The sequence below is a fragment of the Dermochelys coriacea genome, chromosome 1, assembly GCF_009764565.3.
Source record: "Dermochelys coriacea isolate rDerCor1 chromosome 1, rDerCor1.pri.v4, whole genome shotgun sequence".
NCBI classification, from domain to species: domain Eukaryota; kingdom Metazoa; phylum Chordata; order Testudines; family Dermochelyidae; genus Dermochelys; species Dermochelys coriacea.
This window is the reverse complement of record NC_050068.2, coordinates 143265849-143337937: the sequence shown is the minus strand read 5'-3', so window position 1 is coordinate 143337937 and position 72089 is coordinate 143265849. Positions and strand designations below refer to the sequence as shown.

Here is a 72089-nt window from a genome sequence, read left to right as displayed (position 1 = left end):
TCTGGGGATGACGTTCTGATCAAATGTTGTCCAAGAAGGGGCACAAGTGGATACCCTGCAACCTAAGTCAGGCTATCATTACTGCCAACACCTTTATAAACACTCAGAGCAGAGGACAAGCCGAATGAGAGCATCCAGTACTGATGTTACTTCCTGCCATAAGCAAATCTTAGAAGCCTGTGACAGCAAGGCTGACAGAAATGTGGAGGTATAAGTAGCGAAGCAGAGTGGCCTCCCTCCGGACAGGAGAGCAAGGGACCACTACACTCCCTGGTGGGCAGAGCCAAACTCGCCCCGCTCGCCACACCAGGATGGGACAGGAAGCATAAAGGGAGGGGTCTACAGCTCATGTGAGCAGCAGCCAGGAAAGGAGATGGACGCTTCTATTCTGCTACAGCACCCAGCAGCTGAATCTGCACTCTGCAGAGGAGATGGACCCAGAAGGAGAGTTGCCAGGATTGCCATCCACCATGTACCCAGAGCATGGTGGATTCCAGAGATCCTACCTCCCCAGGGTGTGGTAAGTAGTCCGGGGCAGCAGACAATTATCTGGCTACATTGCTGTTCCTAGGTCAGCATGTTGCAACTGGATCCCCGCTGTCCCAGTGGCGCATCGTTCCACCACTGCTAGGGCCCTGGGCTGGGATGTGGAGGAGGAGTCAGGTGGGCCCGCGTCACCCTGCCATGGCACCCAAGGTGGCAGACTCCCCACCATGGAGGCCTATATACGTCTACTGTCCGTCAAGCTAGGATGCTAGACTCGGTTGGTGCCTCCCGCATTCCTGAGCCCCTAGACTGTGTGGGTGCTCATCCCTACCTGAGCCAGGAGGCTTAGCCTACAGCCTGTGCTCCCTCCAAGGTGCATGCCTGCACAGCCGCTCAAGAGCCATCAAGAGCCACGCACACAGGTGAGCATGAAGAATGTGTAGGGAGGGTGGGTGAGGGCAGTGGGGGGTGGTGATGGGGGTTTGGAGGAGCTTGGGGCGTGAAGGAGAGGCGCCTCACTCCCTCAACCCCAGCCAGGGCTGCAGCACGGACAGGTGTTTCTCTCCCTCTGCCCCAGCCCTCCTCCCGCCTTTTTTTTTTAGGGAGATCTTGTGTTACAGCAATTAAATGTTTGTTTTGTTCTGCGATGCCTCTGTTTACACATGATTTATGGGGATAAGCAGTATTTTATCTGCCAGAAATATACACCTTATTGAGTCTGATACACATCCTAAACCAAGATTGATACAAGACCATGAAATGCCACACTTTACTACCTTTAGCCAAAGAAAAATACCTTCAAGATACTATGGAATTTTTATTTCATTTGAGTGCAGAATCTCAGTTTAGGTTCAGCTGTGCACTGCCAGCCACCAGATTAAATTCTGAGCAAAGGGAACTGCAACCTGAAATATGGATTGCACGTTATAGGATTTCATTGTTTTCTGCCTTTCAGAAAAGCCTGTTATATGCATAAGACTTCAGTCTGTGTGTTTGCAATAGTGATAAGGAAACCGTTCTAATATGACACACTTGAAGAACCAAATCCTCAGCTAATGTAAATCGAAGAAGTTCCAGTGACTTCACGGTTGTTGTACACCAGCTGAGGATCTGGTCCTAAAGTGTCAGATTCCAAGAAATCTTTACAGTCCCTTTTACGTGTACCATTGGCATATTTATGGTAAGTTTTTAAATAATTATATATATACACGTTTTTTGTTTCTACTGGTGGTGCACATCCAGACATTACCTCGATATTGGTGCTGCACATAACAAAATGCGTTCTCTGCATGAATTGAAAAAATTAGAGGGAACATTGGGCAGGGCCGAGCAGGCTGGAGCCAAAGGGCTGGAGCTTCAGACTGTGTATGTTTGCTGGCTGCCTTAGCCAGGAGCCTGAAGCCACAGCCTGCCCTAGCTTTGCCTCACTCAAAGGGCCAAAGCCTTAGATCATTAAGTACTGCCAGCCTCAGTTGAGGGGCTACCTACTAAAAACTACTCAGTGTTCTGCCCCAACCGAGGGTGGGGACAAGTGCTTCAGACTGTTATTGCTTGTTTGCCTCTATAGGCCACGGAACTATAGACGGCTTATGGCTCAGCCCCGCCAGTGTGACCCAAGCCCCAGAGTTACCGCCCAATACAGTGAGGCAGAGTGGCCTCCCTCCTCACTGGAGAGCGAGGGACCAGTGGATCTGGCAGATGCGTACTGTAGTGAAGTCAGAAAATCCTCCTTGGACAGGCATGACACCGTAGAGGTCAGGGTCTCCATCTGAGAGGTCTATGGGTTGGATTCCTCCCGTATGCTTTTGAACAATGAACAACATGGGGTACTCCTTCTCTTTGGAATCTCTTCCTTCTCTGCTCAGGAACTCCTGGTCTATTTTCCTCCCAGTGGATTTGCAGTTGCTCTGATGGGCAGGGGATCCTAACTGTCTGCCTGACTCATGGCCCTGGGACCTAAAAGAGTTAGGGACCGAAGGCGGAGCACAACTCATCATCTGCCAAGGCCAGAAAGGCTGTCTCACAGACGGAGCACTGTTTAGATTTTGTTCAGTGCTTTTTAGACTGCTCAGCCGTACCAAAAGGGTGCAAAGGAGCCAGCAGGAAGGTTCCAGGTGAGTTCAGTCATCTGACTAAAAACCAACCCAGTGAGAAGGAAAGGCTCATCATTTGCCCCCCCTCCAAAAAAAAAAAAAAAAAAAAAAAAAAGAACGCCAACCAAAAGGTAGAAGATAGGTGGGTGCAACAGAACTGCCATCCACACACTGCTGCGGAGGCAGAGAATCTGGCTGCAAGTGGGCGCAGAAGAGGCATGAACAAACCAGTGGTGCCAAAATGCTGATCTGGCACCATGAAGTTGCTGAGTGAGGAGAGTAGCTCAGACATCAAGGATTGTGGGAGCTGCTGAGCTGCAGAATAGGTAGATTGTGGTAATAATGCACCTATAGTAGCCTCAGGAAGGGAAGGGTGACAATTGTTAAGCTGTCACCCAACCTCCTTTAGGGGTGCATCAGCTGTCACTATCCATGATTTGGAAAGGAAGGTTATTTTAAACATCCAACTTTCTTCTTTATGCTTTTATTTCACTCACAAGCAGTGCTAGAATGCATCAGGCGAGGAGGTATTTTCAGTAGAGACATGGAAGTGTTAGTACCATTATACAAGACACTGGTGAGACCTCATCTTGAATACTGTGTGCAATTCTAGTCTTCCATGTTTAAGAAAGATTAATTCGAACTGGAACAGGTGCAGAGACAGGCTACTAGGATGATCAGAGGAATAGAAAACCTATCTTATGAGAGGAGACTCCAAGAGTTTGGCTTGTTTAGCCAGCCAAAAGAAGACTGAGAGGAGATATGATTGCTCTTTATAAATAAATCAGAGGGATAATAGATTCATAGATAAGTACTAGGGAGGGAGAGAAGTTATTTAAGTTAAGCGCCAATGTGGACACAAGAACAAATGGACATAAACTGGACATCAAGTTTAGTCTTGAAATTAGACAAATGTTTCTAACCATCAGAGGAGTGAAGCTCTGGAACAGCCTTCTGTCATAAAAATAAAGGGAAGGGTAACCACCTTTCTGAATACAGTGCTATAAAATCCTTCCTGGCCAGAGGCAAAACCCTTTCACCTGTAAAGGGTTAAGAAGCTAAGATAACCCCTTGGCACCTGATCAAAATGACCAACGAGGAGACAAGATACTTTCAAATCTGGAAGGGGAGCGGGGGAACAAAGGGTCTGTTTGTGAGATGTACTTGCCGGGAACAGATCAGAAATGCAGTCTCAGAACTTCTATTAGTTAGTAAGAAATCTAGCTAGAAATGTGTTCGATTTCCTTTTGTTTAATGGCTGCTAAAATAAGCTGTGCTGGGTGGAATGTATATTCCTGTTTTTGTGTCTTTTTGTAACTTAAGGTTTTGCCTAGAGGGATTCTCTATGTTTTGAATCTGATTACCCTGTAAGGTATTTACCATCCTGATTTTACAGAGGTGATTCTTTTACCTTTTCTTTAATTAAAATTCTTCTTTTAAGAACCTGATTGATTTTTCATTGTTCTTAAGATCCAAGGGTTTGGGTCTGTGTTCAACTGTACAAATTGGTGAGGATTCTTATCAAGCCTTCCCCAGGAAAGGGGGTGTAGGGCTTGGGGGGATATTTTGGAGGAAGATGTCTCCAAGTGGGCTCTTTCCCTGTTCTTTGTTTAAAATGCTTGGTGGTGGCAGCATAGGGTTCGAGAACAAGGCAAAGTTTGTACCTTGGGGAAGTTTTTAACCTGAGCTGGTAAGAATAAGCTTAGGGGGTCTTTCATGCAGGTCCCCACATCTGTACCCTAGAGTTCAGAGTGGGGAAGGAACCTTGACACCTTCCAAGGGGAGCAGTGGGGGCAAAAACCTATCCAGCTTCAAGACTGAGCTTGATAACTTTATGGAGGGGATGGTATAATGAGACTGCCTACAATGGCATGTAGCTCATCTGTGACTGCTAGTAGCAAATATCTCCAATGGCTGATGATCGGACACTAGTGGGTGTCCCACCAACATAGCTCTTGCCTCTTGCAGAGATGGAGTAATTATGCTGATGGGAGAGTGCTCTCGTGTCAGCATAGAGTATCTTCACCAGACATGTTACAGCAGCATAGCTGCATCAGTGCAGCTATACCAGTGTAGTACTTCTAATGTAGACCTGCCACTATGTTAATGTCAGACTAACAGATTTATTCTTTTAGCCAGCACAACTGATAAAAATGTAAAGACCTGTTCTAAACCAAAATAGTTAGGTAATAAAAGTAGCACATTGTCAGTTACTGTTCGCAAAGCACTATCATTGAGGTCCAGATCCCACAAAAAGATCAACAGAGATCAACCCCCACTAACTTTAATGGGGCTCATGCAGACGCAGTGGTACACCTTCACAAAGCTTGTTGCAAGATCTTGCTCTGCTTATATCTAGGGCCCTACCAAATTCATAGTATCTCCCACTGTTCTACCCAACCTAAATGGCTATGAGCCAAAATGTCAGATGCTGAGTAGCATCTTTACCATGAGACCTTTCCCGCCCCCGCCTTTTTTGGTCCACTGAACATAGCTGGTCAGTTGCCTCTGAAGTATTTGTTATAATACTGATACAAGTTTTTACAGCTTTGGAATAATTTGTCCGCCCATGAGCGGGAGAGCAGAGGGGGCATGGCCAGAGCAGCAGCATCAAAATGTTGCTCTGCCTCTGTGAAGCTACAGAAAGATGAGAGCAGCACAGACATCAAAAATTGTGTGTGGGGGGGGCAGGTCTATATGGGGTGTTGTATTTGGGCTCCCCTTGAGCATGTCTTGGATTTCTTTGGCAGGGGGTGAGATAATGCTGCAGCATCTGGATGGGAGAAAATGCGTCCCCCATGGCTGCTGGCTAGGAGCAGAGTTCTGAAAGCAGTGCAGAAGAGAGGGTGGCTGTCCCCAACCCGTGTGGGAGGCTGCAGGGAAAACCAAAATGTTTGGTAATCCACCTCCCACTACACTGCTGTTGGCAGTGGTGCGGACTTTAAAGCTTGGCCATTGCGCTCCAGTTCTGAAGGCAGCACCCGACAGCAGCTGCACAGAAGTAAGGGAGGCAAACCCACGATCCCTCCTACAATAGCCTTGCGACTCCTGACCCCGACTCTTTTTTGGATTGGGATCCTCACAGTTACAACACCCTGAAATTTCAGCTCTAAACATCTGAAACCATGAAATTGACAATTTTTAAAACTCTGTGACCATGAAACTGACCAAAATGGACAGTGAATTGGTAGGGCCCTACTTATAACCATTCAGAAGACTGCTACAAAGATTATTTTCCTAACTTTGACCATATCACCACTCTTGTTACACCCATCCACGGGCTCCTCTTTCTCTATTGCATCAAACATAAGTTATTTTTCCCCACTCTACCCATCATCTCTCCTTCGCTATCAAGCTGTCAACTCCCGCCTCCAATCCACCAAAGATGCCAGCCTCCATTGCCCACTTGTTAAATTTTTGATCAAGCAGCATCATGCTTTCTTCTATGCTGCTCCTCATGCTTAGGAGAAGCTACCCATAAACATTTACAAAACTAACACATTATCCTTCTTAAAACTCTCCTTTGCTGTGATACCTACCAAAATAAAAACTTGATAATGGTTACTTTGCTAACCGTTGCCCATCATGTTAACCAATACTGTCACTCTCTCTTGGTATCCCTAGTCTGTCTGTATCCACATATTGTCCCTTATCTTACACTAGTCTGTAAACTGTTTAGGGGCAGAGACCATCTGTTTGTACAGCACCTGGAACAATCAGGACCTCGTCTATGATTAGGGCTCTTAAGCGCTATAATATAAATAGTAGTGGTTTCTAGTTATTGTTAAGCCACAACAGCAGTTCAAAAAATAATTTATGTAAAATACATAGAATTAAACTTTTTTTTTTTGCATGTAGAGGTATTTTCAGTCTAAGCAAACTGAATACAATTTCTCTGTACCCCAATTTTGATTTTACTAGATTTAGAGGGTGAAGAAATTCAGGGCTCAAAACAGTGATGATAATGAGGAAAGCCAGAACCTACCAAGTATAGACAACTGTCCTAAAAACAATGACATCTTGTGGGATGGAGCAGGGGGTGGGGCGGAAGGAGTACACGTCTGAGAGTGTAAATGAAAATCATGCCTATGTTTTCATGAAACAGCAGGCTTCTTTAAAATTAAAAAGGGTTACAGTTCTCTCCTCCCTGTGTTTACTCCATGCACTTGACAGCATTTCGGGTACAGACATTTACCTCTATGTATGATCTTAAAACCCAGCCCGGGGGAAAAAAACAAACAAAAACAAAACCCCACATTCTCCCAAAAAAACCAAACCAAACCAAACAAAAAAGTGATGCAAAACCACAAATTCAGCAGGATGACGCAGGGACCAGTGTCAGCACTGGCTTCTTTTAACACGCCGGTGTGTTTATTTTTTTAAGACAGACTCGATTTCAACACACCCTCCCTGTCACCTTCCAAGGAGAATCTGGGTGACGCCAATGAAGTGTCCCCCCCAAAAAACACACCCCCAAAAGCAGCCATTCCCAACTGCCCCACCCAGCTCCTGCAGCACGCCCAGGAACTCGGGAGACAAGCTCCAGGGAAGCCCAGATACAACACCGAGCCCCCCTGCAGGAGTCGCACAGCCCCGCCCGCCTCTCACCGCCGCGCCGGCTCTCGCTCTCCGCCATGGCCCCGACCACGCTCGCTCGGCTCGCGCCAACGCGCCCGAAAGTGGCGCGAGAGAGGCGACCCAGGCGCCCCGGCCGGCCCGCCAGCCAATCAAAAGCCGCGGTGAGTCCCGTCTTCCCGCAGCCCGCCCCTTCGCCCTGTTCCACCCTCTTGTGCAGGTCGAGGGGAGGAGCCGCAGCCGCAGCCGCGCGCGGGCGCACTGGGTGTTGCGAGTAATCTATGTGTTTGCGGCTCCGGCTCTGGAGGAGGGAGGCGCGGGCGGGTGCCTGAGGGGGAGGGGTGGGTGGTTGCTGCGCCCTGACTTGCAAGTTAGGACCAGGCTTAGCGCCAGCGGCGAGAGGGTTGCTATTTATGGACGCCTCGTTCCTGGGGGGGGCGGTCGCCACTGAATTCCGGGGGAGCAGGGTGAGGCCTTTTCTGTCTGGGGAAGGGAGTGAAAGGACACGGGTATGGGGCTTTCTCCTCGTCCTGGCTCCGGGGCAATAATTGGTAAACTCATGCTGGAGGCTTCAGAAAAGAGCTATTTCGGCCCAAATAGCATTGCTATTTGCTGCAGCCCGCACCTAGCCCAGTGGGATGCACGTGCCCTGCTGGCCCATGGTTAGGGCTCTTAGATGCTATAGTCATAGAATAATAAACGTGCATACACTAACATTTCACAGCTCACTCGGTGTATGGATAGAAAATGAAGTCTTCATCCACAGCATTTGTCCATGGGAACAGACCTGACAGAAGAGGTTGAGCCATTTGAACGGGGGCTGCAGTGTAAACCAATTAAAATCAGTGGAGTCACACCAAGGATGAACTTGACCCACTATGTTAATTTCCCCTCCTAAAAAAACAACAAGGAGTCCGGTGGCACCTTAAAGACTAACAGATTTATTTGGGCATAAGCTTTCTTGGGTAAAAAAACCACACTTTTTTAGATGCATCGGAAGAAGTGGGGTTTTTTACCCACGAAAGCTTATGCCCAAATAAATCTGTTAGTCTTTAAGGTGCCACTGGAAACCTCATTTTTGTGGATACAGACTAACATGGCTAACCATCTGATACTTCCCCTCCTAGGTTTCTGAGAGCAGGGTTTACAGGAAATACTAATAAGCAGGATGCAGCCTTTTTTTTCACTAGCACCTGTGGAATTGCACAGTGCTACATCACCAGTGCAATAAAGTCAGGATAGTAAAGGCCCTCCAGCTCCTGTGGGATCCCCACAGAGCAGAGGTGTTGGGTCCTTAATGGCCTTATAGCCTTGAAATCAAAAAAAGCTGCAAGATTCCTAATCAGCAGAAACTGTGGCTTGTATAACTTCATCATTTCAGTGGCTGAACACAACGCTGTGGGAACAGAGGTAGGAAGGATTACCTGGAGCTAAGTCACAAAGCAAAGCAGAGCACTGGCATTTTGCATCAATCTTGCCAGTAATGGAAGAGGCTGACTCTTGGCAGAGGGCTCAGTCGGGGGAAGACATTTCACCTTAGCACCAGATTTCTAAAGTGACCAAGTAACTGGGGACAAGGCAAAGAGCCTTGTCTCCTTTCTCCCTAACCACAACTGTGGGAGCATACCTCAACTTTGCTTGTGTTACTCCTAGTGCTACGCAGATGTCTTCTGTCACATGCATCAGTGCCCTAGCTTCAACCCAGGAGCAAAGCTGGGTCTGGAAAATCATGCATTTAACCTGAAATGACACAAAAAATATTTGAAATGGTTTTTAAAAGACTCAGTTGAGATTTTGCTAAACTTTTACTATGTTTCAACTGGTGGGATCTCCCTATAACAAAGTGATATTTAGGGCCCTAGTGAAGCTTTGTGGTCAGCATTTTCTATTGGGATGTGACCTTTGACTTTTCTTCAGAATGGCAGTTTACCAGCGGTGCTGACCAATCACTACTCATATTACTCGATCCCTCATTTGTGTACAGATTGCATTCATTTGAGATGCACATGCTGCTCACAAAGGGAGAAATGCGGTAACTCCAGAAATGGTGTGAGAATTCCTAGATGCGCAGATTGTTTATAGCTCTTAGTCTTTTCAGCATCTGAATGAGTAGGATGTGCTCCAACATATACTTGTTTCCCTGCTGTGCTAGGTCATTACAGAAATGGTAAGTAGGACAAGATGGTTTATTCTCCAAAATCTAAAAGAGCTACTCTTTATGGTTCTAAAACAGACTGATAACAACTATTTTACTTCTCTACAAGTAGATTGGACATTCCTTTATGTAGATTAGTGAACCTGTGCTGTGAGGAAAGAAGGAATGCTAATTTTTAATCCTAGTTTCTTACCTGTTTACAAGTGTTTTACCTACCATTATCAGACTCTCCTTGCCATACTGAGTCTTAGAGTATGAAGGAACATTGAAGACAGTAAAACAAATTCTTGAGCTACCTATAAATAACCCTCTTCCACTTGGATGTGTGCACATTTTCCCCTGTGTATCCATTGCCTCTTTAATGTGTGTACAACACAAGATCATATCATTGAGGAAAAGTGGACAACAAGCAAACTAGACATTAAAAGAAATCAGTCCAGTACTGCCAATCCCAAAGGTTCAAAATTCATGAGTCAAACCCAAAGAAATCATGTTGGGGGTCTCTGTGTGCGCACACATGTGTGTTTGTTTGAGAGAAGATTATATTGTGTTTTTTTGGTCTTTTTGATTTTTGAACTGCCTCTGTCTGGCCTCAGTGTGTGAATGACAATTATTGATGCCAACTCTCTGAAATTTATTGAGTAAGGTGATTGTAGCTCTTATTGCAGGAGCTCTCACTCCTACATCTGCCAACTAGAGTTGCCAATTTTGGTGGGATGTATTCCTGGAGGTCTCATTACATGACAATCTTTAATTTCTGCAGACTCCAGGCCAATCCTGCAGGGTTGGCAATCCTACTGCCAACCCCCAAACCAGCCTGTCCCCACCCAGTCCCCAAGTAAATTCTGCTCTCACATTAGCGTGACAAGGTGGGTGAGGTAATATCTTTTATTAGACCAACTTCTTCTGGTAAGAGAAATAAGCTTTTGAGCTTCAGGAAGAAGAGCTCTGTGTAAACTCAAAAGTTTTTCTCTCTTACCAGAAGAAGTTGGTGCAATAAAAGATATTACCTCATCACCTTGTCTCTCTAATATCCTGGGACCAACATGGCTACAACAACACTGCATGCCACATTACCATATCACACCAGTTCTGCCCATATCTCTGCTCTCCCTTCACATAAGTTCTGTGCCTCCAAGCCCCTCATCACTTCAATCCCGACATCAGTTTTACCCGTCTCTCAGCCCCCTCCCATAAATTCTGCCTTCAGATCAATTCAGTGTAAAATATATAAAACATTTCAACAGTTTGTGTTCATTCAGAGCCTTTGTAAAATACTTTGGAATTTTGAACTGGTCACATTTTTTTTTTAATTTAAGCAAAGTAAATCCATTTCTGGCTCTTTGTCATCTGTCGTACAACCAGAAGAACATCTGTCATTCAGGCAGTACCAGCATTTGAGCCAGTACACAATGACACAGTTAATTTATCAAACAAATTGTTGCCAAAGCTCTACTGTGGGACAGTGCAGATTAAACAATGTCCTTTTCACTAATGCCGGGCCAGTTCTGACATTCAGCTCTGGCACAACAGCAATCAGTTTGTTTCCCAGAGCATAACAAGTGCTGCAGAAAAAGTGACTGTGGGCTGCAGAAAAGAAAAACAGCTAGTCAGACTTGGGTCTTCATATGCTAAATGGCCTTATCACAGCAGATTAGTTGGAGCTGATCTTTACCCTCTCCTGAACAATTATTTGGCATCACCTTTGTTTTAAGTACAAGAAGTGGAAATTTCATTGTGTGCTCAAAGTAACTCAAGGTTCGGTCAAGGAAAGCGTGAAAGCTGCAAAGAGAAGTGTGAGAGAAGCAAGTTAAGGGAGAAAGTAGGCTGCCAAAAATGCAGGACAGAGGAGGAAATTCAGGATATCTATGCACCCAAATTTCAACAAAAGGTGATTTAGATTTTTTTCATGTTTTTTCTGCAAACTATAACAAACATACAGGTTATGAATGGAACAAATTAGGAATTATCATTACAGCTTTAAGAAAAGCAAATAAAATAATTAAAAAGATTTTTTTTATCAGCTCATCTTTATGTCTAGTTGTTATAGTATGTACTTGATCTTAAGTATTATTGTAAGATAAACAGTTAAAATAATACTTCCTGATTGAGGCATTGTACACCAAGTTTATACTTGTAAATGTTAGAATCTCTTGAAAATGCAGGAGTAATATATTGACAGAATGCAGGCAGATCATAAATTATAGCAGTGTTAGCAAATTTCACTGCCATACTTTGTTTAGAAACGTCTAACCATTATTTTAATCACTTTTATATACCATATATCTTTTAGTGCATGTATATATATGCACATGCACACACACACGGAGTGCGTATAGTTCAGTAATTCTTTTATTTCTTCTATATATTGGTCTGAATTCAGACTTGCTGTAGCTCCATTATCATCAGGGTTTATACCAAGGATGAATTTGGCACTTTGTAACTAATTGAGGAATGACTTATGGAACTGTGCTATTTATACCACATTGCAACGTGACCTATTTAAACTAACATAACCCTTAAAAATGAAGTATTGCAAGGAATTTTTAGAAGAATATACCTTTAAAATAAGAATAGATGAAACAACAGGTTTCAGATAAGGATCTTGATGAGAAAGGTTTCCTCCCGTATATGTGCCACCTACTTGGGTGTTATGTTTGTTTCCAAAACATGTTATCCTTCATGTATAGTTAACTGATTGAATCACCACTAAGAAGCGTGTCTTTTTTTCATTTATGTTTATGTAATATTCTGGTCAAACATCTATATTTAAACTGCAGCAATCTACCTGCTTACCAGGTCTTCTGTCTGTTAGACACTGTCTTCATACTCCACTTTAAATCACCTGTTAGGGTCAGGCTGAAGAGAAATGGAAATTGAAATGTAGACATGAAGCCTTAAAGCCATCAGATGCAAACTGTTCCTAATGCAGTAGGCTATCAAGCTGGAAAGTAAAGTTCAAGATGGCATGGTGGCATCCACAGTTTTTTGTTTTATGGCCTGACTGCATTAATGACACTGAAAGAGTCAAAGAAGAGTAAGAGCATGGCCTGAGCCTGATGAGAACACATTTTAAAAACCATAGGCCAAATTCTTAGTGCAGTGACATTAGACTAAATCCAAATAACTCCATTGACGTTAATGAAGTGACACTGGATTTACATCACTGTAACATAGCAGTTTTCAAACTTTTTGAGCTAAGCTCCCTGCCCCTTTGAGTTGCTTGGTTTGGTTATGCTCCTCAATACCTACCCTTCCCCTCTCAGGTTTTTAGGATTGCAGAATGTGCATGTGATAGTTTCTGGGGTCAGAGCCAGCACTGTGCATGGAGGCATTGATACTGACCCACAGGCTGGGTGGCCTACTGTGAGTCAGGGGGTAGAGGTAACACTCCCTCCCTGAACCCCCCAGAATGTTGCCCCACAGTTTGAAAACCTCTGCTGTAACAGATATCGGAATCTGGCCACCTGCCTATTGAAAACTCTATTCCCATCCAAACCGAGAAGAAAAGTACAAAATATTATAATGTAAATTAAATAGGGAAGACAAGCCAGTGCAAACTCACTGAGAATGAACCTTTACATTATTATAATGTCTAACAATTAATTCTGGTGCCAATGTCTTTCAAAGCATGTAGTTATTGCCACAGCATGAAAGTCTCTGTTTTAACCACTTTCAGCACTCTCACTCTACAGTTTCACAAAAATGAACAATGAATATATAGGTTTCAGAGTAGCAGCCGTGTTAGTCTGTATTCGCAAAAAGAAAAGAAGTACTTGTGGCACCTTAGAGACTAACAAATTTATTAGAGCATAAGCTTTCGTGAGCTACAGCTCACTTCATCGGATGCCATCCGATGAAGTGAGCTGTAGCTCACGAAAGCTTATGCTCTAATAAATTTGTTAGTCTCTAAGGTGCCACAAGTACTCCTTTTCTTAATGAATATATAAGCGGCACATTATTGCAGAGCGGCTGTTACAATCCAAGACCTGGCTGAAGATCAAATACACACCCACAGGTGAACTAGAAATAGATGTGAGTTCTGAGCTAGCTCATTATCTGTGTGCTCAAGTTTTTTCAGCAGATAAAAGGAGATCATCATGATAAAACATGTCGTTTCAAATAACATATTTTAAATAATTAGTAGCTTACTACTAAACACACTAAGGCTCCAGTCTTGCCATTAGATTTGCATGTGCAATGTCTCAGACCATGTTTGTTTTGTTTTTTATTCTATTCTCAGGTTCCACATGCCTTCTCTTGATGTTTAAAGAAGACCATTTCTGCAAATTCTAGGGCATGACTCCTTTGATTTGTCAGAAGGTGGGATGTACCAGTGTGGCATATCAGCCCATATTAGCTCACTTCAAACACAGCTATGAAATCCACAAAAATACCAACACTGTGTTTATACATGAGAGCCAGGAAGCGAAAATGTTCTAGTTTTATTGTCCATTCTGAGTAAAATGCAAAAAAAAAAAAAAACTATAAAAATAGTCCTGGAACTTTCATGAAGTTGCTTGGATGAAGCCAGCAAAGCTTTACTAAAATAATATATCATCAGTGTAGAAGGTTATAATGTTGCTTGCATACTTGAAGCATAGTGTTGGATAGGAATTTATATTAGACAAAAATTGTGTCTTACATTTAGTATTTGCGAGCTGGAAGTTGTACTATGTTCCTTCCCATCTCCCACAGCACCTTCTCTCCAGCCACTCCATTCTATCCAAAACACCACTATTTAGTAGAAGTAGACAGTCTCTTGTGCTCTACCTTTGGCCTTGTCTACACACAAAGTTGAGAAGCTCAGGCCTTTTTATTCAGTGAATGAGGCAAAGTCTTGTGGAAACATAGTATATGATCATGTAATTAAAAAACATCATAATACATATTCCCAGGAGAGCCAAGTTAAGGGCGTACAGGCAGCCTTAAATCTGGTATTTCCTAACTTTTGGGTGCTTGACTTTGCAACCTTAATAAATATCCTGTTAGTATAGCTTTTGTGTGTAATTTCATAGTTTATTAAACTGTAAGCTGAGAAAAAAAGCTGTCATGCCATCATATTGACACTATCTGGTTCTTCATCTGGGTTAGAACATTTATAGCCACCACACAGACTTTTGCCACATAAGCTACAGGAATAACTAATAGCAATAGTAGGTTGTCATCTGCTATGTGGACCACCACTAGAAAGGGAGGAGGAACACACTTAGCTAGTAGTTTTCACAAATATATTCAGATAGCAGATGCATGCTGAGACTCAGAAATCCCATTCCAGGCTCTATGTGCTGAAGTGGGCACAGACTCTTCTGCCTAGTTCCCCCAAGCTTGACTCCTTCTGCCCCATCCCCTAAAACCTGTCCTTGTCCCATTCCTGTCTCTTCTCTGTTCTCAATGCTAGTGCCCAGCCCTACCCTAGGTCAGAGCAGCTCTTTGGGAATGACACACACACAGTCCAGTCAGCACTAGGAGCTATGAAAGTCTCAAGCATACTCATTAAGAGTAGACTGTTAAGAGATTTTAGCAGCTAACAAGTCTCTACTGAGCATGTACAAATTGTGACTTTTCAAAGGTTTATAAGTTGCCCAAATTTGGGTGGATTTGCGTGAGGATGGCAAAAGATACCTCCCTGACACAGATGCCTTTCCCCCTATCAAATTTTGAGTCTTTGCTCCAAAGTAGGGGAGGTCCTAGAGCATTTCAAAGAAAAGGTCTCCAGAATTATTTGACATGGGTAAACCAACATATTAGATCCTAGCCTTGTTCTTGGAAACTGCTAAATGATTTTAGCTGAATTTTTTTCAAAAATACTGAGCCTGATGCAGACACCAGGCTTGGGAAATTTCAGCTCAAATGGTTAAATATTGGCAAAATTATAGGCATCTGAAAACTGGCATAAATATAAAGGGAAGGGTAACAACATTCCTGTATACAGTACTATAAAATCCCTCCTGGCCAGAGGCACAAAATCCTTTTACCTGTAAAGGGTTAAGAAGCTCAGGTAACCTGGCTGGAACCTGACCAAAAGGACCAATAAGGGGAAAAGTATTTTCAAATCGGGGAGGGGGGGAAAGGTTTTTGTCTGTCTGTTGTGTGTGCTTGCCAGACACAGATCAAGGAAGCAAGCAAACCAACTCCATTAGAATTAGTAAGTACTAGCAAGGGAATTCGTTAGCTTATTTTCGTTTTGGCTTGAGATTTTCTCTGTGCTGAGAGGAAGATGTATTCCTGGTTTTCTTTTTGTAACTTTAAAGTTTGGCCCAGAGGGAAATCCTCTGTGTTTTTGAATCTGTTGTTACCCTGTAAAGTTATTTTCTATCCTGATTTTACAGAGGTGATTTTTACCTTTTTTTAAAAAATACAATCCTTCTTTTCAGAACCTGACTGATCTCTCTATTGTCCTAAGATCACTTTGTAACCAATTGGTTAGGCTATTATTCTCAAGCCTCCCCAGGAAAGGGGGTGTAAGGGCTTGGGGGGATATTTTGGGGGCATAGGAACTCCAAGTGGTCCTTTCCCTGATTCTTTGTTAAATCACTTGGTGGTGGCAGCATACCCTCCAAGGGCAAAGAATTTGTGCCTTGGGGAAGCTTTAACCTAAGCTGGTAGAAATAAGCTTAGGGGGTCTTTCATGCGGGTCCCCACATCTGTACCCTAGAGTTCAGGGTGAGGGGAAACCCTGATACAGGGTCTTAGAATAGGAAATGTCAGGAAACCTTAATAATAGGCTGTGCTATTTACATTTTATATATATATATATATAATGAGTATAGTTGTTGTTGATCCTTCAAGTTCAAAGATGACAATGACATCACTGAGTGATTTTGTTTTTGTGAACACCTGAGTGGGTGATCAGGCCAATTTGAGCTTTGAATTGTCTGTGGCACACTGAATAAGAGATGCCACTATGGGTTACTTGATCAACAGCACACATGCTGCTGCTGTGAGATTTACACTGCTGGCACTTCTGTGCTGCCTCAGTATTTCTCCTGTGCTCATAGACTGTAGCTCCAGTATGGATGAGACTTCACTTGGTAGAACAATCATGAGCAAGATATTCCCAAAACTTTGTCAATGCTGAAACACCTCAAGGATAATGTGAGTGAATCTTTGAAAGGTTTTCTCTGGCCTCACTGAGAGAGTGCTTTCCCTCCTTTAGCTTGCCACAAAAGATCTTCTCTTGCAGTCGCTCAACTGACATTCTGGTGACATGGCCTGCCCATCTCATCTGTGATTTCAAACAGACACACACACACACACACCACATCACATGTTTTTAAATAAGAAATATATCTATTCCCTTCCCAGGTTATTTCACAAGTTTATAACAGTAAGTAAGCAAGTTTTATGTGAGCATCACAGCAAAGATAGCCCTTCCGAAGGGGAACTTGAATGTAGCAGGGATAGGATCCTTTCAGATGCACCCATAAAGTGTGTTCCATGCCTCTGGGGTGGTTAGAAGAAGGTATGGAGACATTTGTATGAAAATCTGAGAAATGGCCAACCAAAGGCTGGCATCATTGGTGGAGCAATTGGTCTTTGGGGGTGATTCTGAACAGGGCAGGGTGCATAAGTAGGGAGGGACAAGTTGTGGAGGAGCAGAACTTTGAAGGTAGACTAAAGAAGCTTGAACTTGTGACAGTGGAGGAGGAGAACGTAGCAGACAGTCTGAAAATGGGTGGGGGAGAAAATGATCAATAATATGGACAAGGAAGCCAATCTTAGCAATAGCATTTTGTATAGATTTGAAGGAGCTGATGTGCATGTCAGGGAAGCCAGAGAGGGGAGGTAATATTAATAAAGAGAAGACATAATGAGGGTCTGGATGTGAGCTTTCACTGAAGGGATAAAGAGAAAAGGATGGATCTTAGCAATGTTGAGGAGGAATAAGCAATGGAATTTGGACACGAAGAAGAAATCGTTCTTCAAACCCAATAGGGAGGTAAAGGCTCTAATTTAACTCTTCTTAAGGCCTCCAATTTTGTAAATGTTGAAATGCTGTGTTGTAAATTTCTGGTGTGCAGCTCTAGTATTAACTTGGGGCCAAATTCTGAAGCCAAAGGGGCAGCTGTACGTGTGTATATAATTTGTACCCATGTCTTTGGTTCTACAGAGAAAATGGCCTATTAACAGCTAGCTGAGTTCATCAAAATGCTTCATAGTCTCATCCCTGTGCATTCAACAGATGAGTCTGACTGCAGAAATGTTTGGTTGGCAATCTGTCCTTCCTTGACAACAGATAAGTTAAAACCTGCTTTTAAAATCAGAAAAGAGAATCAAGCCAGCCCCTCAGCTAATGACAGAAATGGTAGGTCAACTTGGTCTTAACACTAATTGGTCAGCTATTTATGTATCTGAAAGAAGTGCAAGTGTAAGATTCAAACTGTTATCCTCTCGGGAGGAAATCCACTATAATTGCTCATCAACTGGTATTTTGTTCCAAATTAGTTTACAAAAGCAGTGCATATACAGTCCAATCTCCTTGGAGGGGAAGTGGAAAAGGGGGGAATAGGGATACATAGAAAAGTCCTAGCACAGGGGAGGGAGAATATGGGATCCTGGTACAGGGGGAGTAAGGCACACACACACACACACCCTGGCTGGTGAGTTTGGGACCGTGGTATGGGGGAAGGGGAAATGGGGATACACGCAGATCCCTTGGCATGGGTAGAATGGGGGAACGGGGGCACACAGAGCTCCTGGCATGATGAGGGGGAGATTGGGGAATCCTGATCTGAATGGAAGGACATGCACACAGAGCCATTGGGGATGGAAGAATGAGGAACCCTCATATGGGGGAAGGAGTAATGGGCAGCACACACAACCACTGGCAGGGGCAGATTGGGAAACTTTGGTGTGGGGGAACAGGTAATGGGGGATATGTTGGAAAGTGGGAAATAGGATCACACAGAACCCCTGGCGGGGGAGACTGGGGGATCTGGTACATTGGAGAAAATGGGATATGAGGGAGAAAGGGAAGAATGGAGGAACACAGAACTCCTGGTCTGAGGGGAAAATGGGAATAGGAGGCACACAGAACCTTGGCCTGGGGGAAGGGGTGGGGAGTAGCACTGAGTTACTTAAATATAAGGGAATGGGAAAATGGCACATGAGAGCTTGTGTGTTTACGGGGTGGGTGGGAGTGGAGAGGAAGCGAAGAGCCCCTGGTGTGTGCAATGAGTTCGGCCTGCAAAAAACGCAGAGTGCATGACCCCCCTGCCATAGCAAAGATCTTCATGTAACTTCTTCAAAATGTGTATCAGGGCCACTATTAAAAGCCCCTGTTTTCAGGAGTTTATGACTTTGTGATAATTCACCTTGCGATAAAGTTATTTGTACAAAGTGTATATGCCTATAAATTTAAATTGTGTAATTAGAAGTAAATTAAATCTTACAGGCTTTGTGCCTTCTGACCATACCTAGTTCAACTGTGCATTTAAAAATATGTTTTCAGATAAATAGGAACACTGGAAAATAAGCAAACTTTATTTATACACACATACATGTTTTGTCACACACACTGAGTCCAGTGGGATTGTACTAGTGCAAATGACTGGAAATTGATTAGTAGCCCTATTGTTGATGCAAAAGAAGGAATAGAATCCAACTCACTCTCCTAGCTGTGCTAGCTGTACAGAGCTAGCAGGAGTAAAAAGACACAAAAATCTTTTTTTGTCACTACAGTCAGCAGATATGACTCAGAAGCAAATCTGTTGAGTAGGCAGGTGCTGTTTTTACATTACTTTCCAGAGTAGACTCACATTTTAAAATATGTAATATTTCTCAAAAGCCATAAACATGAGTATAGAAAACAAGAACTCAAGAATATGGACTACCGAATCTCCATTAAAAATGATATCCAGGTGGTAACAAACAAAACTCACTAACTCATAGAAGACTGCTATTCTACCTTTACTGTTATTCCCTTTCTTCCCCCAGGATGTGAGTTGCTCTTAACTTCAAATTTCCTGACTTCTCACTTTAGGTCATATTATTATTTTTAAATAATGAAAATGCCACCTTTGTTGTCCAGGGGTTAGAACTAAGGACTGTGAGAAAATCACTTTGTTTTGTGACCTCAAGCAAATCAGTCAGAACCCAGTTCACTAAAGCATCATGCTGAGGATAGCACTAAAACACATGCTTAAAAGCAAGCATGTGCATAAGTCCTGTCCTGGATTGGGGCATTAACTACTCTCTCTGACTGGCCCCCGTGCAGTCAATAGGATTACTCAGATGAGCAAATGTATGCACATTCTTAAATGCTTTTTGGGATCAAGACCATTATCAATATGTAAAATTGGTATAGCATTACCTACCTTGAAAGTGTTTTATGAGGCTTAAATAATGCTTATAAACCATATGTAAATCTTTGGATGAAATGCTTATAGAAAAATCTGACAGAAGTTAATTTGGTAACCTTTTTACAGGGCCTTAAGTCTAGAGAATTTATAGAAAATTGTATCCCTTCTGTAGAATGACTCAAAAAGCCTATAGAAAGGATATCATGCTGTATACAATTCTATATATTTTAGAATACTTTCTAAAGAACCCTATCATATTTCTATAGAACCCTAATGATTGAACCCTATTAAATTTAATAAAAGCATTTCCATAAGAAAAGCCTTTATTAAAGGGCAACATATGTTTATGAATTATTTTTTCTGTCCAGGCAAATGACAAAAGATTGTAATCAAGATTTTTTCCCCAAACTGGGATATACAATGAGCAGCAGCAAGAGGATATTCCACTTCCATCTTGTATCATTGGTACAGTTTAGATAGACTGTAGTATTACTGCAAGAGAGAACCATTATTCTTTAATGCTACCATAAGATGAAAAAATAGCTTTACTGTAAACTTACTAAATCAGAATGTGGACAAGATTTAACATGCAGACCTTAAATGAAATAAGGGTATAATTCACCCTTCCCTGCACAATGCTAGAGTAATGGACTTTGCACAATTAACTAAAAAGAAGAGTGAAAAGGACGGGAAGAAATTTACATTGCCAATTCACACACAGCCAATGAGTTGGAAGAATAGCTATGTCCCCTCTGTACTCCTTGATAGAGAGGGTTTTGGACCACTGGGTCCAGCTGAGTATACACCAAGTGGTACTCCCGCCTCTGCCAGTTATTCTCTCCACACTGGTCTTTTAAGAGCTGGCATGCCTGGAAAAGTTTGCAGAGGACTGCTTTATGTCAACACTCTGCCCAAGTCCCCACCTTACTCAGCTCCACTGCATGATGTGAAGTGCCCTGCATTTACTTTCCATATCTGGGTGAGTATTACCCTAAAAAGCACTATATTTGTTTCTTAAGGAAATGAGTAACAAATTAAGGTCATGGTGCTTCATTAATCATGTTTATAATTATTTACCCCGAGAATGTCTTTAATAGTGTGTGAGTCCTGTATATAGGGAAAATAAATGATAGGCAACTTAATTACAAGAGAAAAGATTCAGCAAGGGGGTTTAGTGACATCAAAAACAAAAAACCCCAAACAAAAAACAAAACAAAACACGTTTTGCCTTGTGCAGAGTTTGCCTCTTTTTTATGTTTTCTCCTTTCTTTCCCCAATCCAGTCTCTCCCTTGCACTCTTTTTGCATTTTCTCCGGTTTACATTCCCATGTCTCATCTCCTCTTCTTCATCTACACCTCCCCTTCTCTTTTGAAGAGTTCCTCTTCTCTATAGCCTGTGCCATGTCTGATGACATTTTAAATAAAGCTGCCTATTTATGAAGAACAATTTTGAGTCATGGTTCTCTTATAGTTCATCCTGGTGTCAGCTCACTTTAATTTCTATTTTTCCTTTATTAAGTTTGAATTGGAGCAACCAAATCTTCAAATTATGTTTTAAATAAAAGTTAAAAGTAGCCACAGTGGCTAAGTGCTACTGAAAGCCAAATCTTTCAGCCTATTACATTTCAAGCCAACCAATGTATTTTCTTCATTACAAAAGCATCAACTCAAAGTTATCCTGACATTACTGCTGTGTACAACAAGTCTGAGAAAATCTGATATATCAGTAGTGAAAACCCATAACCTATGTGTCATAAAATGGCCATACAGAATGACTAAAGAACAAGTCAATTCCTAAGAAGACACTGTCCAAATTCCTACCCTATTAAGTGGAGGTTAGAGATTTAATTTGTATTTCGCTGCGGTAAAAATATTTGGTTATATTTTGGACTGAGGGCATTTTTTTTGATCAAAGGTCTAATTCCTAAAACTGTGCCACTTTCTGTGTATCTAGAACACAAATACTTTTTGTAGAATACTATATAAAAATTTCCTTTTCATCAAAATAGCAATTTTTTATTACCAAAAAATACAAGCACATATAATGATAAGACTTTTCCACATAAGGTGAAGACTTTTAAAGAAAAAGAATACATTACTAACCCCTGTGTCCTCCTGCTGTCTACACATCAAAACAGGAAAGAAATCTACAACTATGGATTTAGGGGCTTGGAGCGGTTCTTCCCTGTCTGTGTCAGAAGGAGGCCACTATGCCTCACTATGCCACTTAACGGCTGAGGGCCAATCAACGGAGGATTAGCACTGTAAATCAGTAAGGAATCTATAGCCAGCCCTCGAGCTGGGCCAGGCAGCAAACACAGCTAGGCTCAAGCCCTCTGCCTGTAGCAGAGCAAAAGCAGTCTGTGGCCCAGCTCCCCATCTGGGGAAGAGAAAAAGTAGTCTGTGGCAGATAGTAAACAGTTAGACTCAAGACCCCTGGGTAGGGCAGAGAAGAAGCAATCTATGGCCGAACTCCCTGGCTGGGGTAGACAGCAAACAAATGCAGGCCATGTGGCCTAAGGTGGGAGGCTGCCATCTGAGGGGTGGGTTTGGCAGCAGGGGGTAGAGGGTCCTGGGCCCACCCTACTCTACCAGGTCCCAGCCCAGGGCCCTAACAGTGGAGGGCAATCCCACCACTGGGTTAGCAGGGATCCTGCCAAAAAACATGCTGACTGTAGCTTCAGCAAACACAACCGGACTAATGTCTGGTTCCCCAGGCTTCTTTCTACCCCTACCTAGTCATAGGGCTTCATTCCGCACAGGCACTTGGGCTCCTTGGGGTACTCGGCATCTGGCAATTCCAGCAGCTCCTTGGGGTATTCGCCAGACGGCAGTTCCTCCTCATGTTCCTCCAGAAGCAGGGTTGATACAGTTCAGTCTCTGGTTCACAGAACCAGCGTCTGACTTCGTACTGGCTCTCCCTCAACTGAGCAGGAGGCCCGGCCTCTTATACTTCCTGTTCCGCCCTCCGCTTCCAGCACAAGGGGCAGGCCCAGAATGGCTCCACCCACTAGGGGATGGGAAGTGGTTCCTCCCTGTCTGTGTCAGGGGAAGGCCAATTCACCTTGCTACAATGGATAATAAATGCCAATGTCATCATATTCAATACATCCTTATAAATGGTCTAAGTACAAGTGTCAAGAACTACAAGGAAATACATTCCATCAAGGGGAGAAGTAAATAAACATGTTAAAAGATTCTACTACTGGCTCCATGACTAACTCAATGAAGGACAACCACTCACAGTTTCTCAGATTTCTCATTCTCTCTGTGTACCAAGTCCATCTGAGGGTCTGGACTGTAACACAGATAAGAATTTGTGTTCTGAGTCATTTGACTTTGGAGAGGTACCTGAGTCTGAAATCATGTAAGAGATGTGAGTTGACTGTTTTCCCTCCAAAATGTCAAAAAAGAAGGGCAGTACATTTTTGCTTTCAAGCTACCTTGAAAGTCCAACTCTCAAGTCCCTGTAGTAAAACATAGCATTGCAGATTTTAGTGGTGTGCTAGGGACCAAGCCTTCAAACATTTACAACTGTGCGCAGTGCTTACTACCGTGAGTGGCTGTGGCTAGATGAGCAGGTCTAGATAACATGGTGGTAAAAATATTAATAGTCGGTCTTTGTTTGCGCTTCCACAAAGAATCGCAAAAATGGAGCTCTATCAATAATCAATCACCAGTGGACAAAGTCATTGAAGACTCTGGAAATACAGTATTAAGAACAGTGCACGGTAAGTGTTAGCATGAACTGGGCCGGATAACCAGTCCCTCTCTATATCTATTTTTCACCAATTGATGCCACAAGTAAAGTTTCCACTTGGAGGAGCTGTCCTTTCAGCACCAAAGAAACAAAGACGCAAGTCAAGAAAGAACAGCAAAGCAATGCATCCGATGAAGTGAGCTGTAGCTCATGAAAGCTTATGCTCAAATAAATTTGTTAGTCTCTAAGGTGCCACAAGTCCTCCTTTTCTTTTTGGGTGAATTAAGACTCTCTTTATAAACAGCATTACCATGTCAGTAGAACACATCCTCTGCAACACAAAATGCTGTATAGGTCATTGATCTTTAGTTAACAGATATATCAAGCTGTTAATTGCCTTGTGATTTCAATTTAGAAAAATAATACTTTGCACTGTTATAGCGAAATAAAGTAAAAGATCTCAAAGTAAAGTATTATTATCCCACTTTATTGTGAAAATCAAAGCAGAAAGGTTAGGTGACTTAGGAGGCTAATGGCAGAGGCAGGCCAGTTGGCTGACTCCCAGTCTTACACCCTGTGCATGGACAGCAGCAATGCAAGCCTCACTACATCACCTTACCATTGTGCCTCAGCCAGGACGTAAGGAATTACCTAGACTAGAATGAGCTTTTACATGCATATCTGGTATCTGTATGTAACAATTTATAATTGTGCAGGCAAGTATGGGTTTTGTATGACAATAAATGCACACTTTTTTTGCACATGCATCTTAGTCCCCCATATATAAAATGTGGTCCTCAGTTTTTGTCTATAGATCTCCAACAGAGTGCAATACTAGTTAAAGCTTGGTTACATACAAAAAGTGAGTACCTTTCTCTATTAATCATGCCAGATGGGGGTATAATTTGAGAGAATTTTAATATATATCTTGGGAAGGGGGGGTTGTCTGATATGTAGAGTGCAACTGTGTTTGTTCACATTAACAAAGTCTTATAGTGCTAAATAACCCCTCCTCCCATAAGTTCTGGTGCGGTGTGTATCATCTAATATCAATATAACACATAAATCAGATGGAGTGGTACTATGGTGACAGTAACCAACCAGAAGACATCATGCAAATGAGAATACTGTATCCCACACCAGCTGCTCTGTTGCTGGCTGGTTGTTATAGTGATAAACTGAGGCCTTTCCTCTTCACTTCTCCTTGAAAGAATAACCTTTAATTCCTCAAGGGAAGGGAGAGAGAAGAAAGGTGGTGGGGGGGAACAGAATTACATGACAAAGAAAAACATTATCTGTCTGCGAAGAGAACAGCAGAGAGGGCATCCCGGAGAAAAACAAACATTCATTGGCCATGCCAGTGCTCACCACCGATGCTGAGTCAGAAACAGGTATCCCAAAATCCCTTTCTAATGAGCTTCTTTCAGAAACCATGGAGGAGATAGAACACACATGCCCTCAGCCTCGGTTGGTAAGTAAAGACAAAGGATGCATGTATTTGTCACCCCAGAGCTCTTTGCCTTATTAGAATGTAAAGGAATCAATTGTTCAAAGATTTAACATGTAAATATGAATTCAGCTGCAGCCTAATCTATCTCAATTGATTGTGTTTAGGGTCTGCACTGGGAGAACTTGGATTACAAAAAACTATCATACCAGCTGTGGAAAAAATACAGACGATATAGGATTATTGTGTTTTTTGTCTGTGAGGAAGAGGTTAATATTCTGTTATGGCAGGTCTCTTTCTATAACAAAACCTGTCAGAAAATGTAAAAATAGCATTTTTCTTTAGCCTTTTTAGGTTCGGATTTACAGCAAGGCTGTTCATTGTATCCTTGCCTGTTCTTTGTCTTTGTGCTGACTTTGGGAAATAAAATGACAGATAAGCAGAATTGCCACATCCCTAAATAAAAGACAGTGAATTAAGGATGCATGTATGGGGGGGGCGGAATGATATGGCAAGATCACCCACATTTCTAAAAGGTTCTAATGAAATTGCCAGTGTATGCGTCCATGATTTCACTTCAGGGTATGGAAAGCATGTGACTCGGGAAAGCTGCATTAAAAGAAGAGCTGCAGGTCTTAATTAGTGTATGACAACAGTGCATTCAGAGAAGCCGGCTGCACATACAGTAGAGCGTTCCTTTATCCCTGTATGTCTGATGTATTGAATTAAACCCTCTTCCACCATCACTGTTCAGTTTCACTCCCAGGGTTCTGCAGGTTCATTCTGCATCAGGCAGGATTCAGCTTTTTAACAAATAAGACAAGATAATGAAGTGTTACTTGCTGCTTTTCTAAAGTCATGAAGAACTTTGGAGGAGAGGCTTCTACTGGAATTTAGGACTCTAAATTATGGTAAATGCCACCCATCCTTTATATCTGAAAGGGGAGCTTGCCAATTGATTAAAAGAGTGCTGTTTGAAGGTGCAGTGTGGAGAAATGGGACTTTGTGGGGTGGGGAAGGTGTGTAATAATTAAACAAGTTGTTAGTCTTTGACTGAAGGTGACAAAAGGCTCATTCAGGCAGACCAGGCCACTTCATAGTCAAACAAGCACAGGCTCCATTTGGGGTGCTGCATCGTAAGTGCAAACATCCGAGAGCTGTGTATTTTCATGTGCTAATCTTTCTTACATTTGGAATGTTTTTATTGTTGTTCCGCATATAAGACTGTCTGGTTTATTGTTCTTGATAAGGGTAATTGTTAACCTTTCCCTATATGTGTTACCACAAGGCACGGATAATGATGATATATATGAAAAAAGCCCGAGAAATGGATATCAATAAGGTGTGACACTGTATGACTTATGCAATAGTTTAGCACTGGAAATGAGATCATTTATCACCAGAATTAAATCACAACCTTAATTAAAACAATTTAAAAAAATCCAACTTCAATAATTACATTTAACACTATATTTCAAATATTATACTGTTCTGACAAATAGCAACAGTTGCTGGAGTTGGCCTAAATTAACATTTTCCACTAGCTCTTCTTATAATTAACTAACAACTTTTTAAAAAAAACTGTTAATTTATAAATGGAAAGGCTTTGTGTGGGTTTTTTTTTAAAATGTTTGTATTGCACTGTGTTTACTAATGCTGTTTGTTAAGGTTTCTTACACATAATACAACCCTTTTGAATACATTATATACCTTCTATCTTGTCACATAAAAAGAATTTAAAGGAGGAAATGTCAGTGTGAAGCAGGTATTTACAATATGTCATTCCAGTAGAATTCCTATGGAAATGAAGGGGGTAACCAGAGTACATGAGCAAAACAGGAACTCATAATAATCTGTTTTAGAGTTTCATAAATATTAATAAATCAGTAATGACAATAGAGACACTTGGAATAAAGATTTATGGAAAACTCATACTTCCAAGATGAGATTGTGGGACTGCATATCTGGCTTACCTCCATACTTGGTGAAATAAATGTGCCAATGTTGAAATAGAGGAGAAGTCAGAATATTTAAGAATACAATATAGTCCACCTAATAGTGAATGGTCCTGAATATTTAAGAATACAATCCACTATCCACATGATAGTGAATGGTCCTGACTGCTGCTTAATCAGAACTCTTTTGGCAAAAGTGTGTCTTAAAGGGGAAGTATTGATAGCCAATGCCCAGAAGGGTTAAATGGAACTTAGAGTAATAAAAGGCTTGAATTTCTAAGCTTTGTTCTTTATGTACAGAAATGATAAAGATTAAAAGAACTAATAAAGATCAACTAAAGATGGAAAGTAGTGTATATTCGACCAGATCCTTATCTGGTGTAAGTCAGCATAGCTCCATTGAAAACTATGGAACTATGCCCTGCATCGACTGAGGATCTAGTCCATTATTCTTATTCAGTACAGTACTGGATTTCATTTTAAGTCTTTTCAGATTTGTTAAATAGCCTCTTCTCTTAGTTGCTGAACCAACTCCTAAGATGTCAATAGGAGTTGGCTTGGACCATTAACTGGAACAGCCACTTAACCGGGATACAAGGCTGTCCACTGGGGAGGCCTAATTAAAAGAACTTTACTATACTTTTATTATATTGTATTTTAATTTGTTACCAGGCAATTATGTAATATTAGTGAGCTGAGTTTGTGTTATTTTCATGCTACTGGGTGGTCATTATGTTGGTGTGAGAGTAATGAATAGTCAGGGCACCTAGAACTCTTTGTATAGGCAGGTTTTTTTAAAAAACTATTGTTTAAATCTAAATATACATATAATTTGAAATTAGATCAAATAACACGAAATGCTTGAAGAAAGAGTCCATTAATTAATAATGAAACTTTCATAGGTCAATACATATTTTCACAGACGGAATTGGAGTCAGTAGACTTCATAAATAGATATTTTGTATTGTAGATATTTACTGTTATTGGCTTTTTAATTAAAAAAAGAATGGTTTATTTATACCCCAAAACAACAAATATTTTAATTAATATCTGTCACAATGTAAATATTTCTTTTTCAGTCAGTCATTCCCTCTGACTTTATGTCATGGAGGCTGCCATCTTGGCAGGAAGTGTCACAGTAGGACTAAAGGAAACTTCTGTGTCCTTCAGTGAATGAGGAAAGCAGGAGATACTGAAGTCAGTTTTCAGGTAAGTTTCAATGTGTATTGAAATACGAGTTTTTCCTATAGGTAGGACTGTTTATTTAAATTGCCATGACTTTCTTTTTTTTTTGCAGATGCTGTCTGGGATTTTTGAACTAAAAAAAAAAAAAAAAAAATCAGTCAGAGGCTCCACTAAGAATTCATATTGAAGTAGATACCCCCTGCTCCATCCTTCCCTCTAATTCTCCGACTCTCTGTTCCTTATTTTCATGCATCTGCCTGCCAATTAATAGCTCCGTTCTTCACACACCTTCAGTGACCTTTAGCCTCAGCTGGCTAAAAATCCACAGCATAGTCAAGCTCTTAGTTTAGCTAGGAAGCAGAGGCATGTGGAATACAGAAGATCAAAGGGGGAGGGGAGAGTTAATTTGGAAGATGCAGCAGTTTGAACCTATTTATTTAGTTTGTTTATGACGATGCAGTCTTGGGCTTGATTCTGCAATTAATTCCCTGTGGATAGCTCCTGGCTCCTTGCAGGAACAGGGCCGGTGTCTTTATCCGGGTTTGGAAAAGCATCTATCACCCCGTGGGAATTACCACAACCTAAATATTAAATAATAACGACAATGCACCTGCTCACAGGTGGGGTTGGAAACAATCCCAGACAGTGTCTATAACAAAAAGAAGCAATGGCAATTTATAATTACAGTTCTGAAGTTAAAAAACAATACACATAGAAACTTACCTGAAAACAATCTTGAAGAACTACCACTTGGTTTGACCTTTCACTGAAGTGCAGTGGGAGTTTTCTTTACTCATACTGTATGTCTCTTCCTTCCAAAATAAGTCTCTAGGAGTAAATTTTTCAAAAGCACTACATGACTTGGGAGCCTAAGTCCCATTAACTTTCAATGAGATTTAGGCTCCTAAATGCCTTCAGTTCCTTTAGAAAACAGGACTTAGGTTCTCAAGTCACTTAAAAAGTTTTGAAAATTTAATCTTAGGGGCTTTAATCATTTTTACAGTAATTTTTTAAAATATGCTAGTTGTGTTGGTGAAATTATTCAGGAGTTTTGAAAAATGCTAACATTTCAGTTAAGAGTAGATGAGAAAGATTAGTATATATCAGTCTTACTCGGTGAAAATAATAATGGTTTAAACTAGAGCTATAATGGCTGTAGAGATTATTCCCCACTGATGCGACTAAGTATGAAATTTGAAGAAGCTGTTTCTAAAAACTGTATTGGCCTTGACTTTCAATATTTTGATCTCTGACTTTTTTTCCTTTTTGTTTGATCTGATATTTAAACAGTGATTCAGGATGATTCATACATAACAGCTCTAGAAGTATTTCAGATATTCTTACCTGTTCACACAAGTAAACTCCTCAACAAATGCATATGATTTTAATTTTTATAGTTAGTAACATTATAGATATAAAGGGCTTTATTATAGTTACAAAACCAGCCATGCTTTTGTTTTTCCACAATGTGGTGTGATTTAGGGAGCCTGCTATCGGCACTTCTTTAATTTGGATCTATGCTGTCATGAAAAAGGAGCATTAGAGCAGATGATTGAGTAATAAGGCTGTGTCTGAAGCTTAAAAGAGGCATGATTTGACTAAATGTAGGTGATCGTAGCCCTGCACAAGTTGTGTACTGTATTTGGACCCGAAACTAGTATTCATGAATTCTGGCTGTTTTGGACCAAAAATTTAAAAAGGGTGTCAAATCTGGCCTTCCTTTATATGTACATGACTTTCTTTGGCACACTTTTAAAATATTTTTTCTTTGCCTGCAGCACGTCACCACCAAAAATTAGAGTGTGATTTGCCTTTCACTTCACTAAGAGTCACACCATTGCTACATATCTAAATTATGTTGGCAACAAGATGTTGCATTATTTATCAGATATATAGAACTACTGAGATGTCATTACAAGAGTCACACACAGCATAGGAGAATTGGTGCGAATATTATATACTATAGAATGTATTGTATTTCTTGCTCACATGTATGTGTGTTATGCTATTTGGAACTTGCTGTTTCAGTTGAACATTGTCTATTTCTCAAACAATACTTTTTTCAGTTATTGTGAATGTCTATATCACAGCCTAAAGGAAGATGAGTAAAAAGGCTAGTGTAACTAGACAACAAAAGCAAGGTATTTACTACATAAAAAATACTAAAGCAGAAAAAACCCATAGGAAGGAGCTAAGAACTATTCACATTTGTCAGAAATACATATATAGAAACCACCAACACAGCCAGCTCTGTATACAAAGATTTGCCAAAACTAAGGGTTGGTCTATGCTATAAAGTTAGGTCGGCTTAACTACATTGATCAAGGCCATGAAAAACTTCATGCCCCGTGTGATGTAAGTAAGCCAACCTAAGACCAGAAGTAGATGCTGCTAGGTTGATGAAAGAATTGTTCTCGGGTTGTTTGTGGTTCTGTGTTGGTGGCTAACTCCCATGAAATGCTTTTCTGTACCAAAGCAGTGTTGAATTGCAGAACTGTGCCTGTTTCCATCTTGTGTACCTGATGTTTGGTACATATTTGATTCTTTCACTTGTGCTTTGTTTGAGTTTGGGACTCAACATACCTCTAAAATATATCATACTTTCTAAAAGATAATTTCTGTTTGAGCTAGAGCCTATGGGCTTGATGCAGAAACCACTTCTTGAAATGCAGGTTAGACTAGATCATAATGGTCTCTTTTGGCATAAAAAGCTATGAATCTATACATATCTATACATATTGATACTAAACTGGGAGGAGTGGTAGATACGCTGGAGGGGAGGGATAGGATACAGAAGGACCTAGACAAATTGGAGGATTGGGCCAAAAGAAATCTAATGAGGTTCAATAAGGATAAGTGCAGGGTCCTGCACTTAGGATGGAAGAATCCAATGCACCGCTACAGACTAGGGACCGAATGGCTCGGCAGCAGTTCTGCGGAAAAGGACCTAGGGGTGACAGTGGACGAGAAGCTGGATATGAGTCAGCAGTGTGCCCTTGTTGCCAAGAAGGCCAATGGCATTTTGGGATGTATAAGTAGGGGCATAGCGAGCAGATCGAGGGACGTGATTGTTCCCCTCTATTCGACACTGGTGAGGCCTCACCTGGAGTACTGTGTCCAGTTTTGGGCCCCACACTACAGGAAGGATGTGGATAAATTGGAAAGAGTACAGCGAAGGGCAACGAAAATGATTAGGGGTCTAGAGCACATGACTTATGAGGAGAGGCTGAGGGAGCTGGGATTGTTTAGTCTGCAGAAGAGAAGAATGAGAGGGGATTTGATAGCTGCTTTCAACTACCTGAAAGGGGGTTTCAAAGAGGATGGCTCTAGACTGTTCTCAATGGTAGCAGATGACAGAACGAGGAGTAATGGTCTCAAGTTGCAATGGGGGAGGTTTAGATTGGATATTAGGAAAAACTTTTTCACTAAGAGGGTGGTGAAACACTGGAATGCGTTACCTAGGGAGGTGGTAGAATCTCCTTCCTTAGAGGTTTTTAAGGTCAGGCTTGACAAAGCCCTGGCTGGGATGATTTAACTGGGACTTGGTCCTGCTTTGAGCAGGGGGTTGGACTAGATGACCTTCTGGGGTCCCTTCCAACCCTGATATTCTATGATTCTATGATTCTATATCACCATGTGCTTTTGTAAAATAATGGGAAGAATTTTCTGAATTGTTTCTTTCTTTCTGAAACTTATACTTGCATCTTGTGATTATAGTTAGTCAATAATTATTACACAAAGATTAGTAGTGCATAACATGACTTTATGGAGGATGAACCCAGATAGTACTTGGGAAAAGGCTGTCTGGATTGTTTGCAAATTGGATGAATTTTTTAAAAATATTATTAAAAATATAAATAGATTATTCTGAATTACTCTTGAGAATGAGCTGGATTCTCATTTGGTTCATGCATCATCAACAGAACTTTTAACTAAATTCCACTTGCAGAATCTTTACCTGGAGGTACACAGAGATAAAAGGGCAGTTAAGTTGTAACTGCAGCATAATACACCTCAGCTGGGTCATGGTTACTGGTAATAGTTTTAATTTATAATTGTGAGGTAATATCATGAAATAATAGATGCAAAAAAGAATCTTAAATCAGATACCTATCCCCGGGACTAAATATTCACTCCCTGAACACCTGGTCCTTCAAGAGGCATTCCTTGTCTACCCAGAGGCAGACCTAGATAGTCCTTAAGGCAGTGTTTCTCCAACTGGGATCCATGGGTCCCACTGATCAACTCCTCCCCTCCCTCCCAGTGCCTCCTGCACACCGCTGAACAGCTGTTCAGCAGCGTGCAGGAGGCACTGGGAGGGAGGAGGAGGAGTGGGGATGGGGGTACTTGGGGGAGGGGCAGAAAGAGTTGGGGAAGAGGAGGGGAAAGGGTGGAGTGGGAAGAGGAAGAGCAGGGGTGAGATGTTGGGGGAAGGGGTGGGGTGGGGCCTGGGGGTCCGTGAATAATTTTAAATCAAAGTGGGGGTCCTTGGGTTGCTAAAGTTTGAGAACCACTGCCTTAAGAGATTCTTCATCTGCAAGGAATGCTCATATTTTAGGCCTAATGTTTTATAGACCCAGCATGTGTATATTTCTCATTCTTCAGTTACTTATAAGATTTTTGGTAGTATTTTATTCTTAACAAATATGTTGAAAACTGCTTTAAATTTTCCCTTCAGATTTTCATGTTTCCTGATTTATAGTCATTGTTTGCAAACTATGGGTCCAGTGCTACAAGTCCTTACTTGACTAATCCGTATGCATGGGATTAGTTCCATTGAAATCAGTGTTCAGTTTGGAACTGGTCTAAAGTCTCTCTCTGCTTTTACGAGACTGTCAACTTGAAATGTAGGGAGTAAAAAATGAGATAAAAGTAGTGTAAAGTATTGTCCCTGAATCCTCCTGCTAATTCTGTGGTTTTACAACAACATTTTCCTATTTTCAAAAAATGTTTTCTCTCCCTTGTTGCTGTGTGAAAGACCCACACAAACAAAACCAACCCACTCCTGTTCTAAGGGATATAATGAAACTGACTGTACACTAAGTGCTGTCAAACATATCAAGTAAACCAACTGAACACCTCCAAGGTGGTGGTGGCAGTAAAAAGGGCTGAGTTCAAGATCTACAGTTCCTCTTAACATTTTTATAATGTTCCTCTTAACAATACAAACCAGAACCAGCTGGAATCCCCATTCAGAAAACTGGGAAAACCAATCACCACCCTTAGAGGCATCCAGGGGAATGTCTACACTGCGTTTTAAAATCCACAGGAATGAGTCTTAGAGGCCAGAACTACTGACTCAGGCTCACAGGGCTCACACTATGGCACTAAAAACAGCACTGTAGACATTGCAGCTGGGGCTGGAGCTCTGAAATCTATCCACCTCTCTGGGCCTCAGAGGCCAAGCCCAAATGCCTATACAGCTTTTTTTAGTGCCGTAGCACAAACCTGAATTTGTAGACCTAGGCTGTGAGACTCACAGCTGTGGGTTTTGAAATGCTGTGTAGACTACACTAATAGGCAAGACTTCCCTGCTCACAAGCGCTGAGGGTATGCACAACAAAAGAAAACTTCAAAAAGAAAACAGAGAGGGAACACAGTATTACTTTGGAAAAATATCAGTGATTCAAAAGCATGCAAACTATAAGTAAACACCTGCCTCCACGGTATCTTGGGCAGTGTCCTTTGCCTCAGTTTTCCACCTTGCAGTGTGAAAGTCCAATGGACAAATGGCCATGAACATGCCACTCCCCTTTCCCTCCACTGCACCCACTCACGCTTTGTTGTGTGAAGTCAGCAAAGTCCCAGAATCCAGCAGTGCATTGACACAGCTTCACCTTCCACCCCTGAAGGGGGGGAATGGTCGAGTAATGCCTCCGCTGCCACGGGTGACCCCTGCAGCTGTCATCCCTGCCACTCCTCACTGCTGCTTCTGCTTGCCACTCACACTACTCACTGCCTCTAGCCACAATGCTAGAATGCAAGCCACCACTTAGCCCACTTCTTAGTGATTTCACTGGGTAGCGGGGAACCTCACTGATGCTGAATCCGCTGTGTTGCTTTTCACCATGACAGTGTCCACAAACCAGGTCTAATGTTCAAGGGCCTAGACCTGCTGAATGATTTCAGCGGTAGTGATTACTGAGCAGAAATAAGGACTCTCAATGGAGTCTATTTTTAAACACTGGAGAGAGAGGGTCAAATGATATCTAGGACTCCTTAAAAAGAGGTCACACCACTAGGTAGAAACCCCTGTCTCCACGCCCTCTGACTTTCACTTGGATTTGGCATCCTTACCCCCTGCTTAGCAAATGAGGTAAACTTAGGGTAACCATCAATTAGGGCAGGCTAAGGACAGTTCTGCTCCCCATTCATTATACAATAAGGATCAACATTTCATTATCTCTGCATCCAAAATTAAAGTACCTTTTAACCCAAAGCAGCCAAAATTGATCATTTTGTAAAGTAGGTCTCTCCGCTGATCACCTACACAAAGTAGGTGCATCTGTGCAAATACAATCTGCTCCTCAGGTCTTTTGTCTCAGTTTTTCAATAGATGGAAGGGGAGAGAGCTCCTTACATCAGTTCCCCACCCCATTCTCATAAAGTTATAGAAATTGTAGTGGTTACAAGTAACAGCACCTTGTAAAATACATTTAGACGGAGTGTGCCTTTAATAATTGTTGGACAGCCATCTGATTTAGAATCCACAGCCAAATTCCTCCTTGTATAGATCTACCAGTTTCACTGTGTTGAATTCAGAGTAATTGGAGAAATCTCAGCAAACACCTCATAATCTGAGATCAGGGAAACTTTCTAGGAGAGTTTCCCTGGCAAGAAGGGAAAAGCTGGGCCTATAGGTCTATTCTTACTAGTTTAAGGAAGTAATCCATACTGGGGACTTCTCCTGGCAAGAGTTCTGATGATTTTTCCTCCCCTTTGGAGACATTTGAATTCTTCGCTAGCACATAGAGTCAGAGGAAGGTAACTCAAACCCTTTATAGAAACTATTCTCTTTGGGGGGAAAATGAAGAAGTCAGTTCCAAAATTTTCTATAAATTATTTCCTCCAAATTGCCTCTGTTCACCTGTGTCCTTTTCAACAGTAAATCAGCTAGGGTTTAACAATCAAGGCATAAAACATGAGGGGACAGATGAAAGAAAAATAAGGAGCCAGGCCATATTCTGCAACCCTCTCACTGCAAATTTCAGGCATGGGAACTGCACCAGAAACAGAAGGCAGTTCCTGGATAACTATATCCAGGTAAATGCCACCATGGCAGAATTAATCACACTGTTCATTAGTACTCTTGTTTTTGAACTAAAATATTATTTGTTTATATTTTCTCTGGCTCAGTGTTTTTCTGAAGTCACTGGCACAGGTGGATAAATGGGGAGAAAAGAGTTACCTTCAGTGTCCTGGTTGGCAAATCTGTTTGAAATATAAAATGCTGGCAAATGGATGGAGAGAGATATTTCCTTGGGTGGGAACATAGCAAACCCTGTTATTGCAACATTCTTTGTACACTCAAATAAAAAGAAACTAATCTGATTTGTGTTGTCAGACACAGCTAATGATTTGAACCAAGAACACATGGGTATCTTAGAGCAGTGTTTCCTAAACTTGGGATGCTGCTTGTGCAGGGAAAGCCCCTGGTGGGCCTGGCAGGTTTGTTTACCTGCCGCATCCACAGGTTCAGCCGATCGCAGCTCCCACTGGCCCCGGTCGCTGTGCCCGGCCAATTGGGGCTGCGGAAAGCGGCGGCCAGTTCGTCCCTCGGCCCGCACCACTGCCTGCAGTCCCCATTGGCCTGGAGCAGCAAACCGTGGCCAGTGGGAACCGCGATCAGCCGAACCTGCGGACGCGGCAGGTAAACAAACTGGCCAGGCCCACCAGGGGCTTTCCCTGCACAAACGGCAGAACAAGTTTGGGAAACACTGCCTTAGAGATTACTTATTGGAATGGACAGAAACCAGGTGCAGTGGTAATGTGGATCTCAAACCACTCATCATGCCAGATCCTCCACACCCAAATTTGATAGGCCGGGAGACAGCATGCAAAATTAGATCCACTGCTCAGCTGGTACACAGGGATCTTCAGGCTAAAGGGAGATGGCTTGTTTACACCAGGGAGATTTCCCCACAAATTCTAACCATTTAAAAAACTAATTGGAGCCATACAGTTGGGTGGCCTGAACCATTTATACTCACCTGATTTCAAAACCACTGATTTTGCTGAATTGGTTTAAGGTGATTTTGAAGCCAATTCAATAAAAACAGTTCAGGCCACCCAAGCCTGTCTATACTATGGCTCCAGTTTAGCTGAAACAGTTTTCAAGCTGGTTAGAACGGGGGTGGGGGGGATTTCAGTGTTGTCAGGATGATTTCATATTGTTTTTACAATTACTATAGCCAAGGGCTAAATTGGGCACTTATGCCCATATTTGTAAAGGTATTTAGGCATTCCAATTTGCTCCTCTCAGCATTCAAGGGCTAAGTAACTTGGATGGCCAAGTTCCATTTTCAAAAGTAACTAGGTTCAGCGACTATTTTTCCTAGTCTAGATTCAATGACACAGCCTCAGGTACCAATTGAGAGTCTTCTTTGTAGTCTGTTTGATCTAGAAGCACATTTTTATGCATTTCTGAATGCGTGTTCCTCCTTGACATATTCCTGATTTTAGTCTCTTGTCCCTAATTACTGTTCGTTTTAATGTCTGAAGGTCGAGAGGACACATGGTAAGAAAAGAATTGGCAAGACCTTTTCTAACAAGGCCCAGGTTAGTGGGAAGCTAAAACAGGATGTCCTTGGCTTTAGTAGGGGATGAGAGAAAAAGCTGCTTAGTATTGAAAAAGACATGTATATGGGTAAAAGGTTTACTCTGACTAGCAAAAAAAAAAAAAAGAAAAAAATCTCTTGCTGCAAACCAGACCTATTTTTTTCAAATAACCTTGCAGAAAACAGCCTGTACCTAGCTAGGATGTGATTACCAGTTTCAGGCCTCTGACCATAGCCATTATTGTTTTAACATTCCTGCCTTCCTCTTTATCCCAGCATGAAGCAGCCTGTGTGGGATGTTGTGTAACTTGACATTGCTTGGAGATAAAAAGGCAGTTTAGCATGCAACAACCACGGAGACAGAAACAAAAAGACAGTGATTAGAAAATAAAGAAACGAGTGTGCAGTGTGCTATGTAGGCAGCTAGTTGAACAGGATTCCCTTCCACAGAACCCAAATAGAAAGTTTGATTTTCCCATATTTTATTTTTAATTTTGGCAGTTGCATTTAACATGATGAAGGCATCAGTGAAAGTAGGGCTGCTTCACGACAATACATGAGATTTTTTAAATCTGTAGGAATGATGAGAGTTTTATAAAAGCAATATTGGTGGTGAATCCCAACCAAGATAGGAAACAAACAAATCCTAGAGTTCACTTTTATGTAACAGTGGAAACCACCCTCTCAGCTCAAGAAAAAAGTTCCCATTGCAAGTGCCTGTCAAGTATGGAGATTTGTCATCAAGAAAAAATAAATATTTACAGGAATGGCCTAAATTAAGAGCAAAGTTAGTCATCAACTTGAAACCATATCAGCCATTCCAAGAAAAGAAATGAGATAAGTGGGCAATTTTTGGTAAAAGGAGACACAGTGTTCTAGCATTGCTGAGAAATGCCCACTAAATGACACAGCAGTCTTCTAAGTTTTGAAAAATGTAAATAAAGGGCAAGAAATACTTTGTTATGGCCAATGATGAGTGCTCAAATAAGAGATAGGACAACTTAATATGCTCCATGCAGTCTCTTCCAAAGAACAAAAAAACAAGACAGATGATGCAAGGCCATGAAATCCCAAAGACTAATAGGGGATGTATTTGCTTTTGACAAAGGAGAAAACCTTTTTATTGTTAATTGATTACTACTTTCAACTAATGGAGATTTCAAAACTAACAAGCAAATGGTATTTCCCCCCCATATCAAATCACAAGGTGCAAGACATATAATACTAGAGGTTATAATTGCTGATAACTTCCTGACAAAACATTTAATCTCTCGCTGTATCAGGAGGTTCCTATCTGTAAAATAGAGATATACCACCTCATTTCTCCCACCTTTGTCTTTCTTGTACTTTTCAAGAATAAACTCTTCAGGCACTCTCTCTTATTATATGTATATATAGATCCATCTAATAAAATGGCTCTGATCTCAGGGCATCTAAGTATTACTTCAATACAAAAAATAATAATGAAAGAAATTCCAGATAAATCAGTCAGAATTTCACTGGGATTTCCTACCTTAGTCCAGCCCTGACTTTCTATGCCCTTTATAAATAATAAAATGAAGTATCAAGGACCCTTGCTTGATGAAAAATTCAATACAGGTAGTTTATATCTAATTTCTGTCAGTGGGTGGAGTTTGCGCCCAATCCACTCAAAAGCTAGTGAGGAGATGGTCAGTTAGTGTCTTCCAAAATCCTAGAGTCTAATCAGTTTTTCAGTTACTTCTAATATATATGTGAGTGTTTTATCTCCTGGGCATTTGGACACTGATCTGAGTACAACTATCCCGTGCTCACAAATGATAAATAGCAAAAAGTAGATGTTTTATCTGAAAATTGCAGGAAAGATGCTAAGGAAAATGGAACCCTACTCACCCTGATTGAGTCCTCCAGCAGACAAGCTACTGTGCCAGCTGATTGTTTTGGATTTCCTCAGTACAGAAGACATAGCCCAGGGAAAGAAAAAGCGCATACAATCAACAGTCCAAGAACTAAACTTCTTACACTCTGGGCCTATAGCCAGAGAGACCTGAATTCAGTGTGTGGATAGATTGTTTATTTTCCTGAACCATTTCCAAAACATTAGAGCTTCTTGACTAAGACCAAGGTTTAGTTTGCAAGGTGTTTTATAAACACCATAGTCTCTTCAGTGGTTAATTGGCACTTTTTATATAAATTGGGTGAGCTCATAAGTGATTTCAAAAAGGAAACAAGCCATCATTATGCAGTTAGGACTCACTGACATACAATGAAATGATTCAGGTTTGTCTTCCTAGTTTAAGTATGAACTAGATATTTGCTCATGTAATTTTTTTTTCTGTCTCTACCCCTCCATTGCCTTCCAGACTCTGATTGCACCTGCTCCATTTGCCGGTGAAATAAGCTGTCAGTGCCAAGCCCCGCATGAGAAACTAACCATCACTCAGGCCTGCCTGGGAACACCAGGTGAGACATCCAATTAATCAAGACTTTGCTGACAGTGGCATTAACAGGACTAAGAGCAGCTTCCACAGACACAGCCTTTCAGTTGTGAAAGTATTTCACTATTACAATAGCACTCTTCATTTGGGAGAAGGAGGAGCAGCGTGTGCTACCTTGGGGCTCAGGGAGGTGTAACAAAAGGATATTTATGGTTTCTTAATGATACAGCCCACACACTTTAAGGTAGTTGTTAAATGTACAGGGTTACTTTCTGAACAGGTATAAAAATGCTGGGCAGTGAGATTTTGACATAAGAGGTAACTCAGCAAATCTCAACACACAGGTTATTTGGATACTGAAATCATATGGGATACTGGCTAAAATGAGTGTTTTCCTCACATTTCGAAACACACTTCATGGCCTCTGCATCACAGCTGTGATATATCTCCTCTGACAGCATCACAGCTTATGAGTGTATATATATACTCTGCCTGAGTACCTATAGTGGTGAGAAATCACTTTTTCCTTTCTGACATTACAATGACAGTCAAGGCCAGCAGTACAGGCAATACTATAGCATCAAGGCCCCACAATAATAGTGTGATGTTTGGTGCCCATTTTCCAGTTCCAAATGGTGTGGGGTATGAGCTGATTCATGCTGACTGACAGGAATTACAGCCTTAGGGAATCAGGGAGCTTTTCCCTTTATTGAGATCCTGGATGGCCACATTACAAGTTCCTCCCTCCGCCTGTCTAAATGGAAATGTTGATCCACTATTTTTCTACATAATACAAACACAAGTGTTAAACACTTCACCTGTTCCCCTCTAATCTGGTATCATGGAAGAGGAGTTTAGGGTAGGTCGTACTCTGGATCATGGATCTTTCAGATGGTGGGGAGGATCCCAATTGATGGTTTTACAGGGGGCCCCAAAAAGCTGCCTATTATCCTGCTTTGAGGAAGCATCCCCATCTTCCCAATGAGTTTTCCAAGAAATATGGTTTTCTCCACATTTCACCTGAGTCATGGGAGATATGGTCATCCTGAGCAGTGACATGTCTTTCTGCTGCACTGCAGCAGCAGCTTTGGAGCTCAGAGCCCCAGTTGTTTGTCTTTCAGTTGTACAGGGACTTCCTAACTGTAGCAAAGTGACCAGGCATGACACTCAGTGAAGCAGTTCCCCTTTAGGCCTGCAGCCCAGTGCTAGGGCATGATGAGTGGGGCACAGGAAGAGATGGGTCGTAGGGAGCAAACAGGAGGAGGCAATAAGAATGGGAAAGATAGAAAGGTTAATCAGAAACAAGAAGCGTCTGAGGGAAGAGGAAAGGTGTAGCTGCAAGAGGAAACAAACGTGTATACAGCATTAAGCAAAGGAAAAGAACAAGGCAGGGAGCAGAGAAAAAAGTGAAATGACACAAAGGGAGTGAGACAGGAAAAAGACCTTTTTTCCAAGTGAGAATTCAGGGAAAAGGGAGGATAATAAAGAGGCCAACTTGGGGAGAACACAGTAAAGAGGATTCTGATGGGATGGGACTCACCACTGAGGCACCCCCTGCTGGATGTTCCAGGGATCAGCTCTTCTAGCCAGGGCTCCCTCTTCTGGTGGCATCTCACCACAGTCACTTCTGCTCCAGGGACCCACATCACTCCCAGGACCAGGGCATTGTCTTCATGACACAGCCCTCCAACTGTGCCACCGCACTCTGTACTCCCCGCTTCCAGTGAATGTTACAGTCCCTTAGTCTAGCCACTTCCTCAGTGGCAAGGGAAGGACTCATGCCCGCCCACTACTCTGGGTCCTGGCCCAGGGATCCTGTAGATGGCCGCTGCTTGTGGCACCCCTTCTTACTCCTCAGTAGATTTCCCTGGGCCACTTTCCCACGGCCACAGCACCCTCTTTGCCCTGGCCACAGGGCCTCAGCCTGCAGATCCCTGTAGCCCACCAGCTGCTGCCTTTATCTCCCTGGGTCTCTGCCTGCAGCACTGCTCTATCCAGGGTGCTTACTGCCTTCAACCTGCAAGGCAGCCAATCCACCTCCCTCCTCAAGCTCCAGGAAGTAACCAAAACTGCTCGGCAGCCCTTCTTATATGGTCCAGCCCAGCCCCTCTCTGATTGGTCACCTCCTGTGCACCCTTCCAAGGGCTCTATTAACCCCTTAGAGTCCAGTGTGGGGCAGGCGCCCCATCCCAAGGATGCAGAAGAGTAAGCAGACTAAACATTTTAAATTTACCCTCTGTAATTCTGCATATCTGAGGAGAAAAAAAAACCAAAACCACAACATTCTTACCAGAGGCCAAAACTTATCAGCTGGATTTACACATAACTCCTGTTAAAGCTGAAAATCATAAGAACATAAGAATGGCCATACTGGGTCCATTTAGCCCAGAATCCTGTCTTCTGATGGTGGCTAATGCCAGGTGCCCCAGAGGGAATGAACAGAACAGGTAAACATGAAGTGATCCATCCCCTGTCGCCCATTCCCAGCTTTTGGGAAACAGAGTCTAGGGACACCGTCCCTGCCCATCCTGGCTAATAGCCATTATGGACCTATCCTCCATGAACTTATCAAGCTCTTTTTTGAACCCTGTTATAGTCTTGGCCTTCACAACATCCTCTAGCAAGGAGTTCCACAGGTTGACTGTGCATTGTGTGAAAAAATACTTTCTTTTGTTTGTTTTAAACCTGCTGCCTATTAATTTAATTTGGTGACCCCTAGTTCTTATATTATGAGAAGGAGTAAATAACACTTCCTTATTTACTTTCTCCACACTAGTCATGATTTTATACTCCTCTATCAGATCCCCCCTTAGTCGTCTCTTTTCCAAGCTGAAAAGTCCCAGTCTTATTAATTGCTCCTCATATGGAAGCTGTTCCATACCCCTAATCATTTTTGTTGCCCTATTCTGAACCTTTTCCAATTCCAATCTGCATGCAGTATTCAAGCTGTGGGCATATCATGGATTTATATAGAGGCAATGTGATATTTTCTGAATGATTCCCAACGTTCTGTTCACTTTTTGGACTGCCATTGCACATTGAGTGGATGTTTTCAGAGAACTATCCACAATGACTTCAAGATCTCTTTTTTGAGTGGTAACAGATAATTTAGACCCAATCATTTTATATGTGTAGTTGGGATTATGTTTTCTAATGTGAATTATTTTGCATCTATCAACATTTAATTTTGTCTGCCATTTTGTTGCCCAGACATGCTGTTTTGTGAGATCCTTTTGTAGCTCTTCGCAGGCTGCTTGGGACTTAACTATCTTGAGCTATTTTGTATCATTTGCAAATTTTGCCACCTCACTGTTTATCCTTTTTCCAGATCATTTATGAATATGTTTAATAGGCGTGATCCTAGTACAGATCCCTGGGGGACACCACTATTTACCTCTCTCCACTCTGAAAACTGACCATTTATTCCTACTCTTTGTTTCCTATCTTTTAGCCAGTTACCAATCCATGAAAGGACCTTCCCTCTTATCCGATGACAGCTTACTTTGCTTAAGAGCCTTTGGTGAGGGACCATGTCAAAGGCTTTCTAAAAATATAAGTCTAATCTATCCACTAGATCCCCCTTGTCCACATGCTTGTCAATCCCCTCAAAGAATTCTAGTAGATTGGTGAGGCATGATTTCCCTTTACAAAAACCATGTTGACTCTTCCCCAACAAATTATGTTCAGCTATGCATCTGACAATTTTGTTCTTTACTATAGTTTCAACCAGTTTGCCCGATAGCAAAGTCAGACTTACCAACCTGCAATTGCCGGGATCACCTCTGGAGCCCTTTTTAAAAATTGTCATGATATTAGCTATCTTCCAGTCAAATCATTGTTGTGTTTCTTTCCCCACAGTTGACAGACCAGTTAGAGTGTATGCAGATGGGATATTTGACCTCTTCCACTCCGGCCATGCTAGAGCTCTTATGCAAGCCAAAACTCTCTTCCCAAATAGCTACTTATTAGTAGGAGGTAAGAACACATCTATTTACTGGATTTTTGCCTCTATTCTGAAGTAGCAGAGGAGCAGTATTGCCATGTTCTCGACTGCAGCTGTTTATACACTCTGACTTTGAGCACTACTTCCCGTTTTGATGGTATTTTACACCTTAAAAATATAGTCCATCTTAAAATTATGTCAAATAAAGTAGGAGTCAAGTCATACTCTGTCCTCAGCTGCATAGGCACAGTTCCCAGTCTAGTTAAAGGGAGATGCCTGCATGACTCTGAGGGCAGACTGTCTCCATACCAGTGTTTATCTTTTTTATTTACAGTCTCAGGAGTGTAAAATGGTAGAGATGAGTGAATAATCTATAACTAATAATCTAATTAATGATTTTTAGCATACTTTTCAGCTCACAAAACATCCATGAGCTGATTTTGATTTCTTTTTCATTTATTTGGGGAACTTTTTTGAATTTGTTAGTCTATGGATTGATGAAATACATTCCAAAGTTGTCATATATCAGAGAAGTATTGTTTTTGTTTCCTGACTGGATGATTGTGCAAGCACATCTAATGTGAATATTTGCACATGTGCATTTAAGGTTTGGTGTCTTTGAACACTAGTGCATGTTGCTTTGAAATTTGTTTTTCAAAAATATTTTTTGACAGCAAAACTCTACTGCTCAAACATTAACAAAGAGTGATTCAAATGAGTTCACTGAAACATTCAAATGAATAATGTGAGGCATTATTTTGTATCATTGCCTCAGCTCTGCCAAAAAAAAAAAATTAGAAAAGCAGCATCTTGTTCTTATTCACACTTTGATTTTATACTTAAATTATTTCAGTTCAAATGTAGGTGGTGGGAAGATCTGTTCCATAATGGAGGAAACAGTTAAGAGCTCTCCCATGCTCTTCCAACTGACCCAGACAGAGTAGGGGGCAAACAGATGGGAATGCATACAGGAGCTGCTCTTTGTAGGGGACCTTGTCTCAAATTCGGGAGGGAGCTATGAAACCTGGCCCTATTAAAGTTAATGGCAAAATTTCCATTGAGTTCAGTGAGGCCAGCATTTCACCCACTGTTCTTTGGGTGTGGGAGCAAGCTTTCAACTATCTTCATCAGTTTCTCCCAATAATGTGCTGTCTCTTGGTGGGTGTGGAAAACTGTCAACCATCAATCCCCACATAAAATTTGCATTGCACCAAAGTCTGGTGTCACATGTCTCACTGTGTGCATCTTGTTGTCATATTTCTTGTTGTGTAAACATTTATTTGGAGTTAAGATTTTTTTTAAAAGTAATTCACTAAATAGATCTTATAAATAACTTGCAAACCAATAGCCCAGAAGAGTGTGGTAACCAGAATGAAGCCCTTGGTGGCTGACGGGAATGTACCATAGGTGGACAGGCACAATTAAAAGGAAATATTTTCTACAAATCAGAAATAAACTAAAAATGCTACCTCCTGATAATCACTAACACTGATAGAGCACGTCTCTTCCAGGAGAACCAGACCCTAAGGCGATTTACAGACTATAAATAAAAATAAATACACGGAGAGATATTTCCACTCACTATTGAAAATGCACTGACCTGTGGCACGTTTGTTGCCAGCATACATCACAACTCCGTAATGGGAAGTGAGGCATCTCTTACCCATTTGAAAGTCTAGATGAGTATATAACTATTTGAATTAGAATTTGGCCAGGACTCCAGTAATAAGGAACTCCTCCTGATTATGTATAAGCGCCTTAAAATCTTTAATGATCATGGTAGTGAGAACCTCTATTTTACATCTTATTCAAAAAATGACACTTTCAGCAGAAGAGCATCCACTAGCACCACACTGGAGCATTAGATCAGCGCTGATACAGAGGGGAGAGTGTCTAGCTGCTGAGTTATCAATAACCCTTCTTGCAGCAGTAATAAGATTTAACATTTGTATAGTTCTTTACACCTTCAGAATGCTGCACAAACATTAACTAATCAACACAACAGCCCCGGGATATAGGCCGTATTTCCCAGCTTCTTAAAAACCAGGATTAGAATATAAAATTTCCTGAGTCCACATCCTATGCAACATTCCTCAAGAGCATACTGCCTCTTACAATCCCACAGCTGGGTTTTCCTCAGAGATTTCCTGTTTGAATACGGATCAGGCCCAACCTCACATACTGTGCAATCTGCTAAACCCATAGCCCAGGCCACTCTGACTGCACTTGTTTGCTATTAATTTGTGCTGGTTTCAATATAACTGTCCAACAGTGATTTAGAGATGTGTAGACAAATTTCTGGAACTTTGCAGAGCATTCCTCCTATTTAGCATGCACTTCTGGTCTCTGTTCCAAAGACAGAAAGAGGCACATCTTTATTTGGGTTGAAAATGGAATGTAACTGAACAAACAACTTTAAAATAAGGATATTGATCAGAAAGTTCTTACCAGCCAGATGCCCTAATTGTGCAAAGTTAACATAGAAATATTTTGTTGATTTTTCTTATGTCAGTTTGCAGTGATGATCTAACCCACAAGTTCAAAGGTTTCACTGTAATGAATGAAACCGAGCGGTATGAGGCACTCAGACACTGTCGCTACGTAGATGAAGTCATCAGAGATGCTCCATGGACGCTCACACCGGAGTTCCTAGAAAAACATAAGGTGCCATTCTTCTCCAGACCCCTTCCTTCTGTAAATTAACTGCTGGGAATACATAACAAGGATACACGATTCTATTAGCTGGAATAAATTAAGTAATTCAATTCCCGACAGCCAATTATTACAAATCACCTGCCAGTTCTAAATCAGAAAACTTTCTGTTCTCTGGCTCTTTCTGATGTAAGTAGAAGTGGGCATGTATTCTGTTTTTTGGAGACTGACTCAAAGTACCAGCACGTCAATAATGCAAACTTAACTCATTGACCTGTGATAACAGGACACTCTTCTCAGATCTCCTGCCTTTTGGAGCTAAGCATACATCAGGGATTTATATCATGAGGCTTCCCATGGGTTAGAAAGTGACTAAGGATTGAAAATACCCACAACTTGCCAGGTACTCCCATATTCGGAGGCACCCACTTGTTATTTCATACAGTTAAAGCCTAATTCCTGAGGCTATAATATAAGTGAAGTGCATGTTATCTTCTTGATGCCATGGCAAGTGAGATCCACCAAATAAATACTAAGAACAGAGTTAGCATTTTTTAGATTGGATTAAAGCAATAGGACAAGAGATCATGGTGGTTTCCCGCATCTGGATTAATCAAGTGGATAATGATTAGATAATTTTTGTTAGCCTAACAAACAAGAATACTCTTTTGTGTTAATGTTCAGGGGCAGATATAAGGGACTAGTCTAGCAACAAACTATATATGATCATGTCTACACTACAAAATTAAATCAATCTAATTTACGTCATCATACAGTAATTACATTGCTTGTGTGTGTGTCTATACTTTGCTCCTTCTGTCAGCAGTGCGCATCCTCACCAGGAGCGCTTGCACCAATTGAACTGTCAGTGTGGGGCATTGTGGGACGGCTTCTGAAAGCTAGCAACAGTCAATGTAAGCAATGCAGTGTTTACACTGACACAGCATTAGCCTAACTACATCAACACTGACACAGAGGTGGAGCTATTAAGTCAGTATAGCAGGCGAGTTAGGTTGGCGGGAGCAAAATTTTAGCGTAGACACTCACAGAGTTGGGTCAATGTAAACTGCTTTTCAGTGACCTAACTCTGTAAGGTAGACCAGGGCTCAGTCTCTCTTTAGGAAAAACCTGGGGACCAGTTGTTCGGTGTGCTTGGGCTGATTTGCATAGAGGGATCCTCAGGTGGCATAGAGCTGCTGAAGAATCAATTGCACAGGGTCATCATTTGCTATGGGTTAAGAGGGACAAGTGCTCTCCCTGACCTTGGTTTGACCTCCTCAAACTTTTCATAGCTCTTTGAGCTCCACTTTTGTTTTCCATCCCCCCAGATTTTGCAGGATATAATACAATCACATATAATCTTCTAAACACTGACAGAACTTGGCCCCTTGCCTCTGAATTTTTCTGAAATGATGCCCCTGAACTGCTCCCACCGAATCAAAGACAAATCTCCCAATGATTTGCCATCATCAGCCAAAAGTATGTACGTGTGCCATTGTCCTCTAATGGATAGAACTTCAGACCTGGTCAAGTGCATGTGAGTTTTTGTGTACCCTACTGACTGCCCTACAGTATATATAAACTCAAATGCAGCTACAGCTTACTGGATTTTACTTCAGCTCAAATGAAACAGTCCTTTGTAATGAATCTACAGTTTGATTAGACAGTTTCTAGATAAACAAAACACATACATACAAATATGGAAAGCTGGGAATAGAAACCCTGCTCCTTCAATTTTAAAAGTCAACTCTCTGCCACTTGAGTTAAAGGAGATCTCCTGTAGGTGACAGTAGCAGCAGTAGGTCCCTTATCCTTTGTGCATAGAGGAGGACATCACACACAAAGCAAGGGTGTGTTATACCTGTGCTCTTGGAGCCAAAAGTCCTGAGTGTTACCACATGGTGTGCTCTGTTGTAGCCCCAGCCCCAGTGCAATATTTTAAATAGTACCTTTCAGATGAGACTTTCAAAGGCAGGCAAACATAGTTCAGAAAAAAACCTGCCCTTCCAAAACCAATGCAGATTCCCTGATGGCTGCATCAGATTGTTTCTCCTCCTGTATCTTTTGCAGATTGATTTTGTAGCCCATGACGACATTCCATACTCCTCCGCTGGCTCGGACGATGTGTACAAGCACATAAAGGAAGCAGGTGAGGGCAATTTTCTGTTTTAACTCTCTCCATTTCAGCCTTTATTTAAAGCCCATCTATGTATTTTACAGCTGTGTAACCACACCTGCTGGAGGAGGGAAAACAGAGATAAATGCACATTCATTTCTGGCCTGTCAACAAGTAAGTGCTGCTGACTTCAGCAGAAAGGTTCACATCTTGAAACCACTGGTGATGCCCTGGGCTGGATAAACAAAAATAGGTTACAACTGTAACCTTCCAGAAGCCATTTGGTTAGGCAGTAAACATTCCTGCTTCGGTTACTGTTGTGATTTGTGATGGTTCGTAAGTAGTACTGAAATGCTGGAAAAGGACTTTACTTCCCATGTACCTATAGTACCATGGCCAACATTAAGTGACCTGTTTTCCCTAGGCTAAGGTGCAGCTCTATTCTGACCCACAAGTGTGACTCCTATTATGGGGAAAATGTACAGTTAGCAATTAAAATCATTAGGACCAGATACGCATTTACACCAATGCCCCATTACATGACTCTGGCACTGCAAGAGGGCCTTAAAGGAGTTTAATGTGATCTTAGGATAAGTGAGAAAGAAGCTCATTCGTGTCTGTCTTTGAGTGTGAGCCCCTTTCACATTCCTTCTCCAACCATAGTGCAGCTCAAACATATAAAACAGAAAGGAACCTTAATTTTAAATGAAGCAAATAGTAACTATTCTTGCCACAGAGAGAGCAGGCTTGATTCTTCACTGTCTCGCACCATTTACATTTGCGGGTGTAAAACACATTGCTGATATAAATGAGTGGATTAATCTGATTTGATGACACTTTTTAGCCACTTTGCACAGTTGTAAGGCAATAAAGAATCAAGCCTGCCTCTTCCTCAGTGCCCATGGTAACAACTGAGACCAGCTGAGCATAGCTTTCATTCCTGCGGTGTGAGGATAGGTGTCTAAGTGTTCTCAATGCAGAGTCCCACAGTGTGGAATTTGCTCTCTCCCTTGGTCCATCAGGGACTCAGTTTGGTGGCCTTAATGAATTCTGCCAGGGCATGTTCTAATTGATCAGGGTTTGGTAGCTGTCTCCCACTGGGATAAACTAAATCAGTGCGCCCGCCAGTTGTCCTGGCTTGGTCTACACTGTTCTCTTTGGAGCGTGCTGGCCATCTCCAGGGCGACTGGTGGTTATGCCATTGCAGTCCCCACCCCTCCAAAGGCCGACTTTTCACCACCAGGGCCTTGCAGCTATAACCCAATATTAAATCAAGGCCACTGCAGAATATAATATTTTCTAATCTTGTTTTCCTTTTCTTTTTTCTTGTTAACTGTTTAGTTTATGACAGATAGCTAATGAGTGAGTATGGATTTGTATGTGTATGCTGTTAAAGGTATACAATACATTACACAATGATATTATAGGCAGAACTGGTAGCACCACCTACTATGAAGGTTGCCGGACACTTCCCATTATAAGACCAGGGTTTTGGTTGCTTTATAACTGTGTCAAACCGTAATCATTTGGGCTGAAGCTTTCCATGCAGGGTATCCACCTCAGGCTGAATTTTTTGAAACATTTCAGCCAAAACAGTTTGGCCTTCTCCAAGAAAAAGACGAGGGAAATACACGTTGTTTTACCCATGTTAATAAATTCTGGTGACCGTTTCTTTGAGAGGCTCTTGTGCCTCTGTACTTTGGAGCAGGGACTTGAAATGTGACAAGCTGGGCAGCCTAGAAGCCTGGATTGCTGAGCAACTGGGAGCTGGGGCTCCCAGGCTCTCAGCTCCCTGTCAGTCCACCACACGGGCTGCTGAGGAGCCAGCAGGAGAGGTGGCAGGACACCAGAAAGGTTCCAAAATCTGCCTGGCAGGAAGGCTTCTGTTGGAAACCTGCCTGGTTTCTGGCAGAATTTCATAGTAATTGAACTATCTACACTGAACAAGAGATCTGAATTAAGATTGAACAGACTACCTTAATTCTGGCATTTCCTAACTTTTGAGTGCTTGACTTTGTAATCTCAATACTGTTCTCTTCACATAGTTTTGATGAGCGTAGCATATACAAACACAATGGGTCAGGTTTTCAGAAGACCTCAGATCCAATTCAGGCACCTAAACGTCTAGCTGGATTTTCAAAAGTGCTGAACACTGAAGCGCTCCTACTAAGAGCAAGTTGAGCTCTTTTGAAAATCTGACCAATATGCAGCATGGGCAGAGTTCCCATTGCTGAAGGAATGTCAACTTTTATACAAGCCCCGAGTTCATTTTATTTCCCAGCAGTTTTCCCTCTTTTTTTCTTTAGCAAAAAGATATTTAAATATATTTCAAAAACTGTTTATTTCTATAGTACTCAGCACCATAGTATCTAATCAGTACCCAGGTAAACTAGATCTGCATTGGGAGGTCCATATTGGACTGCCTCTATCCTAGGTATGTTCATCCATAGAGTCTGCCATGGAATATAGGTAGAAAAGGCCCCAATTTCTATTACAAAAATCAGTAAGGAGGAAAAACATATGCATAAAGAAGGCTTGAAAATTGTACCATAAAGCAACAAAAATAAAGGACACAAACCCATTTTCCCCCCTTCTCATGCCATCTTGAAGTCAGACAATTGACAGAATATTCCACCTGCCATTCTACATGAATGTTATCATGATAGGGTGTTGCTCTTTTTCTACATCCTTCATCTATTTTAAAAAAATCAATCCTTTCAATGCCTTGCTGGCTTCTGTTACTGTTGTGATGCTCACTGACTCACTAAATCTTCTGAGTCTGCTCCCTTGCACCTATGTCTCCTCCATGTCAGACAAATGATTTGCCGTGTGATCTGTGGCTTCAGCGGCAGTGGATCCAGTCCAACTCTGAAGTGAATGGGACTCTTTGTATTTGTCTTTAATGGGAGATGGATTGGGCCCTGTCATAAATATAAAGGGAAGGGTAACCACCTTTCTGTATACAGTACTATAAAATCCCTCCTGACCAGAGGCAAAATCCTTTCACTTGTAAAGGGTTAAGAAGCTAAGGTATCCCCGCTGGCACCTGACCCAAAATGGCCAATGAGGGGACAAGATTGTTTCAGATCTGGAGGGGAGAGAACAAAGGCTTTGAGCTATCTGTGTGTTGCTTTTGCCGGGAACAGATCAGGAATGCAGACTTACAACTCCTATAAAGTTAGTAAGTAATCTAGCTAGCAAATGCGTTAGATTTCCTTTTGTTTAATGGCTGGTAAAATAAGCTGTGCTGGAGGGAATGTATATTCCTGTTTTTGAGTCTTTTTGTAACTTAAGGTTTTGCCTAGAGGGATTTCTATGTTTTGAATCTGATTACCCTGTAAGGTATTTACCATCCTGATTTTACAGAGTTGATTCTTTTACCTTTTCTTTAACTAAAATTCTTCTTTTAAGAACCTGATTGATTTTTCATTGTTCTTAAGATCCAAGTGTTTGGGTCTGTGTTCACCTGTACCAATTGGTGAGGATTATTATCAAGCCTTCCTCAGGAAAGGGGGTGTAGGGCTTGGGGGGATATTTTGGGGGAAGAGGTCTCCAAGTGGTCTCTTTCCCTGTTCTTTGTTTAAAATGCTTGGTGGTGGCAGCATAGGGTTCAAGAACAAGGCAAAGTTTGTACCTTGGGGAAGTTTTTAACCTACGCTGGTAAGAATAAGCTTAGGGGGTCTTTCATGCAGCTCCCCACATCTGTACCCTAGAGTTCAGAGTGGGGAAGGAACCTTGACAGGCCCTGTGACAAAAATTTAAACCATGGTGATGTCAAAAGCCTCTTTATCATGAGCAGCTATCATAACACAATGAATACTGCAGAAGAGGGAAGCAATTAAACCTTCCTCCCACAGCTCTCTGGAGCAGACTGCTTCAGGCACATGAGACGTTTCCCTCTTCCCAGCCTACATCAATGTGTGCACTCTAGAATTTCCTAGGGCCTCAGAATCTACTATCCAGTAATTTGCAAGTGTTAAGTGAAACGCTCACTGTGTTTGGTAACTATTACCTTGTAGTGAGCTAAAAGCATGAGCCTGTATGATTGAGCTAAAGTGCCAGGCTGTCAAACTGGGCTCTGTAACAGGCTCACAACCTCTGAGGATTGGGAACAGAGGAGAACACACAATACGCAGTGACCAATAGGTTAATTATGTGTTGATTCCTTGAGGATTTCACATTGTCAAAAATGAACAGATTAAGAGCATATTAGTCAAACATTACAGTATCATTACTAATCAGTCTTTGGCAAGCGCTGACAGTGAGGGCTAATCTAGCAATTCTCAGGCTGCTGCATGGAGCCAACACTTACTTCTCCATTACTGTAAAACAAAGGTGTGGCACAGTTCTGACAAGTAATTGTAACTTTATTTCTTCACTTAAGTCACATAACCTAGGTCAGGTTTCAAAGGTCAGTCCCCATCACAAAGGGTTACTGGTACAATTGCATATTGCACTCTTCCCCTATGACCTCAGTTAGCTTTCTCAGGTACATTTGGTTAAAAAGGGAGCAGAAAAAGCCTTTACAGTTTTTTTAATGGCCATTATTTGTAGCTGGAATCAGTGCTGTGTCCATAGGTTTCCCAAGCATGCCACCTCTCCTGCTCCTGTGGCCAGCCCAGCTTGCAGATTTCATTTTACATGAAAATCTCACATTGGCTCTGGCTGAGGGGTTTCACTGGATAAATGAAGTAAGCAAATGTGTGTTAGGGATCTCTGAAGGGATGGAGGGAGATGGAATCTGTTCCCCAAGACTGTGGAGCATCATGACTGAGTGAAGAGAGCACTGGACTGGGGTCTATTCCAAGAGCTACTACTGGCCTGTTGTGTGGCAAGTCATTTCATCGCGCTGTGGCTCAGTTCCCACATGTGATGCCTACCTCCTTTGTAAAATGCTTTGAGATCTCCCTAGGTGATATCCTTGGCCACCATATGAAAACATTATTACTGCCTGGGGGCAATAATTTATTATTATTATTTATTATCTCCTGGCCTGGGGGATTTGGTCAATGAATCTGCATAGTTGTGAACCTAGTCAGTTCTCACTTTCCTTAGCCCCACAACCTCTTTCACATTGCCATGTAGAGAGCTGCTGGGGAGCAATGCTGTGTATGGGGATTGTATAGCCCTTTACATTGGTTCTTCATGGTCTGCACCCCTGCCCCACCCATGTTTTCTGCAGCAAATTGGGTTTTCAACACCATGGAAAGGAGGTTAGGTTTGGCGCTGAAGAACAATAGTATTAGAACAGGTGAGGGGAATGGAAGAAAAGGAGACAATCCGATTTAATAGATAAGGAGAACCTTAATAGAAATGGACTGTATAGCTTTAAAGCAACTATGTAGTGGGCTCAGAAAATCCTTAATTTTTTTAATTGATGATTGATAGAAATACAATAGATCAGAAAGTAGTATTGAACCATGCTTAATTTTATTTCTCCGTTTTGCAAGGTTATCTGTCCTACATATGCCCCAGACCATCAGTAATGTGACTTGTTTAGCTAGTGACAATGAATACCATTCAGTAAATGACTAACCAGCATATATTTCCCATTTTAAGTAAAGTACAGGCTGATTCTCCTCTCCCATCCATGCTTATCCTCACTGTGGATCTCTGTTGGATATTTTGCACTTGATTCTTGCACCAAACTACCTTGGACAGCAGTAGAAGGTTCACACACAAAATGACTATGGGACAGGTAACAAAGATTGACAGCAGGTAAAAGCTGGTCGGAAGGGTGATTCTTGATCTCCTATTGTAAAGATAGCTTTGTTTAAGACTATAAAAAAATTTCAACTTTGTAGCAACCTGCATGGAACTTGGAAGGAGGAACACAGGTTACAGGAGGGAGGGTTCAGAGGAGGTGCCAAGAAGTCAGTTTGTGTGCACATGGCTAGAATGCTAGCATGCAGATGCATCATGTCTACAAATAGTTCCCTTAATAGAGAGTCATTTTCATTTTAGAAACATAAGCATTGCTCTGCTACCAATATTACATGCCAGGGTCTGTTTGTGAAACCTGACTAAAAATGTGGTTTAAGCTAAATCAATTGTAAGCCAGTATTTTTTCAGGCATGCTCTTAGCTCTAACCTGTGCTTAAATATGTTTTACTGCTTCCCATAATAGCTTCCTTAGCAACTGCTGCAATTCTGAAAAGCATGCTAGGGAGAATATTGTGACAATGATTAAAACTGTTTAGCAGAATATTAATTAGACTATAGAGGGGGAAAATGATGTATCCATCATTAAATCATGAGAGGCTGTTGCCTCTTGATTCCCTCCCTGAACCCTGTGAAATTGGGCTAACAATGCTTACTTACCCCTGTGACGAAGTGGGAATGTTCTTAATGTTTTCTCTGAATACAGTGTGGGTGCCTCAGTTTTGCCTATGCAGTTCTTAAGCATCTAGGTGGTGGGATAAGGGTGTGTGATTGTTGCAGAGCCCTAGAGGGCCAGTGTGATGGTGTATGCACAGAGAATGGCCGACACCCTGTCTCCTGGCAACTGATGGCCTGGGCCTCTCCTCTACAAAGGTGCCAACTGAAGTTGTTGGAGAACAAAGAGATCAGGTGGCCTCCTGGCCCAGGAAAGAGATAAAGGTGAGAGGAGGGATGGGAGAGTTTCAGTTTGGAGCTGGCTGGGGAAATGGAGGGAGGCCCAGATGGGGATCTGGCCTCCCTGCCCCCCAAAATGGACAGACTGACTGAGGGGTACTGGTTCCTGTATCTACAAGCTCTGTTTTGGACTGCGTTCCTGTCGTCTAATAAACCTTCTGTTTTACTGGCTGGCTGAGAGTCGCGTCTGACTGCGGAATTAGGGTGCAGGACCCTCTGGTTTCCCCAGAAGCCTCGCCTGTGTGGACTCACTGTGGGAAGTGCACGGTGTGGAAGGGGATGCTGAATGCTCTGAGGTCAGACTCAGGAAAGTTGAAGCTGTGTAAGCTTCTTGCCCTGGAGACAGTCTGCTCACATAGAGGAGGATCCCCCAGAGTCCTGACTGGCTTCATATGGAGTAGTTCCAGAGCATTGCCCGGTGACTCCATGACAACCTCACAGGGGCATTGTGAGGATTAATTAGTTAATATTTGTGCAATCTTTTAAGACATTAAGTAGTAAGTACTTTTATTTCACAAGACTATTTCCAATCCAGCCTCACAACTCTGTATCACCTGCACTTTCCTATATAAACTGTTAAAACAAATGGTTGGATCGGGAGCTGTATTTGGCTTGTTTGGACACAGTTACTCTATTGGCCCTCAAAGTGGGTGCCCTTTGCATTTCTATCTGGTCTACATAAGTCTGGGCCAGACAATGCCCTGAGGTTCTCCTCCATTTTTTATTTAATATTTTACATATCCTTCCATCTCTATGACACTCTGAGTTGAAGGTGGGAGAACAGTGTTTTCTCAACATAATGCCTCTCTGGGCTGTGAATCATTCACCAACAGTGCCTTTAAGTTGCTCTCTCTTCCAAGTGGAAGTGTGAAACCTGAGCTCCGCTGGCCCAAGACTCAGGTAGTGGGTGGCCTAACCTCCGTCTCCATTACCTACTTAGGTCATTACTAGGGCTGTCGATTAATCGCAGTTAACTCACATTGAACTATCAAAGCCATTACTCTTTTTCCAGGTTGACCAGTAGAATTATTTTATTCAAACTAGTTTGCTCATCCCTAGATGAGAGCTTGGAATGCTTAACACAGTCATCTCTACTTCATAAGCCAGACACTGGCTCTAGGAGTTGAGTTTTCATCTTTGCATGATGTGCATTATTTCACTGAATGCTGTACAGAAGATGTATTCACAGTTACTGCTAATATTGCTTCTGCCTCTGGCTTTATTTAACAGTACACATGGGCTAGTCTTAATGGCAAACAGTTAAAAACTAGTCAAATATTTAGAGGAAATAAGCTAGTAATAATAATAAGTAGCCCTCTTCACCACCCTGGTTGTACTTCCTCTTCCTGTGAAAGAGTACAAGCAAACAACACTTCCTTTGTACTACCCCTTCAGCATAATGGAGAATCTCTGCTATACGAGAGAATCAAAGAGCTCAAGGGAATGAGAATAGCGATATAGAATAACAATTTGCCCATCTTCAATCTAAAGATCTTATAATGTCACAGACAGCCAACTAAACCTCACAATAACACTGGATGCTGGCAAATATTATCTAAGTTTTACAGGATGAAAAAATGAAGCACAAGGCAACTAAATGACTTCTCCAAGGTCATACAGGAAACCAGTGGCAGACCCAGGATTAGAACATATGAGTTAAATCCTGGGCCCATTGAAATTAATGGCAAAATTCCCATTAGCTTCAGAATTTCACTGCATATCTCTCAGCTTCCAGTTACCCACCTTATCCACAGGAGCATTCATGCTAAAACATGCACCCCTACTAACTGTTGTGATGTCTCGTCATGTCATTCATCTCTCTTTGCTTTCCACTTTCACCAGGAATGTTTGTACCAACACAGAGAACTGAAGGTATCTCAACATCAGACATCATTACTAGAATTGTACGAGATTATGATGTCTATGCCCGACGCAACCTCCAAAGAGGATATACCGCCAAAGAGCTGAATGTTAGTTTTATAAATGTAAGTAAGTACATCTTCTCTTCTCCCTCTTCTGATAGAGTTTCCATTAGAAGCCCAACCGTGGAGTAGGGGTTAAGATGCACAAGAGGGAAATTAGTGTTTTTGACATGGGAGATGGAACAGAGCAGGAGTTGGTTAAAACTAACGGGGAAAAATGACCATTGGTGGGCTTGAGATTTATTTTTAAGAAGTCCTGGCAAGTATCAGCTTCACATATACCATTTGGCAGAATTCTTGGAAACTGTAGTAAACTGTAGTAAAGCCAATACTCCCAATTTTCCATTGTGTTTCTGAACTACTGAATACTTCTCATGGAGCTGCTGATAATTTAATAACACTGCCTCTAAAAAAAGCTTCCATTCATCTAAGGAAAACAGTCACGGTCTCTCCAAAAAGCAGCCTGCAGTTTGACTTTGTTTCCTTATTGTTGCTGTGATGTGGCCAAATGCCAGAGATTAGAAGGAAAAGGCGTAGAAAGCACAAGTGTCTGCAATCAATTTTCTTCCTCTACAAAGCAATTACATTGAAGAAGAAAAAAAAAAAGATGTTAAAGTAAGCTTTTAAAGGGTCCAGTGTAAGCCCGGGGGGGGAAAAAGGAAATCTCTGGTGAGCCACTGTTTTGACAGGTTTTGCAGAAGTCAGAGAGCAGTGTGTCAAGTCATATAATATGTGACACAAAACCTAAGCAGAACGGAATGAATTAGAGAGCTAATATGAAAGCTCAGAGGTTGCTGAGGATTGCTCTCGAGGATGCAGTATTTCAAATTAAGCAGCACCTAATGACAGAACTGTCTGTACTGTCCAGAAAAAGGGTAAAGATGTGAAGGAAACGTGAGTTTTCCTTCCGCCATTTTCTCTTTCAAGTCTTAGCAGCATAGCCCCAGGAAAGTGACAATGCTGAAAAGCTCCTCTGCACTGTGCCATATTACAAAAGGACATTGTGAATGACTACAGCTAGTTAATAAGGAAAAATTTTAAAGGAAGGACAGTGCATCACAAAATGTACTTTTCCTGTTTATTTGCCATGTGTAGGATAGTTGTATTTATTTCATTAGCCTTCACTTTAGCACTTTGCTAAAGAGAAACACTTAAGCAGATGTCTAGCCAATTTTGAAAAAAATGAGTAAAAAGTATTGTCAAGTCTTACACCTTGCCAATTTTTGTGGGATTGCAATTATATTTTCCTACTTTTTCTTTAATAATCTATCCCCCCCCCCTTTTGCTGTGTCAAAAAGCCATATGAGGAACAGGGGAAACTGTAAATAAAATGACAGGTTTCAGAGTAGCAGCCGTGGTAGTCCATATTCACAAAAAGAAAGAGAGTACTTGTGGCACCTTAGAGACTAACAGATTTATTTGAGCATAAGCTTTCGTGAGCTACAGCTCACTTCATCAGATGCATCCAATGAAGTGAGCTTTAGCTCATGAAAGCTTATGCTCAAATAAATTTGTTAGTCTCTAAGGTGCCACAAGTACTCCTTTTCTTTTTGTAAATAAAATGCTATCAGGTCACAAAGTGGGCAATAGGGGGAGAAAGATTTTTCTCCCTCCACATTTTCATTTACAGTAATCTGAAGTATTATTTGTTCCGACAGCAAACAAACTTATTTCAGACAGACATGTCATTTTGAAGAGTGCCCCCTTAAATATTTTCTAAGCAATGAGGACAGACTGTGTTTGTGGGATTAGACCCTGGGACTTGCAATGGGAGTTAGGCACCTATGTTGATTAGGCACTTTGGTGCGTCCCACTGAGTGGTTAATTTGTGTCAGGGCTTGCCAGGGCTGAGCCCCGGCATCTCTCAGCTTGGTAGTTCATAGCCCCAGCACCTCTGGGCTTGTCATGTCAGTAAAAAAACTGCTTGAGCCCTGGCACCTCTTTCATTACAAATTAAGCACTGGTCCCACTAAAGGCCTGTCTGTCTCTTTAGGCACCTAAGTACCTTTGTAAATCTGGCCTTTTCTCAAGCCAACGAATGACAGGCTGAGTGGTACAATTCTCCTGTACTTGAGACAGAATAAATCAGACAGTCTATAGATTTTTTTGTAATATGTACCTCTCAGCTGGAGTTGGAAACACAGACATAGGCATTTTCTTGGTCTTTGTTTCATATTTCATTTCATTTCATTTTGGAGCACTGGCTCTTATATTTCCCACCTGGAAATGGCACATCATGAAGGGGCTCACTAATTTAATTCAGGCAGTGAATCAAGATTTATCGGTCACTCCAATTTAGGAGGATCCTTGGGATCCTTAGATTTTTCCCTCTGAACCTTCATTCTCATTCCAGGTCTACTGTACTGCTAGTTTCTATGTTCATGTTTGAGGTGGGAGTGGGGGCATCCTATGTATCCTTCTTGTAGACCTAGAGGCTTCCCCATATTTTCCCTGCTGTAACTATCCACGCAGGAGGATCAATACTGCAGCCGTCATTCAGACAGAGGAACACTGGGTGTGAATTTTCTTTGGAGCTCATCAAAACTGTTTCTTACCTGGTTAGAGGGTATTACTGTTGCATAGCACCAGCGGCATTTCCACCCCACTTCTAGAGACTCAGGCTATGGCTACACTAGCACTTTTGTCAGTCCGGGGTGTGAAAAAACATCCCCCCCTTACCAACATAAGTTACAGCGACAGAAGCGCCGGTGTGGTCAGCACTGTGTCAGTGGGCGATGCTCTCCTGCTAACATAGCTACTGCTGCTCATTGGGGGTGGTTTAATTATGCTTACGGGAGAGCTCTCTCAGACTGGCAAAGAGCGGCTACATGGGTGACCTCAGAGCTGTGTCGCTGCAAGGTCTGTAGCATAGACCTAGCCTAATGAAGTCCCTGTGGCCTAGGGTTACACAAGTTTAACAGATGCTCTGCTCTTCTCCAAGGGCTTCTAGTGTTTCAAAACAAATAAAAGGGCACCAGTAGACAATCAAAATGCTGGCATTCCTAAATTAAGGCTTGGTTGCCTATGTAACTGTGGGGTTTGGGGTGGTGGGGTTATCCTGACTTAGCCTCTTTGGCTAGTCCTACTAAGCTGAAAAACAAATGCTCCTGTGTCCTTTTGAATTTCTGTGTCAGCAACAGCTTGGAGGTGCTAATATTTTGAGTTTAAGATAAAATGCAATTGCTAGTTCCATTAAATGTTTAGCATAAAAATGACTTAGTAAAAGTATGGGCATATTTTAGAACTTGTAAACTTTGAAGCACACGTCAACTCTGAAAGTAGCTCTAAAATGGCATTGTAGAGCTCCTTTTTCATTGTCCCATGGTGCTAATTTTTAAAAGTTCAAGTGCACAAGTGTGTGGGTGGGAGTGTGGGGTGTGGCACATACGTCTAATTTGTGTACTTACCATAACTGCCTGCTCAAGTTGAATATTTAAGTATGCAGATAACTAACTAGCTGCACCAGAAGCACAAAACTAAATTTGCATCTGCAATGTGGGAATTGTGCATGTAAATCAGGTGTGTGAATGCTCACATATTTTGGTGTATGCATTTGCATGGCTACATTTGAAAAATCAAGACCTCAATGACTGCATATCATATCTGATTAATTAATAGGTTTACAAAAAGTTTTCTGAATGCCAACCCTGAAAACTCAAGCTGCGTATTTTCTGGCTTGTTCTTCCTCACAACTAATAAAGATTCTGCAACTAGACTTCAACAATTCTACTGATGATGCTTGAGCTGGAATAAAATCCATCTCACACTCACCTAACTGCAATGCTAACAAGACCAGCAAGGAAAATATGACTGGCTATACATAGGAAGTAGGTTTCAGAGTAGCAGCCGTGTTAGTCTGTATTCGCAAAAAGAAAAGGAGTACTTGTGGCACCTTAGAGACTAACAAATTTATTAGAGCATAAGCTTTCGTGAGCTACAGCTCACTTCATCGGATGGATTCTCCTGAGTCATAAGATGCCAAATTTACACTCCCACTTCTTCAACCAAAGTTGCACTTTTATAGGTTAAGCTGCCATAGTGGAGCTAAAGAACAATTGTTTTAGAGGAAAATTAATTAGTTAATTACTGTGTAATCCAGATTTACTCAAATTCCAGTTAACTGAAGTTCCCAGGCTGCCAAAAGTTGGTTGTGAACTGACTGAAGCTCTGCTCCTACAGAGCTCATAAGATCTCCAGAGACAGAGCTTCAGAGCCTTTAAGCTCTGCATGACTGGCTGTGCTTCTGAGGAGTTTAGAAGCTTTTCAAGACCAAAGCTTTGAATCTGAGGCACTTAGCAGCTCTGAGAGCCCATTCTTTTTCTCTTCCAATGAGCTGAGCTGAGCGGATCTCTGAACATTGATCAGCCCCTTCTTTCCCTCCCCTCCTCAACTGTTTGGTCAGCTAGCCTTCTGGCCTAGACACGCCTCTCAGGTATACCAGGGGACTGCTGATTATCCAAAGCCACAATCATGAAGATTCTCTTCTGTTTTGAAGAGATCTCTTCACAGAAGATACCTTGGCAAGAGAGTGTGGGGAAATTTGCATGTTGCCTGCTACAGGCCTGGGGTATTAGTTCTTTACTTGCGTGAATACTAAATTGACATTATTTTTAAAGAACACCCTATTTTAATACATCTAGAACTCTGTTTTTCTACTGGGGAACATAACACATGATAAGCACTAAATGATAAATATTTTCAGAACATCCATACATTTACATATTAAAATATTACACGATAGTAGTCAGAAAAAGCCCTGTGTATTTAAGCACAAATAACAAGCTTTCTTCTTTCCCCAAACCCACTTGATAATTTTTTTGTCTGTCCACACATACTTTTCAAACAGGAAAAGAAATATCGCTTTCAGAACCAGGTAGACAAAATGAAAGAAAAGGTGAAAAATGTAGAGGAAAAATCAAAAGAATTTGTTAATAAGGTGGAAGAGAAGAGCCATGACCTCATTCAGAAATGGGAAGAGAAGTCCAGAGAGTTCATTGGCAACTTTTTAGAGCTGTTTGGACCCGACGGAACTTGGGTAGGTACTTCATTCCAGGAATTCTGTCTGCCTTTGATTTATTCTTCTCTTAACACAGACCCATAGCAAGTTCTTTTGCTGCAGTCTTTGTTTTGAAAGCCAATCTAGCAGGTCAGTGCCAATTCCACTCATTTCATCCCACAACATGTACCAGAACCACAGTGCAAACATCTCCCACTTCCAATGTCCTTTTCAGGCCAATTTCTGCATTTGTATTTTTAAAAGGCACTACCAATATTATGTAGTGCCCAAGTATGTTACAGTGTAAGACCACATTAGGTAGTACTGTATATTAACAGACACATTGTACATTTATACACAGAGGCCTATTTTCCCCTCCCTCCCGCATCATCAATAAACAGGAGTTATGCACCTATATCAGGGAAAGCTTATACTCCAGAAAATGGCAATAAAGAGACAGGGAAACATTAAAATTCTGAATTTGGCAATATTTTTAAATAGCATAATAAATATAAAAATGGTCATGTTGTAGTCAGGTGTAAATTTATACTGAGAAATTATTTCAGATCCTAATAATCAGACTCATAGGGATGCCTGCAGAGATACACATCTTAGGTCAGGCTTCAAGATGCACTTTTGTAAGTCACTTCTTTTTGTGAACAATTGACCCAGCCACTTTCATCTAGAGATCTCATGGAGCTTCCCAAAGGTGGTCATAGTATTATTTACAGTTCTCATTTTACAGCTGGGGAGACTGAAGCACAGAGGGGTTAACTGAGTCACACAAAATCACCCAGTGAGTTAGTGAAACAATCAGGCGTAGAACCCAGCTGGTGGTCTGACACCCAGCCCCAGGAACTGATCACCAGAGAGACTGGATCCCATGTCACACCTAGAGATCTTTCTTCTTACTGTCCCAGGTCTTATGTTACATTGTAATTAGTTGCAAAACTCAATAGTAATGTAAAAGCAATCAGTAGTTGACACAGGAGTTATTATTAAGGTACTATTGAGTCTTTTCTAACCAAATCTATGATCTTACATTTTGTTCAAAGAGTTCTATACTCTGGGTCATATAGGCCCTGATCCAGCAAAGCCCTTACACACGTGCATAATTTTTAGCATGAGTGTACTCACATGCTTAAAGTTATGCATGTGTGTAAGTGTTTTGCAGAGGCTGATGAACACAGGACCCATCCAGCCACAGGCTTCCTATTGACAAACTGCAAAGGAACTGAGGGCAGCAGTGTACATAACCAGCAAGCGGCCCACCAGAATGCCCTCAGGAGTTTGAATGTGGGCTCATTCAAAGGTACATTAGGATTTAGTCATGCAGTTTCCATTCAATTCAAAGTGGGTCAAGTGGCTGACAACATATGCAAGGCTTTAATTATACATCGGTTACACTTTGTGAGGAAACACAAATGGATGCAACCAGTCAGCTTAAAAAGTTTAATAAAATAAAATAAAATACCTAGGTCTGCCATAGAGCTTATCAGCACTAGAAGTCAAAGTTGTTTGCAAAAGAGAGCAGTATTATTATCCTCATTTTACAGTGGAGGAAACAGATTTAGTACAAACTTGAAGCAGGAATGATTTGCGTATAACGAAAACTGACTATGAACAAATTAAATATTTTCTTTTGTTGTTGCATTTTATAGAACACAATAATAACATACACTTACAACTTACTGATTTGCACTGCTAGTGCATTTCATTAAAGGATCTCAGTGGCTTTTACAAACATTCATTAATTAAGCTTCACAACTCCCTTGTGAGGTGGACATGTCATATTGTAGCTGTTTTGCAAATGCAGAATGAAAGACTGGCACCAGCAAGGTCTATGCATGTGACTCTAAATAGACTCGTATTATTGCACCTCTGGGCCTACCCTTTCCTTCATTCCCTAATTTAGTGTGTCATGTCTAAAACTGGAATGTAAGCTGTTCAGAACAGAGAGTGTGTCTTATTTGTTAGGTAAAGTGCCTAAATCCAGGTCTCCACTACAAACTTTTGCCAACATTGCTGTGTTGGTCAGGGGTGTGAAGAGATGTGAGCTGACTGGTGCAGCTGTGCCAGCAAAAGCCCCTAGTGCAGAAGCAGTTATACCAGCAAGCATGTGCTTTTGTCAATATAATTTATTTCATGTGGCTGGAATAAGCATTACTGGCAAAACTGCTTTGCCAAGATAAGTGGCATCTGCACTATACTAGGCCATGCTCTGAGTCATTGGCTGAGCTAGGAATAGAGGCCAGGGCCTTGACTCAATTCCCTGCTCTAAGCATTAGAAAAAATACCATTGAGAAATATATTATCTTAAACATTAGACATTTTTATAGACAAATTCCTTAGTGAAAAGCACTCGGCTAAAACTCCTGCTAAAGAATATTTGTTGGCCCTCTGATTTAGGATGGCAGATGCAGAGTAGGGAACCAGATGTAATTTTATACAGACACATTTGCAGAGCAAAGTCCCATAAAAGTGTCCGGTAAAGAGTGAAATCAGAGCTGGCACTGTTCTAAGGAAAGCTTTAGTGACAGTGAACTGAGGTGTTTTCAAAAATCATCTTCAGCCTGGCAACTGGAAATTGGTTGTTGTTTTTAATAATGATAACTTGCTATTAGTGTCAAAACTGTTGTTAACATTAATTTGCCACATCATTGTTAGATGTTGCTTTGAATGTTGACATTAAAAGTCCAGGAACAGTTATAGGCATGTTATATTCCTAGATCAGTAATTTGCATGCCATTAATATGCTATTATTATAATTACTATTTGTGAAATAATACACTTTGTGCTGGCATCCCTTTTCTAAAAGATAAACTAAGGGCTGGGCAACCCACTTAAAATCGTATATAATTTCTGGAAAAGGTTAAAATGCTGTTTTTCAAAATTGCAAAGGATGGATAGAATTCATTTGAGAATTTGTTCACCAAGATAGTTTTATACACAATTTATTTCCTTCAGAAGTCCCACAGGTGCTGTGATACAATAATAGTGAATGTGATATAAAACTCTAGGAAAAGAGCCAGACCGAAAGCGGTCTTGCAATCTCACACTTGAATAGTGCAGTACAATGTAAAGCAGATAATGAGCAAGTTCCCTGCACAAACCTGCTGGCAGGTGTGAGTATAACATCCTCTGGTGCTCTGGGCTGAATTATTTGAAGAAAGATGTTCAAAAAGGTCCATGTTTTTAAAAAATAAAAATGGTTATAAAAGTCCCTCAGAAATAGAGCAACATTATAGAAAACTAGTTTAAAGAGCAACCTGCTCAGTTCCCCAACCGGGACATCTCAGCTTCTGGAGAGCAATCCTGATCATTGTTGGAAATATGTTTGACTGGCCAGAGCCTGAAGTCAGTCATATGTGGGCTTCAGGGTCCAGATTGAAAGTATATTATGCACTAAATGCAGGATCCTGGATTTTGATTAGACTGACTGTAAACTGTGGCAGTATGACCCCATTGAAATGTCCATAGTGTATTGTAGAATCAGAAGCTCAAATAGCAGCAGCTGCAGACCTTCAGAGGGAGTTTTCCAATGCTTAGGTTTTTTACCTGGTCACTTTTATTTTGTAAAGAAAACGAGACTTCCATACACAGTAAATGCAACTTTTGCACAGCCCCATAGAACTTCCTAAACCCAAGAAAGACTCTTGCACCAATAGCACTAATGCTTTACAGAGCCAGACCACATCACTTTCCTCTCTTAACCCTCCACACTAAAACCCCCTCATTGGGACTGCTACTGCATCTGATTGTGATGCTGCTATAGGCTTGGAATCTTTGCCAGCATTGATTACACTCTGACAGCGCTGGACTAGTCACACTATTAACCCTTTCCTGCTTGAACCGGTCCTCTACTTAGCAGGCTGGAAGCTACTGCAGAGAGCAAGAACTTCCTGCTAGCCCAGGAGATTTACAAAGCATTGAATAGTTCAAACCTAGAGAGCAGGACAGCAGTATAGACACATGGCCATGGGTGCAGGAGGGATACCAAGCTGAATATTGTGCTGAAGTTGAATTTACTGAGATTGTATCCTCTTCTGCCATTTGGTTTTGCAGCTGAAGGCAGAGTGTGACATTAAGTTGATAATAGCTAATTAATTTTTAGAGTTCTATTCAAATAGAAGATAAAATATAAGGTTGGTGTGGGGGCTCTGGAGTTAATTCAGATTTGTTATTCTAGTTTGGTACTTCACTCCCTGGGCCAGTAGCAACCAGGAGCATGGTGGAAGAAACTAGCTTAGTCCCCAGAAGTCAGAAGGGCCTTCCATTCATTTCAGCAATGCCTCTCGCTGCAGTTGTAGTAGATCTGATGAGCTCTAAAGGGAGCCATCCAACCTTCTTGGCCAGAAGGAAGGTCACCATAGCACAAGATCTTGATGACTTGGGGGAAAAATCAAATTGAGAAAAATCATGGAATTCTTGGGTCCTCCAAGAGGAAAAGAAAAGCAGAAAATACTCAGCAAGCATATGTTCAGAACATTGCATGGCACACTAGCTACTTATGGATTTTTAAATCATGCTAATTGTTATAGTATGTAAGCACCTCATACACACTCATAGATTTATCCTTCTCATAGCCCTATGACTGGTCTAATAGAAAAGTATTGTTATCCCTGATAGAGAATAGAGCCATAGAGTGACTGAGCAATTTACATAACCACACAAGATGTCTGGGCACAGCTGAAATAGATGATCTCCTGTATTCCTGTACTTCAGCCATGAGGTCATGCATGGCACTAGAAACATATGATGTGCCATATTAGAGCAGGTCATTCATTCATGTAACCCTTATTCAGCCTCCAGCACTGGCAAGTATCACATATTTCAAAGGAAAGTTATGATTTGGTTTTTATTTTAACACACCTTGCCAGTTATTTCTCTTTAGAGCAATGGAAAATGAAATCCAACCCAAGGTTTTTGTTAAGATTTCTGGCCTGTATTTGTATGGGTTGTGTGTGTTGTGGTTAGGTGTGTAGATCCAGCTGGTATTCGACAGGCACAGAATTGGAACTCTAGCACTGAGCAGGAGGGGGACACATCTCCATCTTCCGTGCAGCAGTGGAAGCCAGCCATGAGAGGGTGGGGCGGGATTCATCTGAAGATTATTGTCCAGCTCTGATCAAGAGAAGTTCTGGCAGCAAAAAGGGCTCAGAGTTTGGACAGAGAGAAAAACAGCTTCATGAGAAAAAAGGTGACCCAAAAGCTTAACACTGCCAGATGAAGTTGCAGCTAGATGGCAGAGAGCAAGTCACGCAGTTTCGTTGGACAAAAGCTGGCTAACAAGGCCTTGCCTTGCTGTGCAGAACTGTTAGCTAGAAAGCGCTTTTCTTATTTTGCATGGAAATACTCTGGAGGAGGAAGCCTTGGGGCAAAAACTTAAGGTGTGCTTTTAAATCATGTTAGTTAAACTGGTGTCAAAGGCTGTGTGGACACACTTATTTTAGCTTAAGCTAGGCTTATTTAGGTTCTTTAGCCAAAAATAAGAGTTTGCACCAGTTTAGCAGGTTTGTTGGTGCAACTTTCGCATGTAGATAAGGCCTTATTCTTTTCATTAGAACTCGGGTTGCAAGCGGCCACTTGCTCTGTGCAGACTAAAAATATAGGGCATGTGCGAGCAAACACATTTTAACTAACCATCTTTCTAAACAATGGTGTAAACAGGGTTTAACACCTTTCAAACCATGTTAGTGGGTTGTGGTCCAATCCTAGAAGGAAGCCCAGAAGTGGCCAAGATTGTTAACATTGTTGTCAAAAGTGTCAACCCTGCCTATGCTGCTGATTAGAAACATGTTAGTTATAATGTGTTATCTCACACACGGTCACACCTGAGCTATACTTTGCCCTGAAGAAGAGCACAAGTCCAGCTGCAAGCTGTTGAAAGAATTACCAATACAATTCAATGACTCAGGCAGCAGTGAGAGCTCCACAAGAAATAGCCCAGACAGCACTGTCCCCATTCCACCTTGAAGGTTAAGCTCCATGTCTCCTTTGTCACAAACTTAACAGTACATTGCTGCTCTCAAAAGTGACTACATCAAAATGTGGCATTTTTTTTGCGCAAAAGATCCAGTCCATGGGTGAAGTCAATGGAGAACTTCCTACTGACTTGAATAAGGTCAGGATTTCACCCCATACTTGTATCCAGAGTCATCTCCGCTGGCCACAACAACAAAGTAAAGGCCAGTTTGTGCACACATCACATAAGCGCAGTCCCATTGTGATGTGAATAACCAGGGTCGTCTCTAGGGAGGTGCGGGGCCTGGGGTGGAAGTGACTAATCCGTCACTCCGGCCAATTGCACTGGCCCACATGGACCCCCAAAGTGCAGGGCCTAGAGTGGTTGCCCCGATTCTCCCTACTCAAGGGACAACTCTGTGAATAACTACCAGGGTTGCCCAATCTGGCTTTACATTTCTATGACTGACTCCTGTTGGTACAGTGGAGCCAGTCCAGCTAAGCGAGAGTGAAATGGAGTCTGTTCTGGCTCACCCAGGAACCGAACAACTAACTAAATTCTGCCCTCAGTGTCCCTGCAGAGATCTGCAGGATGTGTAGTGTAGCTGGAAAGCTCCCAGAAGCACTTTTGCATCCACACGAGTTTGCTGGGTACCAAAACCATTTGGCTTGTAAAGTGTGAGCATTTGCCTAGAATGAGTGAGAGGCAACACCACAGGGGACTCCAGGGTGCCATTTTGACTGACCATATTTCAGAGCAGAAATGCATGTTAAGCCTCTACCTTTTCTCAAGGTCAAAGAACCTCTCCCCTTATGCAGGTAACTGTCCCCAACTGGCCTCCCAGCACCCAAGCTCTCCCCCACCCCGTTGCTGTGCCTGACTCACACGGCCTCTTTTTCAAACTGCTTTTCAGAAACAGATGTTTCAGGAGCGAAGTGGCCGAATGCTCCAGGCCTTGTCACCGAGGCAGAGCCCAACCAGCAGTCCAACGCGTGGCCGCTCTCCATCTCGCTCTCCGTCGCCGCCCTCCCCCTGGGTGTTCAATAAAGCCTCACCTCCTTCCTCTCCGAAAGTGGCCTCAGCCTCAATGAGCAGCATGAGCGAAGGAGATGAGGATGAGAAGTAAAGAAAAATAAACAATACAAAAAAAAAAATAAAGATACCACCACTCATATAACCTGCAGGTGGCTGGGAGGAGAGGAACTACATACAGCTTTTTCTGACAGAGGCGAGTGCACTGTAGGAAAAGGCATTGCAAGGAAAGTGGTGCATTGCAAGGGACGAGATCTCAGGAACAGCTCATCTCTGCCCCATTGGGGCTCAGACACACCCAGACAACTAACACACACGTGACCTTGGAGTAAGTACCTGTCACTAGTCACCACTTGCTGCAGCTGCTAGGGCCAGACAAGAACCTCGGGGAATTTGCACCCAGGGGAACATTCAACCCCTGAGCTAGGCTGAGTGACCATGGGCATAGCAGCAGCACTGCGTGAAGAGAAAATTGAGCCACTTCTGGACTCTGCATGCATCTCGGGTGACCCGACAATATTAGGTGCTTGCTCTTCTATAGGCATCTATACCCCGCCCCCTCCATCTTCGGGAAAAAAAAAGTGTCCTGATTTTTCACACTTGCTCTCTGGTCACCCTACTAAACTTGAGCCCTGCTAGCGTGATGAGGTCTCTCGTCACAGCAGCAAAAAGCTTCTTCATTACAGGAAATGTGTTTTTTTTCCTTTCAAAATAAAAAAAGCCACCAAAAAACTAAACCAGGCCAGTGCAATGGGGATCTGGCCAGTCAGCAATGGAGATGTATCGAACAGATTGAGTTTAATAAATGTTTGCTGACCAGGCCTTTGTCAGGGCATGTGCAAAGGTGAATATAGTGTGAATCCAGTTTGCGTTAGCAAATCTTACTCCTTGTTCCTAGTGCCTCAGAAGCCACCTCTTGTGTTCTGGTTTTCTTTGTGACATTGCTTTGAAGGCTGCAGTGTAGGACAGCGAATGTTCTAGCTGGGATTTCTTGTCGGGGGGGGGGAAATATTTTAAAGAATTGGGCTGTTTTAATGATTACCTTAAGAAAACACAGGAACCAAAGCCCCAGGAGAAATGTGGCTGAGGGACTACAACACCTTTGGAGATGTCAGTTATCAACCGACTGTCTATGCAACAGCGTTTCTGCCCATCCCATGTATCAATCAGATCAATCTTAAAACTTTTGGCATATCTCTAAACAAGACAAAAGCATATACGCACTGTACGTTCTTTTACAGCTAGGTATACAGTACATGCATGCACACACATGGATATGCATTCCCAGTCTGGGATCCAGTTAGCTGCCTGCTGGCAACTGCCTTTAATACATCCAAACATGGGGAGCCCAACTGGAAAATAATGAAACTTTATGCGTAGAATTAGATGCTGGTGTTTTCTCTCCTTCCCTCAGAGCATCCTCAAATCCCTAACGGAGCCATAAAGACATCAACTTTAAGAAATTTTCTCCTCCTTTTTACACGATCATGTTGAAATCACCAGCCTCTCAGCTCAGCATGAGATGAGACTTCGCTCATACTTCATCTACGCCAGATCAGCAACCACTGGGAGGGGTGGCTGTTTGATTGTGTGACATACCGCTCTGTGGCTGGCTGAACTACCTCCCATAAGACTCCCGCGTTCCTCCCAACCTGGAAAATGAGATTAGAAACTGATCAGACAGAATTACAGAGAAATGATCTGTTCCATTCACCTCTACAGCAGGGGTCCCCAAATTGTGCAGCATGCCCCCCTAGGGGCCAAGGAGGAACATTTGGAGGAGGCAGCCCCCACAGGGGCAGCAAGGGAGCACCACCCAGCTCCACTCCCACCCCACCCCAGCTATGGTTTCAGCCTTGGCTACCTTACTCCTGTCCACGTCCCCCACTCCTGGCCCCAAGGGGGGTGCTCAAGGTAAAAAGTTTGGGAACCACTGCTCTAAAGGCTGCTGCACTGGACCTACCTATGTTCTTATGCTGGCATGTGAAGTGTTTCTCCATCCAATCCACTAAGTGGTTTGGGCACCAAACCAGCAAGGCATACTAAACCTGCAATAAATTCCAATTTGCAGCCTGCCCGGCTGCTAGAACAAGGAATGGCATGGACAACAGTAGCCAAAAGCCAACTGCTCCACTTGCTTCCTTCGTGCTGTGAGCACATCACAGTGTGAAAGTTACTGTAGATTTTAGTATTCTTCATTTTGTTGGTTTCCTGTACAGACAGGACAACACACCTCCAGTGGGAAGGAGAGAGAGGCAGGGGGATTAAAAAGGGTGAGATCAACCAGCAAAAGAAGAGGATTTTGCTTCAGCCCACGAAGAACAGACTAACAGTAACATTTCAGAGAGGCACCAAGAATAGGAGTTTGTGAAAAACAGGTGTTGGTGTGTAAATGTACAGTGTGTGTTCATGTATATCAAGGTCCTGGCAGCAGTTTATCCTCTGGCTGCATTCCCTTTCCCTGCAGAGTTGGAAATTATTGGTAATGAGCCCCACCCTCAGCAGTTTCCAGGTGGGCCACTGAAGGACTCTAGCACCAGGCCCCCAAGCCAACCCTGTGTTTTCCCTCTAATAGCCAAGTATTCCATTATCCACCCAGCAAGGCCTAGCTGATTGTTCATATGCAACCTCAGCCCAGCCCTTATCAGACTCTCTCTCCAGGAGAGACATCCTTGCCGAGTAACTGGTTTTCTGGAGACACCACCAGTCCCTTTACAGAGTTGCAACAACAGGCAGCTATCATAGTACCAGGGGCACTCACTGCTTCTTTCACTAGAGAGAATGACAAGAGGGCCACAGAGTCTGGCTGCCATCTGCCCTGTGAGAGAGGATGGTGTAATAAAAACCTTCCTGTCCACCTTAAGCAACCAGCTACTGTAATTTCATCCCTAGGGTGTGCTTGTTTGTTCTTCTGATTGCTCCATTCCTCAGTTTTTCCCATCACAAACCACCCCTTCATAGTAAGAACAGCCTGCTCTCTATGGTGCTGTTTATACCAAGAAGCCCTGTCCAAATGAGATTGAGGCTGTCAGGGTTGGTGGGTTTTTTGTTGTTCAAACAATGCCCTCTGTTCAGCAAAGTTTTGGAGGAAAATTAAACTGCTTGGCTAGTAATGGGAAACAGGACAGACACTCACCAGAATGACCTCATTTTAAGCTTAGCTATTGCTCCCAGAGTCACGTGTGGTTTACCGAGTGACAAAGCCATATACCTGTACCAGACGTGTGGTCTGCGTTCGGGATAAGACTAAGCCCGAGCGCCTATTCTCTTGGTATGGATACCACCCTCCATGCGTATCTCCACCACACACAGAGAAGACAGCTAACCTCCTTACCATCTCTGGACATACAGATGGTGATTTGCACTTTTTGGTCATCGCTGGGTTTCATTTTTTATTTTTAATAAGTGTTGCTTTATTGTGTTCCTATTTATAAGCCTAAGCTCCATGGGGAAAATAAATTAAATGCAACAGAGAGTGCAGGTTGCCCTCTTTATTTTACTACGGCTCTGCCGAAACGTTCTTTGGTAACATCAAGCCCATGTTCTAACCCCAGTGGCTCCATTATGGACATCCCCTCTCTCTACAGCCACGATACTAAGTGAGCTGAAAAACAGCACAGCCAGACATTCCGACTTGTCCAAACCCCTGCTGCTAAACTCATCCACCTACCAGTTGTCTCTCCTAGCAGCTCCTTGCCAACCTTCCTCCTACTCTTTCCTCCTACTCTCAGCTTTGCAGTGTATGCCTTATGTT

The 72089-nt window shown here is 42.0% G+C and overlaps 2 protein-coding genes across 11 annotated transcripts in view; one reads left to right on the top strand and one right to left on the bottom strand.

The window, feature by feature from the left end:
* Positions 1 to 7372, bottom strand: part of POLA1 (DNA polymerase alpha 1, catalytic subunit) — a 369765-nt gene extending 362393 nt beyond the window's left edge. For 5 of the 7 annotated variants that reach the window (XM_038370686.2, XM_043505015.1, XM_043505025.1 and 2 more), the window contains exon 1: positions 7188 to 7342. In XM_038370686.2, coding sequence (XP_038226614.1) covers positions 7188 to 7215 — 28 coding nt within the window. In that variant the 5' untranslated portion in view covers positions 7216 to 7342. Of the gene's footprint in view, positions 1 to 1282; positions 1362 to 7187 lie in introns of those variants that run through there. The other 2 variants (XM_038370695.2, XM_043505018.1) reach the window with 2 other exon arrangements.
* A 17040-nt stretch (positions 7373 to 24412) lies between these two features.
* PCYT1B (phosphate cytidylyltransferase 1B, choline) lies at positions 24413 to 71810 on the top strand. 4 transcript variants are annotated; one of them, XM_038370727.2, is made up of 9 exons: positions 24646 to 24784; positions 27795 to 27924; positions 39020 to 39119; positions 42953 to 43069; positions 45550 to 45701; positions 47760 to 47838; positions 56263 to 56405; positions 61189 to 61377; positions 68217 to 71810. In XM_038370727.2, exons 2-9 carry the CDS (start codon positions 27889 to 27891, stop codon positions 68427 to 68429), a joined length of 1029 nt encoding a protein of 342 aa, XP_038226655.1. In that variant the 5' UTR covers positions 24646 to 24784; positions 27795 to 27888; the 3' UTR covers positions 68430 to 71810. The 4 variants fall into 4 exon arrangements, with proteins under 4 accessions (XP_038226683.1, XP_038226673.1, XP_038226646.1 ...); XM_038370745.2 differs by lacking the exon at positions 27795 to 27924 and having other exon boundaries at positions 24420 to 24704; XM_038370718.2 differs by lacking the exon at positions 27795 to 27924 and having other exon boundaries at positions 24420 to 24784.
* Positions 71811 to 72089: the final 279 nt, after the last annotated feature.

Coding starts and splice junctions, on each gene's coding strand:
- PCYT1B (XM_038370718.2), top strand. CDS start 24,668: ATGCCAGTGCTCACCACCGATGCTGAGTCAGAAACAGGTATCCCAAAA. Junction 39,120..42,952: donor GGCCTGCCTGGGAACACCAG/GTGAGACATCCA, acceptor CTTTCCCCACAG/TTGACAGACCAGTTAGAGTG. Junction 45,702..47,759: donor AGTTCCTAGAAAAACATAAG/GTGCCATTCTTC, acceptor TATCTTTTGCAG/ATTGATTTTGTAGCCCATGA.